The sequence below is a fragment of the Manduca sexta genome, chromosome 19 (genome assembly GCF_014839805.1).
Source record: "Manduca sexta isolate Smith_Timp_Sample1 chromosome 19, JHU_Msex_v1.0, whole genome shotgun sequence".
NCBI lineage: Eukaryota > Metazoa > Arthropoda > Insecta > Lepidoptera > Sphingidae > Manduca > Manduca sexta.
The window spans coordinates 3243901-3304848 of record NC_051133.1 but is presented as its reverse complement, the minus strand read 5'-3'; the positions used below and the strand labels follow the sequence as shown (position 1 = coordinate 3304848).

Sequence of the window (60948 nt, the reverse complement as noted above, 5' to 3'; positions counted from 1 at the left end):
TGGGTTGCGGTCCAATCATCTTTAGGTACTACTGCTTCCGTAATCTATCTAAGCATAATCTTAACAAGATCAAAATATGACTCCAGGATATAAAATTTCTGCAGATCAGATCTAATACAATGCCGTAAAATAATTATTGTAAATAAATACACCATGTATCAAGTACCTAATATCATGATACAATATTCATATCAAAACGCGTCACATACAATATATTGAACATAAGAGCTGACTAGCTTCGTTCACAACACTACGCGCAAAGATACCGATGTTATTGTTCCTAACAATGCGAAATTAATTAAAAAGTGTGATTCTAAATTCAAAAATGTGTTATAAGTTTTTAATGTGTTTAAAAAGTGGTACGAAACTTTTTGGTAGTCAATCGAGATGTTTCTCTGTCTACGGAACTACTTTTAGCGTGAGCATATTTTATTGTTTGATACTTACTATGTTATTATGTAAATGTGTTTGTTTTAGTAATCTCTTTGTCTTCTCTTGCTTTTGACTTGATTAGGAAAGTGATTAAACAGTATTAATTGAAAGACGGATTTCAAAAGCATTCTGAAGCCCTCAAACTTAACATTACATTACGCTCAGAAACTCAGTGCTTGTCATTGTTCTGAGACATTACGTGTAGTTTTAGGTATGACAGGGTTGTCAACTTGTACAAAGTACAGTGTATCGTAATAATTTAAATTGGAATAGAAAAATAAATAGTATTTCTTTTTAATATAGTGGTATTTAAGTTGAGTTGAAATAAAGGTGAGCTACGCCTATGCCTTTAGACAATAGAAATAAAATTTCATTTCCATAATAAATATAGCAGTATTTTTGATCGAAATATAATAATGCTTTAACAATATGATTGTTAACCCTAGCCACCGGAAACAAAGTGCGCAATTCCTGCGCAAAATGCTATAATTTGCCCGAGCAAAGTCCTAACAAATTGCAGTCAGAGCATGCTTTATATTCATTGTAATAAATATACTGCTTGTTAGTACATTATTAGACTTCAGTGTGACATAGAGCTTCGCTTTAATATAGAGTTCCTTTCGGGACTTCTTGGACCACAGATACTTAAACAGAAGGTTCCTTATTATCATACAGGGTCATTTTGACATGGCCTTACTAAATAAAACCACATACTCGTCTTCACCTTTGCTGACATTGTGTCAACATCATTTATTAATAACGAATATTTTCACTAAAAATCCTAGTTTTAGTTTTGTGACTTTATAATTTTGTAGTTTAATACGAATATGGTGTGTGCGTGAGTATATTTCTGACTGAATGTGTAAAGTTGCCACTGTGACGAATTCTCTCAGAGTAGTAGCATTAGGGCGCGTACAATTAAAATTACTTTTTACTGATATTTATTTTGTTTGAAACTTACACTTTTTTATTTTACATCTTCGGCTCAAGTAACTTATTGTAAAGTATTATTTCCAAGTAGATATGTATGTGGTTACATTTAGTAACGCAATGTCAAAATGACCCTGAATAAGGCGAATTTTTTATTTAGTGATAATATAAAAGTTATATCACTAATGATTCTATTAAAAGGCTGTGAATACAGGATAATGTAGTTTTAGTGCTTGGTGTTGCTACTGTTTATAAGCAAATTCTACTATTAGGAAAAAATGTACGCTATTTTCACCTAACCGTACGATTCAGTTGTCTGATCTGTTTTCGTATTCCATTTCTTTCCTCCCAAGATCAGTATTCAGTTCTTTTATATAATATTTCAACAAGATAAATAGTTTGAAATGCATTGACGATTGGAATTTTAAAACCACTGTTCAAGTAAAATAAATCTTTGTTTAACGCTATCTTGATATTGAAATATGAATGTGAAATGTTCTGAGCGATCCTAATACAAAACTAGGAAGTTTTCACGGGGTTTCCAAGCAAGGAATCGTTGAACATTTGATAAGGATTAGAATGTCACACCCAATTTAATTCGACATAAATACATTGGTAATTGATATAATATTATTTTTTTTTATTTTTTGATACATAAGAAAAAAGAGAAAGCATGTAATATCCTACTTAGTTTTAATGCAATATAGAGTATTTTATAAGTTAATCTATCTACGAACCAAATCTCGTCTCAAACCATTTGGTTTAACTGGACAACGTTTAACTGAACGTGCCAAAAGATCCAAACATCTAAACATCTTTAAAAATGTCCCTATTATATTAATGGGATAATAGAATGATATTATTGTTATTGACGGAGGAATATTTATATTCCACGTGGAATCCTGTTTGTCATAGAGAATAGTGCTACCAACGGATGCACTAAATCAACTCGAACAACTTTCGAGCGTACCGTAAAGAAACCATAGTGGATTTTTCTGCATGTAAATTGGTCATTTATATAAAAGTTTGATATTGAAGTTGTGACTTGTGAGTTCTGGAAGAGAGGGTATTTTTTACATTTTGTCTGTTACTCCATCTGAACGTATTTTTATAAACGAAATTAAATAAAGTTTGTTACTTAGTGTGGCGTTTTTTTATTAAATTTTAGAATCGGTGTCAGTCTAGAAATTATTTTGTAAGTATATTAACTTAGGTTTAGGTAGTAGGTACTCGCTCATATTAAATATTTTAATATAACCATAACAGTAACTTAATATATATCAGTGGCGAAGGGCAATTTTTTTTAAAAAGTAACTTGAGGTCAAAAAAAATGCCTATCGCGGCCAATTTAACCGAAATTAAAAATAAACACGAATGAAAATAAACGTTAAATGGAAGCCGGTAGGAATCGGTTTGTATGGACGTTTCACCACTGATGTATGTATAAATTATTTACTTCGAGTATTCTGTGCGAATTATTGCTATGCGTCACTAAACATAATTTTTTATTTTCTTTGTTCCAATTTCAAGACAAATTGAAATACTTTTCCATTGCTAAAAGAAAATATTTGACTGTCTGGAATATAACTTTTCCCCTCAGGGATATAATTATGTCACGAAACGTCAACCAACGTATAAAAAATTATAACGTCAAGTTGCTGGATCAGCATTTATGGAAGTTGCGAGCAATCGTTTCGAGACTCCATAAATTTAGTCAGAGGTGGATTAGGGATGGGACCGTGGGGTCTACTGGGCTATGGTGTATGAGTTGCTATTGGACCAAGGAGATTGTTATTACAGCTTAGAACGGATTCCCTTTGATTAAGCAGTTGAATATACAGATCGCAAAAAGCAAATATATTTACTGGTGGTAGGATATATTTTATATTCGCCCGGATAGCGACCATCGTACACAAGGTGTTAATAATCGCCTTAGTAGCCTACGTAAGTGTGTAGCGTTCCGGGATCAGCCTGTGTATATTCGGTTCCAACAGGCCGGCATAATTGTGTCGACTGGCGAGGGCTAATCATCTCTCATGAATCGACATTCTATTGGATCTCACTCCACTTACGATCAGATTCAGTGGAGTCACTTTGCCGTGTCTATAAAAAAGAAACAGTCTGTATAATCACCATACAAAAGTCTAAATACCTCTCTGGGCCGAACTGATGTCTAAATTTAGACTTTTTTGAAAGCTATCTGAAGTGCTATTTGTCTATAACACCTATCAATTTGAAAAGTTTGATGCGGTTTTTTACACTACTTATAGACTCGTCGATTTTTATTTAAGAAACTTTAACTAATGTTTTTCGGTTGAAATATTGGCATTCGACGTTGAAGTATTTCTGTAATAAGTGTTAATCTATTTGATTAGCCCTTAATGTCTGAGCAGTAAAGTTGATTCATTTTGATTTTAAGAAAAACTAAATTTAACTGCATATGCAGCATTTTTAGTTTTATATTGTGGTTCTTGAGTTATTATTGCACGCGGCTTCGCTTTTCTTTCAATTTGTTACGAAGAATAAATGTATCGCTGTGTACTTCTCCAAGATAAAATGTACTATTTGTGACACAAATTTCATTCAAATTTATTCAGCCGCTTCTGCGTTTACTTCTATTAAACATCTAAGCATTTACAATATCGCACACTTTCCCTCTTACGATAGACAGAAAAGAAAGCATTATTTAGGGCTTTGTTCATTTAAAAATCCAAGGATAAAAGTAGCTTTTACTGAAAACGATGCTTCCTATGAGGATATATTTTTTAAAATGGGATTCGATAGTACGGAATATTCAAGATCTACTTACTATATTACTATGATCATATGAACGTTATACTTGAACGGTCTTGCAAGGTTTCTTGCGGTTTATGTACAAGACGTTTTGTGACGTAAATTCATATTATATGTATAGGGTATATATAATATATTAAAGCCTCGTTCTTTTGGAACATTTGTAAAGTAATATTATTGGTAGGAATATTTGTTTTTAAACTTCAAAATAAATGCGCGACGAGCGAAAGTTGGTCTGTTATGTTTTCGTGGATATACTACTGAACCGATTTTGATGAAGTTAGATCAAAGTAATCTTTGAGGATGGTTCTGGTCTTACAAATTACATTCATGTGAATCACGCTGCAAATAAATATAGTAACAAAGAATAAACAATGACACGATCATTGAACTTTGTTGTTATGGATTAAATACAATAAAATATTATCATAATCTCATAAGATTACTGCAATACTCGATATCGAAGAAACGAATTCGAGTGGCAGTATATTCGTTATCACTTTTAATTTTCACTGGATTATAATATCTATGGAATGGTTTTAACCTAATTATCAATTATTTAATTATGCATATGTATTGTTTGCAATAACTCTTCCACAGGTAAAGGCCTCCTTCAACGTTATCCAGTCTTCTCTAGATTGAGTTATTTTAACCCAGTTTGGGCCTCTTATTTTCTTTTCTTCATCCCATCTAGTATTAGATATTTCCTTCTTTCGTTTTCCTTGTGGGCCCTTCCATGTTGTCATTCTTTAGTTCATCTCTGGTCTTGAAGGCGAACTACAAACCAAGCCCAATTCCATTTTGAAGTTAAGGGTTGTACTAGTACATCAATGGCTTGGGTAGTTTGCCTAATTTTAGATTTTCGAATTTTCTGTATAATTATAAAAGTTTTTTTTTGTCAATTTAATTAATCTCTATCCTGAAAACAAGTGGGAAGTTAAAAGTATATTTTATTTATTATTCTTTAATCGTTATATTATTGTCAATGATTTTAATTATAAATAACTGTATAGTCCCACAGCTGGTACCAGGTCTTCTCAAGTAGGTATAGTACCTAAGTATTGCTAGTTAGTATTAGAGATTATGTTGAACTTTCGTGCAATCTTATCTAACTAGCTCTTTTGAAATGGGGTCGAATCAACACATATTTTCAAGCATGTTGCTGAAGGGTTTTCGACCAATATGGTCAAAGCAAAGTACCACTGTACCCTATGATGACAGCAATAGAGAAGATACGGACCAGCATTGGGACTGTACAAAATACAGGGTTGGTATTACTATTATTATAATTAAAACACAACTAATTATATGAAACAAGAATAAAGTAATCGCTGTAATAGTTCACGAGGGTAATGAACTGTGATATTGGTACGAAAAAAATGATTGTCACAATTTTTATGACCTATTTTTAAATATATCTTATAGCTACGTTACTGAGATAAGGTGTAATAAGGAAGGCAAAGACGAGTTGAAAGTAAATTTTGGCAACGGTTTTTCGTATAAGAGCTGATTATTATCAGCTAAAAATTATCCACCAAATATTTCTACCTTTTTTGGTTTTTCGTGGGGAAAACACACTAGTCGCTATAGGGGGTTAGAGAAATGTCCAATGTCGACAGTCGAGCGTATCTTTATCAAATATTTTTAACCTAACATAAGTAACTAAAAGTGAAAATTTCAATTCCGTATGTACTTTATTCTTACAACAACGTTTGTTAATTTGGTTTTGTTATAATTTATTTAACGAATAACTGGCTGTTTCCGTGGCATATTTGTATTACGGTATGACCATAGCGCCGAAGTCTCGAGTTTGATTCCGGGGTCGGGCAAAGTTATATTGTTTTTTTTGGAGGGAATACGTAGGGCACAAAATCTATGGACTAGTTGCGTCTGCCTACCTTTTGGGGTATAAAAGCCATGAGTATGCGTGAGTAAATTTTATGTTGATGAAGATTATAAATTTGTTTTGTTGAAATGGATGTTTATGAATTACTCTAAAGCAAAGGACGTGACAATCTATCATTATTTACTAGGATTCCTATGTTATCTCTGTCTATGCCGCGAACAAGACAGCAATATAGCTTTTTATTTCTCACTTATTAATACGTAAACATTCATAAAAATTAGTTTCTAATTACATTTCAACAATAACCAATGTGTTTTGTTCAAAAACTTAAATGAATAAATAAAAAAATAATTATTAAACAAGGACCATTAATTAACGTTAAATAGTATAGCATTGTTACGTAGCATTTATCAACAGACGTCGTTAATCTGTGCCGCGCGTGACATGCGCCGGCGCATGGGACAATAAATAATTCATATTTATAAATGAAAAAATATTTATGAAATAAATTATAACGAATAATTTATATAGTTATAAGTAATTCATTATAGTGTTAAAGTGCTAAAATGTTGCGTCTGTGCGGCCGTGCTGTAGAAAAAGTTGGGCAAAAAAGGTGGTATACTGTAGTCGGATGGGACAAACTGCCTTTGGTTGGAGCGGTTTCTGCACAAGATGTGAGTTAATATTATTTTTCGAGTATAAAAAATAATAAATGAGTCAAATATTCTAGAGCAACAATGCCACAGAGAGCGACGAACATACTTATTACATTTGTATAACATGTTTTAAGAATCATTTTTTAAATTACTTTTAAAATTATTCAGCGTTTGATTTAAATCAAACAAAGATATACTATGTAAACAATTTACGTATGATTTAAGGAAACTACTAAACGTATTACTAATTAGACGTTTTTTCCTGTGGCAGTTGACGCGACCAGTTATTATAATTATTTATGTATTTGTAAATAAAATAATTTACATATTTTACATAGAGACCCAGATGACATGAATGCCATTATTGGTACTAGCGATTAATAACTATATTAATTTAAATGTACTAGTTTATTGAAAGCCATAATATCCGTTTTGTCTGAATTATTCGAATGACAATATTATGCCAAACAGTATGTACATATGTATATTGTTGCAATACATTGTTTTCTATATGTCACCTAAAATATTTATCATGTAGGTATTAGATAAAAATCTTACTCATCGATGGTTATTTACGATATTTACTCTATAAAACTGCATTATTTTATTGCTAAGAGAATTTAGTGCTTATTACGTAGTATTTTCGAGATAATTTCATTTTTATCATTCACGTGAAATGTTGACGGGATATGGTACAAACATCAAAGTTCAATTGTCAGATAAAAGTACGTCGACCGACCGCAGTGGGAATATCGAACGCTAGTAATGTGTACAATTTAATATGTATCTTAGATTTATAAAAAAAGGCTTTTCGCGTGAAGGAGTTTTCCGGTATAAAAGTCCCTCTATATATTTTCCCGGGATAGAATGTAGCCTGTAACCTTTCCAGAGTCCTAAACTATCTTCGTACCAAATTCCATAAAAATCCGTTCGGTAGATTTTGAGAAAATCGATGACATACAGACACTGCTTTTGGGGACTTTGTTTTATAATATGTATAGATACTAGGGATTTATAGTATTCCTAAGTTGTACTTGAAGATTAAAATTAATATTTAAACAGAGATTATTGAAATTTCTTTTAAATCGACCGTCCAAGACAAATAATAAGATATTCTAATAAACATTATTCAAAAATAATAGAGACGAAAAGAACGAAACTAAAATGTTATGACCGCAAAGTATTCCTTTACAATATCTATAATGTTTTATTTTACGCTTTTTATACGGCTTCCTTGCCTAAGGAGGGGAAGTTTCAATTTATTTGTAATAGCTTTCTACCCCGCGGCGCTGGCCGCAATATTTCGTATTCTACTTATATTTATTTAAACTGCTAGACGTATACCAAAACGGCCATTTAATTTTATTTGATACACATCTATTTAAATATTAAGAATGTTCCAGATTTTTTGAAATTCAAGATGGCCGTTGTCAAAAGTTTGAAAAAAGAATCTGATGAAATAGGTCAAGTTCGCAAGAGAGACATAATTAGATATTTTTTACGTCTATATGTTGTAAACATGTCCATAAAATAACATAAAAATAACAATATATATAAGTATTGACAAAATATTTACTATTGTTGACATAACATTCGTGTTTTTAAGCATGATGCTTCGAATGACGAGAAATAAAATATGAAACCTCTTCATCGCGAAAAGATCTTTGTCAATTGTGGCACAAATAATAGTAAAATTCCTATTTAATTCATACTTATTCCAATCTAAACAGCGTAGTTGGCCTTTTTAGTCGGGTATGCTCTTTTTTGCCTATCGTCCCAGTAGGCGTCATTCCTTAACATCAATGTCCATTAATGAGTCTAATAAACGTTCCTTGCTTTAAATGAACGATATTAAACGTTCAATGCGTTCAATTGTTTGAAGTTCATATCTATTCGAGTGGACACTTATGGACATTGATTGTTTCAATATACAGATGTTCTGTTGTCAATTCTAATTGAGACCAGTGTTTCAATCTATTGAAGGGCTGTAAATTATAGCTGGTAAATATTTAGTGATTGACCAAGAAATTTTTATTAACTAGTTTTAGGCGTAGTTTTGTCTGTAAACGTTGTTATGCGTGAATATAGCTTGTAACGTCAATCTATGGCGATCTATTTGCTTGCTAAATACACAAAGCAGTGTCGTATGCGTTAACATAAAGTTTTAACATCCTGACATTTTCCCAAACTCTTCATTTACAATAACAGAGTTTTAGATTTGTCGATACTGAAAATTTTGTCTTTGAGTATTTTATTGCACTTATGTTTCTTCAATGCAGATAATTTAACCTTGGAAATAAATCATACCATAGGTTAATTAGAATGAGGAATATAGAATTGAAATGCACCCATGTTAACACCGTTCTAATTTTTCCTCAAATACAATTATCGCAATTTTCCTGTATAAATGTTACCTGACTTTATAAGTAATCAATGTTTATGCACAACTTGACTCATAAAAATAGTATTCAAGCCGTGTATTTTTCCGTTGTTATGTATACAACTACATAATTAATTGATCAACATACGCCGAACTGATTTGATCAAAACAGCAACACAGTCCATGACAGAGTGTACACAAAAAACAAATACTCTTTATTGTAACCATTGTTAAATAAAGAGACACAAACAAAATTAATACATATACACACAGCGTTACTAACCAACAAAAATGTAAAATCATTGACAGACCTATGCAGCTACTGCCCTAAATGCCGCGAGGCTTTAGCCAAAAGCAAAAAAAACGAAGCGAGGCCTCGGGCGGAGCAAAGAAAGGTCCCCGGTTTTAACTGTTTTGTAGGTATGATTGTAAAAAAGGTTGTCCAAGGTACCGCGTGACGCTTCTGTAAGCGTAAACGGCGTGAAGGGCCTGGACGGTTACCTGATTCGTCTCCCCCAAACGCCGCCTCTGCTGTCGTGTGAAATTGTATGCAAATGGTGGTAGGTCTCTCTTATATGAGAGTCCGTCTGGGTAGGTACACAGACTATTACTGCCGCTAAGCAGCAGTGTGTAGTCACTGTTGTGTTCCGGTTTGAAGAAAATTTTAGCCAGTGTAACTATTGGACATATTAAGACTTAACATCATGGGATGGCGAGCGCAGTGGAATACCAAACAATACTTTGTAATTCAAGGTGATGCTGTATCTTCTGTTTATTGGCGGTCGTATTGCTTACTATCAAGCGAAAAGCAAGCTCGTCTCGTCATTCAAAAAAATACTATTGAAAAAACAACATTGATAGCTTTCGATGTATCTGACAAACATTAGAATATCTTCATATCTTAATATTAGTAAGATAAAGACGGTTCCCATATTACCTTCACGCATTATCTAATACAACTTGTATATCGTCAGTATGTTCGTGACACTTTGTGGTCACGGGACAAGGTCCGTTTGTATCAATTACGCGCCACTGCATTATGTACGCTGTGCTAATATATATAAAGTAATTTATGTGCCCGCGTCGTAAGCGAAATGGACTGGAATACTTATGGTTGTTTTTGTTTTAATCTGAATTGAATTATGTATTCTTGTTAAAATAAAATTATTTTACGAATTTTATCGCGGCTTTTTTTAATTATAATTTTCTCCTATAAAATTATTTCAATATTCAAACATTCACGTAAACATAAAAGATCAATATGTTTTATTGTAATTTTTGTAGAAATTTATGATAGTGAGCTGACTGACTGCCCTTCTTGTTGCGTAGCATTAGGTACGACTGCCTCAGGTTCGATTCCGGGGTCGGGAAAAGTTATATTGGGTTTTTCTACTCAGTATCAGTCCGGCGTATGGAATTTATCCCCAATATGGCAATAGACTCGCTCCCTATCACATAACGCAGCGCACGCAACGGAAACCCTCAAAAATAATATTTTTCCCCTGTTTTTACAACATTTGTCATTGATCCTCCGCTCCTATTGGTCATAGCGTGATGTTATATAGCCTATATAGCTTCCGACAAATGAGCTATCTAACCCTAAAATATTTTTCAATTCGAACCAGTAGTTACTCATTTTTAATTGATGCTCCGCTCCTATTGGTCATAGCGTGATGTTATATAGCTATCGATAAATAGGTTATCTAACACTAAATTTATTTTTCAAGTCGAACCAGTAGTTACTCATTTTTCATTGATGCTCCGCTCCTATTGGTCATAGCGTGATGTTATATAGCCTATAGCTTTCGATAAATTGGCTATCTTATACTGAAATAATTTTTCAATTCGATATTTAGCACCTACAAACTCTTCAGCTTTACATAGAAGTATAGATTCCGGTACATATCAATACTTATGCACGCAATTTTCTCTGACATTAAAATTCTTCGTAAAAGCTTAATGGAAGCCAAGTTACATTTATTTAATTTAATCTCACTAGAGCTAGAATTAATTTAACACACGTCTGAAAACTAATATTATCATTTCAATTTAAGTTAAAAGTGAGTGCGCTTAGTTGAAATGCCAATTTACATACTCATAGTTTGGACCAACGAACTTTTAATTGATAAAGGGTTAGCCGGGCTGAAGGTAACCAAATGTATGTAGTACATAAACACACACACTAACACACACACACACACACACACACACACTAACACACACACACACACACACACACACACGAACACACACACACATCACGCATTTATCCCCGAAGGAGTATGCGGAGGCGCGACCAGGGCGTCCACTTTTCGCTAAGTGTACTTCGTCCCATGATGTGATAGGGGGCGAGCCATGTCTGCTTGATCTATATACGCTGCTACATATATACAAATGAATCCCTATTTCCCTTGGTCACATTATCACGCGTGAACGGCTGGACCGATTACTATTTTTTTTTGTGTTTGTATTGTCCGGAGAAGGTTCTTATGGAAGAAGAAATTCATTGCGCGGAAAATTAGAAAATTTAAGAAAACTTAACGACAATATTAATGTTACATAACTGTCAGCGATCGACAGAATGCGCGCGTGAATACATAGTTAAGACAGGACAACGTATGTCGGGTCAGCTAGTCTATGATAAAAAAAAAAAAACCTAAGACATTAAAATTAAATAAGGAACTATCAGAGTACAGCCTAGGTACGCCACCACTAGTTCAAAGAATCCACTTTAATTATCTTTAGCAAAAATACGAAATTATTAAAAACAAAATTGATAATTATAATTTTATGACAAGCGGATATTTGGACCGAGTTATGTAAAAATGTGCCGACTACATTTAAACAACATTTACAGACCGTTAATTGTTACAGCTGGATTTTTCTACGTATAAAAATATTTATGGAGGTTGGTTCGCGCATACTTTTTTTGTGACATATAATTAATGTTTATTTTTATTATTTTTTTGAATTTTGATGCGTTTTGCTGAATAGTAAAGATATTAATTAAATAGGTATTAAATGTGTGTTAAATGTTAATAACAAATTTTTGGATAATTTGTAGGTTGCTACATTTAGGCATAACTGGATCCATTTAAGGGCTAGATCGTAACAAAATGGGTCATGCTATTTAAGGGCAGGTAAAGTTTTTCGTTCATTAAGAGCGTTTACGCATCCGCGCGCCGTATGTCTCAAAAACAGCACTTTTCGATGGAGATAATATCCATCAAAACATTATTTTAAAAACATATGAATTAGTAATTATTATAGAAAATTTTGTTGTCTAAAAAGTTAGTAGAGAAAATTTTTTGATTTATTGAGTATTTGTAAATTGTTTAATGATTACTGAACAGAGGTTTTCAAATTTGCGCTTCGAACGTCTATTTCGAAGCTCAAAATATCTTAAACCACTAAGGAACATAACAATATGTTATTTTTATCTAACTAAAAAGATCCTGAAGAAAAAGTTAGTAGAGAAAAATATCTTTTTATGTTTAATTCATGAGAAATAAAAATTCAAAGAATTCGAAAATTTCAGAAATGTTGGTCATTTAAATGATTTTTTTTATCACTATATCTTACTTAATTGAATATAATATTGGATTACTATAATAGAAGAACATCTCCTTAAAAACATATAATTTAAAAATTCTACAAAATTAGTTCTGTTATTTTTCTATAAATATTTTAAATACCACTATAAAACGCAACGCGCAAATCGTTTCAAATTAGTCCGCCTTGAGGCTTTCTAGAGAGAGGATGTATCGCTCGTCGCTCCGGCGAGACTCCAGTTGGACTTTGCTGTGCGTAGAAAAAATAGTCACGTGTATACAGTGATTGCCACATCTTAGTACTTTAGTAAGTAAAATATTTTTTCTTTAATGATTGACAATAATTTTAGTAGTTACTATAAATTATTATTATATTATTATGTTTCAGACACAATGGGAAGTAAAGCTATTTCTAGGCAAGAAAAGGAAACGTAACAACGCTGAAACTTCGGCTAAAGCAAAAGCTAAAAGATTGATGTACTAATGTTATAACATGCGTCTGTAGTTATGGTTGTTGCTTTTTTTACTCATTAAACACTTGAGCATAGTTACTCGAAGGAAAAAATGGAACCTTAAGCTAAAAACAATTAGCCCATTGAAATGTTACATGAGCTTTATATTTTTAGAGGACCCAATTTTATTTTTAGAACATGTGTGGGGGTCAATAGAAGCTTAATCTCAAGTTTGTGAGGTCGCCCCGTTGTCCCCTGGCCGCCATCATGGAAAAGGGGTGAAAACACTTTTTCGCGATATCTCGGAAACTATGCGTCTTACATAAATTTTGTAAAGTCATAATTTGTAGCAAATTGTTTTGCCTACAAATATGTTTATATAACTTTTTGCCCTAAATTAAAAATTAAAGAAGTTATAAGCAAAAATGTGAGAAAATTATTATAAGTTTTCTTTTTTGCTCTATAACTTTTTTTTTTACATTTTACAAAAAAATTACCTCAAACTAACTTGTAAATGATCTTTTGAGGAAAATTCTTCCCTATAATTTTTTTTTATTTCATTCATTTAAAACGCTGTTACAGCGCTCCAAAGTTTACCGGGTTCGTCAATGCTCATGAGAATCCTGTCGAAACAAAATGTTTAATTTATTTTTGATTTTTTTTATTGTAAATATATTATTTCAATTTTTTTGTTAAATTCGTACAACTTTACTTATTTATTCCTAACTCTTTTCTTTGCCATAGAACTTACCAAATTTAACTTATCGAATGTTATGCAGGTAGAAAAGGTATGAGTTACCATTTGGGGATAAAGGAGAAAAAAAACATATTTGCAGGCAAAACAATTTGCTACAAATTATGGCTTTACAAAATTTTTGTAAGACGTATAGTTTCCGAGATATCGCGAAAAAAGTGTTTTCACCCCTTTTTCCAAGATGGCGGCCGGGGACAAGGGTGGCGACCCCACAAACTTGAGGTTAAGCTTCTATTGACCCCCCACACATGGCCCAAAAATAAAATTGCGTCCTCCAAGAAATGCAATATTTGGTCCTTAAATTGTAACATTTCAATGGACTAAACGCACATTTCAAAACTCGTTTTACGCCCGCGGCGTGCGCGGTTGTATGCGGTACCCGCTGTATTGGCGGCCAACTATTAGAATCGTGCGGGCCACGGTAGCACCAGCGCGCTCTGTGGTTAGTAGGTGGGCGACTGCAGTAGTCGGTAGGGGAGGGGTGGTTACAGAAATCTGACGCCATTTTCCTCCATCGTGATCGTTTCTGATATGTGACCATGGCGTTCTGGAACTCAACTGACCGTTAACTCTTGGTCTCTCGTGGCTCGCCGGCGAGCCAAGACAGCTACATGACATTTGCGTGTGTCACGGGATTATAACCTTATATACTACATAATAAGGTTATTTTTCCGTCACACGCGTAGCTGTTTGACAAGTCATGACGGGTTAACTGTCCATCTTGTAACCGCCCGCCTTGCGATAATCGCTCGCCAAGTTTGCAGGACATAATCGGAACCGCGGTGGTTACAAATCGCACAGATCTCCGGTCGTCATGAGTTTGGAAATAAAACAGCCGTTTCTCAACCACGGCGGGCGCGAGTAAACACCGCTTCGTGAGTTTTTAGCCTTATAGAATCACTTTGCTGTCCCGTTGTCAAAACGTTTACAACTCGCCAAATACCCAGTGCGCGAGTCCCACTCGCACTTGGCTGATTTTTTTGCATAATGCATAGGTACGCTTACTTTCAAATAATAAGGTTTTGTGTTCACTGATGCGCACTGTTAAGAAAATTCAAGTGACGAGAGACGGAATCCTATATCTTTCTCCTCTTTGAACCTTAGAAATAAGGGATTTGGTAATTTATGTAGCTAGTGAATAAAACTACTAGTAGTAGTTAGTATACCTATCTTCTTAACTATTTGGGCTAGTTTAGGTTTACATGCTCACATCAATTTTACATATAATTTTATCCTGACGTTTAACCCTGTGCAGGTTTCGGCGTCATTATACTTGTATAAATTAAACGCGTCTAGATCCATATGCAGTTTTACTTAAGTATGTAGTGTTTGCGTAAACTTCGATAACAATAATAGTATGTTCTCTATATATTTTTTTTAATTTTTAAGTAATCGTGCCTGATATTACACTCAAAATAAATAAGGTTATTAAAAGCCGCAAAATTATAGATTTTCAATATTTTTTGGATCAAATTAAAACACTCAATAACCACAACAGAGCAACAGGTTGTAGTATCGAACATTTACAACTATTGAAAGAGAATGTTTGCTTGCAGTCAACATTTTTAATGAAGTGTAATATGTGCAATATGGAATTTAAGCTATTTAAGCGCTAAGAGATATACTGATAGTATGGACGTATATCGTGGACCTGTGAATGGAGCTATGATGACTGAAGTTGGTAGATCAAATTTAAACGAACAGTTAGCTTCCATAGATTTACCAATATTAACGCAAAATGTTTACATGAAATGTTACGACGAGTTAGCTAAATGATTGAAATTAGCTGCAGAGGACAGGATGCAAGAGGCCGCTAGGGAAGAAACTGATAAAGATGTTGCCTGTGGCGATGTAAAGACGGTATTCCCATACTTACAGTCAAAGCTGACTGCTGTTGGTCAAAAAAAAGTACAGAACCAACTATTTTGCTTCGTCGTGTGTCGCAAATATTATGCAAAACTATGGATATAAAACTGGTAAATTGTTATACATGGATGTACACTCGATCGATTGATTATCGATGTCACTGAGAAGCAATATCTATTAAAAAAAAAACTATCCAAAAAAATATAACCAACTTCCGAAAAAAGAAGTCTTTTATTTCTCACTTTAGTTATACACCTAAAAATGACATCTCATTACATACACCTTCTGACTCAAAATATAAATTCCAATATGTAATTTCTAATGACTTAATTTAAACTTTCAATACGCTAAATATTAAAAACTGCAGATCTATGGAGTAATTATGTGGTCCATTATAAACATCGTAGCACAGTAATTTTCCTGATTTATTGTCTGATTACGGAGTTCTGGTGCCTATCTTTCGGCTTCATGATGAGCTCCACTTTACTAAAGGGTACTTTCTAAATGCAAATGCTTAAATTTTTAAGCATGTGCATTTAAAACGAGAAAATAACAATTTGTAAAATTGCCGTTAAAATTTGTTAAAAATGTTTATTTTTTTATAATTACAAAATGATACATATAAACTATTTCATGATGAATTCTTATATATTTAATAATAGAATTCTTCATTTATCATAAATTCATAAATCATAAGTTACATTCCAATTAGATAATTAAAGCGAAAAGATCAAAATTGGTTGGTCTGACTATAAAGATAGCCGCCGCGCTAACTCTACACACACAGCTACGCAACGGCTCTGTGTGAGTGAATTTTGCGAAGAATTACCTATAGTTGACTTCACGCGCGGCACGTAAACGCTCTTAAGCCTGTTTGAAGTTCGACACTGCGAAATATTGTATTTACCTTTATTACTTGAGCGTCTAATTAATTTGTTTCTGGCATGATTGCGAAAGTTATACGTTTTTTAATTATTAATAAAACTTAACGGTTCCCTTTACTTGTAATTCGAGACTTTTTAATTATATTTAGGTCGTGATCATATTTTTTTCGTATTAAAAACACGCTGACTCGTTCATTTTCATTGAATAAAATTTTAAACCTTATTATTATTAAGAGCTAAGGATAAATATAAAATACCAGTAACATATACAGCAAGATGGCGGCGCAAATTATTTGTCCCGTTAAAAAATATGCCTCGGTTGCGTAGTTACTGCATGCGCCGTACGGCAGCGCCTTGAGGTCCTGGGTTCGAATCCCGGGTCGGGGAAAAGTAATATTTGGGTTTTTCTGATTACTATCACCCCGGAGTCTGATATTTGTGCCGGTAATGGCGATAGGCTCGCCCCCTATCACATCATGGGACGGAACACACTTGGCGAAAAGTATCTGTGTGTTAAAAAATCTCATTCAAAAGATCAATGTACCCTCCTGAATTATTAAACTATACAAGTATTTCAAACTTATTATATTCTGAACTAAATCTATACTATTATATAAAGCTGAAGAGTTTGTTTGTTTGTTTGTTTGTTTGTTTGTTTGTTTGTTTGTTTGTTTGTTTGAACGCGCTAATCTCAGGAACTACCGGTCCAAACTGAAAAATTCTTTTTGCGTTGGATAGCCCTTTGTTCGTGGAGTGCTATAGGCTATATATCATCACGCTATACCCAATAGGAGCGGAGCAGTAATGTCTAATCTCAGGAACTACTGGTCCGAACTGAAAAAATCTTTTTGCGTTGGATAGCCCTTTGTTCGTGGAGTGCTATAGGCTATATATCATCACGCTATACCCATTAGGAGCGGAGCAGTAATGGCTAATCTCAGGAACTACCGGTCCAAACTGAAAAATTCTTTTTGCGTTGGATAGCCTTTTGTTCGTGGAGTGCTATAGGCTATATATCATCACGCTATGCCCAATAGGAGCGGAGCAGTAATCGCTAATCTCAGGAACTACCGGTTCGAACTGAAAAAATATTTTTGTGTTGGATAGCCCTTTGTTCCTGGAGTGCTATAGGTTATATATCGACACGCTATGACCAATCGGAGCGGAGCAGTAATGAAACATGTTGCAAAAACGGGGAAAAATTATTAGTTTTGAGAGCTTCCGTTGCGTGCGCTGCGTAAACGGTTAAAGTTATGCAACAATGATGTATGACGGGATTAATCCTCTTAAAAAGTTCTAAAAAATATATTATATAACAAAGTCCCCCGCTGCATCTGTCTGCCTGAACGTGTTAAACTCAAAAACTACCTAACGTATTAAGATGAAATTTGGTATGGAGACAGTTTGAGACCCTGGGAAGAACATGGGCTCCCGGGAAACTACTACTTTTATAACGGAAAACTTTAGCCTGAAAAACTTTATAACGCGGGCGGAGCCGCGGGCAAAAGCTAGTAATTATATAGATATGAATAGTTAATAGTCGTCATCTGAGTAAAGTCCCAATTTCATGATAAAGAAAAACTTTTTTACTTTTCTTGCCGCTATACCATACATGATAGTAACAAAATGGACGCATTTAAGCAGATAGAACCCCATGGCTTTACCCCGAATAAATGGCGTGCTCTGAGCTGTTATATATACACACAACTATTTAGGTTGTTAAGAGTTTTATGATTATAAAGAGCGGACATTGGGAAGGTTGTCATGCAAAAATTCTGCGCTTATGTGATGGTTACAAAATCTACCGTGAAATAGCAAAACATCAATGTAAAATACTTCATATTTATTCCATACTAGTTGACCCGACAGACCTCCCGTCTTATCTATGAATTTGTAGCGCGCATTCCGTCAATCGCTGAAATTAACTTTTCTTAAATTTTCTAACGTTCCGCTCAACTTCCTTAATTTTTTTTTTCATAAGATCCTTCTCCTGACAATAAATAACAAACACAAAAAAAAAAACGTGAAGTCGGTCCAGCTGTTTACGCGTGATGGCGTGACCAAGGGAAATAGGTATTCATTTTTATATGTATAGATTAACGTTTATCATTTTTTTTCTTGACCTATGGTGTTAGTGCATCTTCCCAAAGTTCATGGTCAACGGGAAGTGCCCTATAGGTTATGATTCCTTTGTGAAATCTCAAAATATGCGAAACAAATGCTCATATCTTATAATCCCGTTGACTTACAAGTTTGATTTTTTCATACTCGAAATAGATCTTAGACTAGACCGTATTTGATATAAATTTCAACTTGATATCTCTACGTGTTTCTAAAAATAAGAGTCTTTACAGACAAACAGACGGACAACAAAGTATACAGGGTCATTTTGACATTTCGTTACTAAATGAAACCACATATTTATTTACTTGGAAATAACACTTTACTATAAGTTACTTGAGCCGTAGGTGTAAACTAAAAAAGAATAAGTTTCGAACTTAATGAATATCAATAAAAAATAAATTTAATTTTACACGCTTTAATGCCACTACTACTACCCTAAGAGAATTCGTCGCAGCGGCAAAATCATACTACCAGCCGGAAATACACCCACGCACATGCCATATTAGCATTAAACTACAAAATGATCAAAATATCAGAAAACTAAAACCAGGATTTTTGGTGAAAATATTCGTTATTAATGGATGATTTTTGGCAAAATGTCAGCAAAGGTGAAGACGAGTATGTGGTTTCATTTAGTAACGCAATGTCAAAATGTCCCTGTATAAGCGCTCCTTTTGAGGTATGGAATCCTAAAATACATTTAAAAATGTGCAAAACTTCACTCAGCAATCGTTTTAATTTTCAAACTAAGATAGGATATCAGTAAACGTTAAATAGAAATAAATGTAATCCTCGACCAATGAAACCCCGTTTAAATAGTTAAGGCGATCCGGATATCGAGCATTTATCGTAGATTATGTCGCTTTTTGCAAACCTTTCCAGGTGATGTGGGTCGCACGATAGCCATTAATATTTAACGTCCTGAGGTTCTAAAACTTGGTGGTGTTATATCAGTGACGTCATCAAGGGCGTCGCCTAGGGGGTGTAGGGAGGGGCACCTTCTCCCTGCTAAAAAGTTGCCAAATATAAAGCAACCAATGTACTAAGGCTTTGACTTGACTTGCTTGATCAATCATTCCCGTACGTTGAAACTTGAATGAATTCATCAATTCTATTCCTAATCTTCCGTTCACTCAATTACGCTCTGCTCTATGTTATTGTTAAAGCGGGAGAGGTAGAATGGGGGAAGTACATGTGCTCTCAACTTTACCTACAATTCATACTTTTCACATTCTCCATATCAACTTGCCCCGGCCTTGGGCCATCGGCTGGCGATGCTCTTAGACATATGTTAAAAGTAAACGCAGCAACCGCTAAACGGTTTAGGATTAAATTTTGCATACGGATAAATTCAATGGCTACTTTTTATCCAGGTAGGAAATATTTGAATTCTAATATGATCTATATGTAGGTGGCGCAGGCGTCGTACACATTCCGTTATGGATCGGTGCAGTGATTTTGCGGTTTTAAGAACGGCAAAATCCTTTGACGAGGGCGATTCGTGACTCGTGAACAATACTAAGTAATATTTTTGCTGATACCAGAATATATTTTATATCCGTCTGGATAGCGACCACCGCACACAAGGTGTTAAAACCCATCATAGTGGCTCACGTTAGTGTGTCGCGATCCGGAATCGGGTTGTATATAACCGGTTCCAATAGGCCTGCATAATTATGACTGCCGTGGGGTAATCATCTCTCGTCAGTCGACATTCTATTGGACCCCACTCCACTTACCATCAGGTGTAGTGGGGTCACTATTCCGTGCGCGTATGAAAAAAATTATCAAGTGCCTAAAATATTTTTCAAGGTATATTACAAATTGGCATAAAAAGATACTCCATAATTCCAATCATCTTGTAAAGCAAGAAAATGTTCACAAAAGCTGTCTTACATAATGCCTCAAACAATGATTTGATAAATGGACGCAAATGTTGGCAACAGCTGCCTATGCGTTGAATGAGATTAAATTGATTTTTTCCTCTAACTTCCAGAAGTTTGTCGGTGAGGAGCAAAATGTTGGATTTGCATTTATTTTAATGAAAATTTACGGCGGAAATAGACAGTTTTAATGATATTTAGTATGTACTTCGAAGGTGTGTGAAGTCTACCAATCCGCACTAGGCCAGCGTGGTAGACTATAAGGCCTAATCCCTCTCAGTAGTAGAGGAGGCCCGTGCTCAGCAGTGGGCAAGTATATAATACAGGGCTGATATTATTATATTATTATTATTATGTACTTCGAGCCATAATATTAGATGGGTCAAATAAAGTGTTAAAACAATTTAGATTAGTGAGAAGAATGTAATTTATGCAGTTTATATTTAAAACGTAGATGTCATAAATATATGAAATAAAATATTACCGGAACAGAAAGTCTAGATAGTGGTTGCAACTAATGCTATTTCTAGGTCTATCTTTGATTGTATCAGTGGCGTAGCATGTGCGAGAATGGAAAAATGACATTTCAACAAATAAGAGTCATGCGCTGCGCCTCTCCTCCTAGCCACCGTTATATGCAACAATAGATAAAAAAAGGTTTAATTTTATTTATTTTGCCGCACTGCTAATAGTTCCACCCGAGGCGGTATCACACTCCCACCTGCAACTCCAATTACGCTACTTCCCTGAGTTGTAAAGTTTTCGTATAGACATACTAATGGCAAGAATTTTTTATAAAATTTCATAAATATCACTCCTTCTAATCTATCACTAGACTAAGGAAGCGAATAACCATAAAATGAAGGTAATGCTACTCAAACAAAACAATACTATTACAAAAAACATCTCCAAAATGTGTCCCAAGACGTATCTATTTTCCATCCGTATTGAGATATGAGTATGAAAATTGGATGATACTTTAGACATGCGGGGGTGGTTAGATCGGTAACTTCGGCGGGTTTATTAAGGAAAATATGAATACATAATATTGTATACTATAACAGTTTTGGGATTTTTGCGTTTTCCTGTTTTAATTCTAATCATATTTTTAAAGGATATATATTTAATTATTTAAATGTACCATACATTTTATTAATTTTCGATACTGCTTCAGTAATTAAGTGATGGTGCTATAAACAGAAAATTCGGGTATAACATATAATAACAATCACGTACGCGTGTCGCGTTCCGAGATTAACGTGTGCATATCCCGTTAAAACAAGCCGGTATAATTGTGTAGACTAGTCAGGACGTCAGTCGACATTCTATATAGATACCTCGCTTAACATCAACTGCAGAAGGGTCACTTTGCCGTGCTAGTCTGAAAAATCAGTAGTGCTCTATCATACCAGCGACCTCATAAATTTATTTGAATAACTGTTGATAGGGCTTATGTCCGCCTTCTTCTAAATTCTTGAGCTTTACTCAACGTTCGACCGGATTTGCTCTTGCAAGTGGCCCATCTGACTTTAAAAATAAAACTAAAGAACTGTATGCTATAAAGCATTCTGTTATTTATGAATACTTTTTATGAAATATATTTTTTTTTTACATATACTTTTATTTATGCACTTAAGTAGGCAATGAATTAACGTAACGAGGGGCACTACAACTAAGCCGTATTTAAAGTTCTGGAGTGGCGATCACGAACCGGGAGACGCAGCGTAGGCAGGCCCCCCACGAGATGGACCGACTATCTGGTGAGGGTCGCCGGAGTCCGATAGATGAGGGCGGCCCAGAACCGGTCCCTGTGGCGCTCAATGGGGGAGGCTTATGTCCAGCAGTGGACGATTCCCGGCTGAAATGATGATGATGATGATTTATGGTTCATGTAAAAAAGTAAAAAGTAGTTCTAAAGGATCTAATCTCGCCATACTTAAATAAAAATAGAATTCTCGACCCGCTTTTCTTCACATTAGGATTTACAAAACATTACATACTAAATGTTAATTTGTCCTGAACTTTAATCTTTAGCCTGAGGTCGTAACGACATTATATGTCACAATAGAGGACCCGGAGAATGTAATAAAAATGTTCTTGTTGAAATTTCGTCGACGTAAATAGCGATGCTATTTGATTCTGAATACTTCGTGGAATTTGGAAAGTTGTTTTTGCAAAGGAAACTATTATAGTAATAAAATAATAATTAACGTTGTATTTTATAGGAGAATCATTTATTATAATTTGGAAGTATAAACACATTATAAATAATCCAACATCATACGATGGTCGAAGTCGCTTCGTATAGTTTAACTCCTCTTTAATCTACTTCAAGAAAAGGAGGTGATTTAATAAGGTACTGATTCCAAACCTGCAAACCAATATATAGGTATTGTTAATTTTTTTTTGTTTTAGTGATTTTTGAAGCGAATTTTTTTTTTACGTAACTGATCAAAAGTAAAATGATAAACACGCATTAATAAAAGGTAATGCACCGAAAGTAGCCATCAAGATGGTGATAAATGGAAATTCATAGTCTATGCCTACCACTACAGCTCGGATTATTAATGCTAATCCAAACAGCGAAGCTTATAACAGCAGCAAAATTCCACGAACTATTCTGTCCATATATCACAGAGGGAATTTTAAACGCTGCAATTGGATGGTAAAAACAGGGATCCAGTTCGTCCGCGAGTCTAATAACCAGTTTTACGTCCACAAAGTGCACCGAAATTGGCTCTTGCTGGTCAGAAATTAAAGTTTTCGCTCGTGGACGCATTTGGAGTGATATTGACTTTTTATTGAATAGGTTTCTTTGACTCACAGTCGTTTAGTCATAACATAAAGTACTGTTAAATTTGTTTTTGGTTTTCGATCACGGAATTTATGTTCAATTGCTATTGACAAGAAACCTGACGACCTCTATGGTCTACATTTGACCTAATGATATACATTGTGTACTTAAAATATAATGTTAGCAACGCTAAACATCTTTCGGTGCCTTAAAAGAATAAAGAACATAATTCCTATACAATTAGCTTAGGATCATGGGTTCCCCTGCGAGGGTTGCGGTTGCATGCACTTGCGCATCCCGCGACCTTTGATATTAGGGAGAGAGAAACGACTAGCGGGGTTTTAGTTGGTAGGACGATTTAAACCGTGAGTTTAGCAGAAATCCGTAAACAGATTTTACCGTGTTAAAAAAAAAGAAAAGGTGTCATGGGTCCCGCACATTCAGGATAGTCCGCTACTGTCTCATACTCATACAGACGCTGTATGATACGTGCTCCACAAATTGGCGGTATTCCGGTTTACCTCGCACACGACTGACAAATTAGATAACATGTTTTTTGGCGTAGTTTTTCGTACAGCTTTGTGTGGACTTTGGGTTAATATTCATCCAAGTTCCAACAACTACGATCAGAATTTTTCTCGGTCTACAATTACCTAGTATTGAAAGAAGGATATGAGATAAAATGAACTTATTTAATAGAACCATTTCCATACATTATTGTTATTAAGGTCAGGTCCCTACGAGAGTAAATCCGTCTTTTTGCAATTACTGGCGTTCTAATCGACGGGCAGCTTTTACGGCCATATAGGTAAATGTAGAATTTTTTGCCTCTGTTACTTATACGTCTATCAAAGCTGTCCTTTAAATAGAACATCTGTAATTGCAAAAAGATGGATTCGTCCTTATAGATGGAATAGGGCCTCCTGAGCTTACCATTACCTTAAACAGCCACAGGAAGGCCACTACTGAATTTATACCTCCTCTATAGATTTCCAAACCAACCTGTTATTAGCAGCTTGCATTCAGTGAGTTTCAAATACCTTCATCAGGTTTTTCCGCTTTGTAGGTGGACGTCCAATGCTACTCTTATTATACATTAATTAGATTCCTTTAATTTTTACTCTATCGCCAGTTCGGAAAGCAGCTTATACCAGAGAAGATCGGGCAAAAAATTCCTTGTATGTATGCTGAATCAAAAATATCTTAACATTTTAACCAAGTGTACAAATTAAAAAGTCAGGCTAATCTAATGTAACCCTGTGACGAATCAACCATTGAGCATGACATTGGATATTTGATACTTGTTGTATTAGTTGGGAGCAATTAACATTAGTAGAGGAGAACAGGAGACATGTGCTCCATAATACATAATACAGGGTTAGGATTATTATTATATTATTATTAAAGTGTAAAATTATATATACTGGCTTAAATATTATTTTTTTTCAAATCCCCATAATTTTCAGTTCTGTTAGACAATTATTGTGTGATGTTGTTTTTTTTCAAATAAAACTACGTATTTTATTGCGGTGAATTTTTTTGTTAATGACTTTAAATTAGGATTTATTTTCTCATTAGTTAGCCCTCTAAGAGCATTTCGTAGAATGCAGCGGAGAGTTTTCACAGGAATGTTGCCTGACATGAAAATGCTCTCTCGAATTATTTCTTTTGCTTTTTGCAAGAAAGTGACGTTACAAGCAAAGTCTAAAGTAACTTTATGTCGACCTAAATGACAAGATAGTTGAATACCTTCAGCTTAGGTTGCGCAGACTGCCAATAAAAAGCCTAAGATGCATTCTTCAGCATCTTCACTTTAGCAATTGTCAGTTTAATATTATTGTGGTGTTTCTCGAAAAGTCGATAACGTCTGCGCGCATATCCTCAAAGGCGTAGATAGAAGTGCAACCAGGGTACCCACTTTTCACCATGTGTGTTGAGAAAATGTGTAAGGGGCAAGCCTTTCGCCATATCGGCCACAAAATCCAGAATCCGAGCTGATAATAACATGATATCCTAAACCTGAATTCCAACCCAGAACCCCGCAGCGGTGTCGCCAACATTTATGCCACTGATGCAGACAGTTTACAGTTGTAGAAAGTACAAATATTTGCTCAAACGAACCGTACTATTTGATTGGTTAACTGGGTGCTCGCCCGTACGTCTCCGATGTCGTTTCACATAAAGTCAATACAATTCCATTACTGGGAACAGAAAGCAACAGAGTAAAATTAATAAAAATAATTGTAATTCAATAAGAACATTTTTCACTCATCTCCTTTTTACTTTAGAAAAGTTTTAGCCTGATGGTAAGCATCTGTCTATAAACAACAACACCATACAGGGTTTGAATTACAAATTATTGCGTAGTACTCCACTGCGCTTCTCACCCTAATACATAAGATGTTAAGCCTCATAATGTCCAGGAAATATGCTGCTATAATATCTTTCAACCCGGAACACAACCGTTCATGCACATTGCTAATTAAGCAACAGAAATACATAATAATTTCTTATGTTTACGCGAATATAAGACATTTAAACAAAACTGTTTTTCAGTTTTTATCTCGAAAAGTCTTCGAAACATCGGGAGAAAGAAAAGAATAAAGCTCCATAAAAATCCATATTGCGGTGGTATCTAACCAGACAGCTCGTTGCATATGAGAGACCTATCACCTTTTGAAAATTACCGTATCTATTTTTATATAATTACATTTAAGAATACGTTTTTATCAAGGTATACTAAACTTCATAAAACATTATCCAAACCTATTAACTGTCCTTTGAAAATTATATTTAATGTAAAATTTTCTTCTCCTCAGGGTCTTAACGTTGACAAGAGGAACTTAGCAAGTGCAGAACGCAAGCAAAGAACATTCACAGACAGATCCCAGCTCAAATACGCCAGAAGACTGGTGGTGAAGCTCGGCAGTGCAGTCATAACTAGAGAAGACGGCAATGGACTTGCTTTGGGAAGACTTGCATCGATTATAGAACAGGTATATTCACTAAGTGGTATAGAGCCCGCAGTAATATCCCAAGTGCTTTAATAGAAAGCCCTAAAAATGCTGGCCTGTTTGGGGCTGGTTGCAAAATCCTCCCATCAATAGATACATGGACGCCATTTTACTTTGTATTAGGTGCAGTGGAGTCCAGTGCTGTGCTGCAATTAGAATAGTTGAGCCTTACCAATTTCATAACACTTGAAATTGTACTTACTCGTTCCCTACGCTTGTTACTGTTAAACATCATACATTTTGCTGCAAAGGGCGTGTACAGAACTTCGATTAACAAAGAATTTAATGGGATAGGTTTTTTCCGATTTATACATGCACTGCATATATCTTTGTATTATCTTTAGAGGCAGGTTGGTTATTTAATTGGGCTCTTAATCCTTAGTACACTACTGTTTTAGCTATCAATTTGATAATACGGAGAAATGACGCAACTGTAAAATCTTAAGAATATTATGCAGTATTTTAAAGTATAATACTATTGAACTTACTTAGCTAAGTAAAAAGTACTCTTAATTAAATAGATTTGGCGGAAGGCCAATTTCAACAGAATTAAGTAAAACAGAAGTTCAAAGTTATACGTATCATTTGCATAAAATATGTACATTGAGTTATCGTTGAACGCTTAAATGGAAAATACTTAAACTAATGTGTGTGATAAAATATTATGTTTGGATTTTAGTAAGTAAGTATATTCTGTGCCAGTGTATAGGTCCATTTCTGGAACTAAGTCCGTTCCTAAATCAGTCATAAATATGTATTTTTATTATAAGCAAAATCTGGAGCAGTAGATCTAAAAATTTGCGCGTTAAAAAAATCTTTCGACTCAATAATGCAATTTTATCGTTAAGAGCCAATTCTATCGGATAACCACAGTGTAATCTTTATTTTATTTGTAACTATAGCAGCCAAGAATATCAAATCTATTAAGCTACCAAAAATTCTAACAAGAATTTGGAACTGACTGAATAATGCGAATTTTAGAAATGATAGAAGAACGAAGTTAATATTTTACTTGTTAATGTTTTCCATTGAAATTATTTACGTTAAATGAGGATTTATAAGAGCCTCCTAATTTCTAAGGTTGCCCGCTGGGGTAAGGACGAATCTGGTTAGACGGAACTGTTTACTTGAATAACTGTAATAAATAAATACTGACGACTAGCAAGACAACTTCTACTATGACTATGCTAAATAGGCCATAAGTCATAGAAGTCGATGTTAGGTTTCATGGTTAAAAATTAGCTGCAATTAAAATTTTCACGTGAAACTATTGCAGACACTTTCCCTTTCAAACTGATTAATATTTCGAAATTGTTGAACCAACATCATCTAAATTATAGTATTTTTTTTAAATCTTGAATGTGAAATAAAAAAAAAACTCACTATTGATAATGGCATGTGTTATAAAAAAGTTTATAGTAGAGAAAATTATGCGCGTACTTAGGTAATTAATTTTATTCACATTTCTTGTATCTTTTTTATTACAGTGCTTCTTAACAAAATAATTTAATCAAGTATATTCGTTGGAATGGTTTTTGGTTACTGAAATATTTACTTTAAAGTGTTGAAAGTTTTTAAATTCCACAAAATAATGCAGAATTCCCGTTCATTAGCCTCATATTTCATTTTGCGGTGTGGGTAATTTTACAATGTGCCATAAATTTAAACTCTTAACGAAAACGTGAAGTTTTGTATAGAATTATAATAAACAGAAAAAAATGTTTTAATTATATTATTACGAGATAGTGAATGACATATTATAATAAGATATTAGAGAGAGAACAAAATAGTTTTTACGAAACCATGTTACCAAATTTTCTGTCCCATTTGTCTTTTTTTATTTGACTTAATACATTCATTTTGTAAAATGATGTATAAAAAATGTATTAAGAAAAAATAACGTAATAACATTTCGTAAAAAAATATTTCGTTGCATAAATTTATATTAGAGAAATACTAATTAAGGCATATCTGAAGTTACATTTATTAAATAGTATCAATATATATAGTAGTTAAACAAGAATATCGATTTCTAAAGTTTGATATACAAATGCAGTAGTGAAGTAAATAAAATAGATTCCAACAAATCCTTCTGTAACACTTGTAAAGCTCTAATTTCATTATATTTTCAAATATACGGATAAATGTTCATAATGAGTTATATTATATATAAAGGTAATTGAAATTATTATGCCGACCGTGAAGGATTAATTTTGTCCCATGCCGGTGTTGTCATTGTCCTTGGGCTTTACTTCCCTGACAGCAGGTTGAGTGAATTCACCTTGCCGAGTCCTTTATAATAAAAATAACGACTTGAAACTAAAACTTATCACTGATTTCATACAGTATCGTGCAATTTTATCCCTAACCAGCTGTTAATTGCGGCTCCGCCCGCGTGTAGTTATTTCCGGGATAAATACGTTACCGAGATAAAAAGTAGCCTATAACACTCAGAGTCTTTGTAAAAAAAAAAAAACTCTTCAGCTTCATACATAACTTTATTTATTTATTTGGGAAACAACCAGAACAAATTATGACTAAAAATAAATGAATTATGACTAAAAGTAAATTAAGGTTCTTAATCCAACACAGATTAGTAAAAAGATTAATTTTAGATTCCAGTTCAAAATTGTAACTTAACTACCCCCACAATTCTGTATAGGTAGCGGAATGTCACCACGAAGGTCGGGAATGCATCATGGTGACCAGCGGCGCTGTCGCCTTCGGACGGCAGAAGCTGACGCAGGAGTTACTCATGTCACTCTCCATGAGGGAGACGTTGTCACCCAGCGATCACACCAGGGAGGTATGAGAGACAACATTTTTACATATATGCTAGATCTTTCTTTAGACTCGAGAGGACATCTAAAAATAGATTTTCGAAAAGTAGAGATGGAAGAAACACAAATTTGGAATTTAAAGGCATATTCTTAATAAATAATAATGCCTATAATTCACATTACATAGCTCGAATTATAATCTAAATTGCCATGAATTATTATGCATATTATAGGCATGAAAAAATCAGACTGTAAAATATACCTAATTAGCTACTACAATAGTAACATAAGGTATGAAAAATGAAACTGTGAAATACACCTAATTAGCTACTACAAAAGTAACATATTCGAATAGTTTAATCTATAGTACACCTTGTTTGTTCAGGATGCTGGCAGTATCTTAGACCCTCGCGCGGCGGCTGCGGTGGGCCAGTCGGAGCTCATGTCCATGTACGATGCCATGTTCTCGCAGTACAACGTGAAGATCGCGCAGGTATAATTTACTGGTTGCATATTATGAAGAATATAAATTTTTCAACTTTTATAATCGCGATATTTCGCGAACGGTGATTCATATGAAAAAAATATTAGAACAATTGTTACAGAGAATTGTATGATCTACAACTTTTGTCTGACCTATTTTTACAATAACACCTCCGGTTTCAGAGAAAAATGGGAAAAACCGGAATTTTTGACTTTTGACCTTGATTAAAATTTTTTGCACACATAGGATCGATGATGACTCTTGTCATTTTATTGGCAATGACATATTTAACGTCCGATCTGCGTTGTTAAAATATCAAAATAAACAATAGAATAGCACAGCATATGTAAACAATTGATTAAAATTCAGGTAAAGATGACAAAAACGAGTCTGCTACAAAAAGGTTTTATTTCAAAATACAATATTTGGTCCAGAATTATATTCGCGCTAAACCGTTCCCTTAGCGAGGGATGTTTAGTACATAAAAATGATTAATTAATTCAGAAATTCAAATGTGCACGCAGATTACCATACCGCCGTTGTAACACAAAATGTTTTCCATTTACCCAGGGAATTTATGGAGATGTTACAACAGGACAACGTTATAAGCTTGCAAAATGCGGAATGTCGTTTATCAAAATATTTCTAATACAAACATCCGTATTCAAAAACAGTACTATGAGGCGAGCAGTGTGCTCGTAGGCGTCAATTACATTGTTTTTTGGCGTTGTTCAGTTATGTTTACCAATTGAAGTATTTTCGCATCTTAATTTAGTCTGCTGCGAAGGCTGTCATGCCGTAAGTACTGAGAAACAGACTTATGACCGCAACATTGCTACGTACTAGTGACGATTGTAAATAAGGGTCTATGTCAGAGTGTGTTTTTATGGGTATTTAGGTAAATATGTCGGCAAAAACAGAATTAGCACTGTCTTGTTGAAGTTCCAAAGATATAGTGTACAAGAGGGCCTCTCAAACATGGCCGGACTGAAGTTAAACTTGAGAGGAATAAGCGAGTGGAAGCTCTTCATCTATTCATGCTAGTCTCCAAAAAAATGGCCTCGAAACCAGTAATTACAGATTAAGCGTACTGTAAAAAGTGGTTAATAGATTATGATAACGTCGTTCGTCTATCAATATCGAGAAACTACGTTAATGTGAAACTGATACTTTTTAATGTTGCTTAAGTTGCCGAAGCAAGTAGTGTCTCCATACGATAATTACAGTAGATGCACCGTATTCTGACCCTAATCTCCCGCCAAGGAGATATTACCTTGACCATGTCATTTATCACTATATTACCCTCAAAATACTATAGAGAGTTTCTCAAGTGTGCAGGTGTCCACATGATGTTTTCCTTCACTGTTACAGCAAGCAATAATTCACAAAGAATACACATATATTTTTATAAGTCAGAGAAGTGTGCTGTTGGCCTTTGAATCTGCGGACAATCATCTCGGCAGTCTCTTCCACACCCAACTAGGCCATCGTCATTTCTAAGTTTGATAGCAGGATAGTATTTTACGAATGTAAGATGACAACTTCAACTCGGCGCCTTAGGCAATATGAACACATCAGCGACAATGTAACAAACTTTGCACAAGTAATGTTAATAATAACGTAGTATTAGTACAGGGCCTAATGAGTTGTGAATGAGTTTAAATAGCTGTGCGTGTTGTATTCGTTTGTTCCCGACGCAAACATGTCGTTATCAAACATTGTGTTACAGTGCCGTGCGTACGTCACGACTTGCGATCGGTAGACAATCCCGATAGCTATCCGTGAATTGATACTAAACATAAAATAACTGATGCAGTTGCGCTATTTGAAGATTTATGCTTAATAATTAATACAACATCTACATTAGAATTTCGTACAAATTATTCATTCGGTTACAGTCGATGCTAATTATAATTTAACGCTAAATAAGCCCAAAAGCGTTAACAACGTATGCTAGAGTTAGCCGAACCACAGCGGATTGCGGGATGCGCGAGCCTACAGTCCGCGCGCGAGTTTATTCATTCATTCTTATGGAATGTTAACGAAATGCAGTGATTATGTCGATATTATATAATAAATGTATTTCGTACTATCGGCCTTGACCTCTTACATCGATAATGAAATATCGATAAAACCACTACATTAACTAATAACGTTAACATTCCATAAGATTCTTTGGAGTGCACGCACGTACTGTACCTCTGATGGCTTCGTTGGATTAATCTGATTTTGATACTTTTATTTTGGAAATACACCGTCATCTGCGTTCCTGGCGATCTGTGTATAGGTCAATACATTGAATGTCTATGGATGACGGTTACCACTTAACATTAAGTGGGCGGCAATTTCGATTACTTTTCAAAATATTTAACAAACTATACAATCTCTAGTACCAAAAAAATCTGTCCCAAATCGTAAACGTGTGAACGAACCTTTCCCACTAAAGTTTTGATAGAAACAACAGAACGTGTAAGCCTTACCTACATCAAAGTTAAATTAAATAAACAAAGCATATACTCCCACGAAACTGTCCCAAATTAGTGGAGGGGGGACAGGCCGTATAATGTTTAGTTTGGTTCATCATTTTAATGGCATAAAGTTTCGGATATTGAGAACTTTATATAAAATGACCAGCGCTGCAGCTGTATTGCAGCAGCTGAATGAGTATAGTTGGCACATTAATTTAATTGTTTGTAAAAAAATACTTTTTCTTTTATAACTGCATTTAGTGCCAATAATAAAACTCTTCTTTCTTTAAATTAGGTACGTACTTATGGGTATAACCCTTATTTGTTTAAAACAGAATAGTCTTGAATAGATAGATGGATACTTCTTTACTATACTTACACCCACTTATTCATAGACGTTTTTTGTTGTATCTCAATACAAGCCAATCACAACGGCCCTATGTCTACGCACTGCGAAGGCTGCCATGCCGTCAGCACTGAGAAACAGATTTGTTATCACTGCTTTACTCTGTCCTTAGATAAAAACGTCTATGAATAATGGGGACAATGTAAACATAGTAAACTACTAGACATTATGAATAAAAGTGATGATATTAGTTTTTAAATTTTGTAACTCATAAGAATATTAAAGTATGTCAGTCGGTTTGACATAAAGCGTCGTGAGCGCTGGTGGCTCATGTGCAAATTGTCACGTAATTTCTGCGCTCTAGAGATGTAACAGTATTCAGATTTGTGAAAATATCCACCAATGTCGATAATTTATAGTGTAACTATTTCAGTTTACGACTAGTTTTTTAAATATTTCACTAACAAACGATGGTGCACATTTAAGAAGGTAATTACAGATCTACGAAAGAATTTGTGTTAAGTTGCACTATATTTTTAAATAATGATTTCTTATGTTTGCACGAATTTTAGACATGGAAATAAAACTCATTTTCGGTTTTATATATTTTAATTTTCTCCCGACATTTCGATTTAAAAAACGATAAAATCCAAAAACTAGTCTTATTTCGATAGTGAGTTAAACGTTAACATAAACTCTAGATGTCCAATATAACTTGGTCGCGTTCTCATTTTATTCGCAAATAGCGGGTAACAGTCAAGTCTAGTCTGCCAGACGTTATATCCGACAGTGTAACAAACTTAATAAATGTGGATGCTTCCGGTGACATCCCTCCGTTTAAGGCTGCAGTTCCATGTGAAGCAAATTTTAAATTAAATTATCTTGGAATATGATTGGTGCGCTTTAATTTCTATCTTGGTCAGAAAGAAATAAGAATATATTAACGTATCTGTATTGTATAAGTTAATTGGTTGATTAAAGAATTGGTTGTATAATTTGTCTGTATCTTCGGCGTTGTGAGCGGCGTATAGATTTCCAAAAGCATAATTAATTAACCGTTTTGATATCAAATGTCTATAGATATTATGGCTCGGGTTTATGGAAAATTACCAACGTCATAGCCAGTTTAAAAAAGCTACGCACTCATCCCCAACTCAAAATTAACTGCAATGGATGGTGAACTCTACCACCAGTTCGTCAAACACGTCCACTGTAATAATTCACCGCGCGCAATGCCAAAAATAGCTTTATGAAAAATTCATATCCACCAGGGTTTGCAAGCTAAAGAAAAATTTCTCCTTTCAAACAAAATTGAACGATCAAATTATTTCTGCTCTTGTTTTTGTGTAAGACCACGATGTGATGTATTTTCGTCTTAATACTAGTGGATGGTAATATATTATAGGAAGTTTTCATATGAAATCCGTCTACTTCAAGTGCTTTGGATTAGGTTTTTCATCAAACTACGTTTAGAGGTTTATTAATGTTCTAGTCTCGTTGGTGCGTTGTTGTGTGTCTTATTTTTGGCTTCACTATTAGAAGTTATAGGTTTTATATACATACACACTGTGGATATGCTTTTGTATGAAAATAGTCTTTTTTTGGAAGACTTAAGATTGGTTTTGTATCAAAGTAGTTTTTTAGAAGTTTATTTATTTTCGACTTCAGTAAATATGTTCTCTTGTATTATATTTTTAGCCTTTAGAATATTTAATTTGTCTGAAAGATCAATTAAAATGATAGTGCTGGTGCGCTGTAGGGGAATTTGTAAGTTGTTTTTTCTATGGGAAATTCCTAAATATTTTTTTTGTCTCCAGGTGCTAGTAACCAAACCAGACTTCTACAATGAAGAGACAAGGAAGAATTTGTTCTGCACACTATCTGAACTGATCTCGTTGAACATAGTGCCCATAGTGAATACGAATGACGCTGTCAGCCCGCCTATGTACATCCATGATGATACCGTTGTGCCTGGTACTGGGAAGAAGGTAATGTAGTTTAAAGAAGTTAAACGTTTCAGTAGATGAACAATACTATCCATTTGTTCTGGTTTGGGTTAAAATTATTAATAATAATTTTTGTACAAGTAATAGACGTTAATCTAAGTCAGTCATCTGGTCAGTTTGTAATTATCTTAAACAGTTTAGTTTTCATTCACACCTATTTGATTTTCGAAATGATTTAGGTTTTTAAGACATTTTAATATTAAAGAAACCCTTTAAATACATGAGATCTTTACATTACAATGCAAATACAGTAATTGAAACTTTTTCGTACATAAGGGCATCGGAATAAAAGACAACGACAGTCTATCAGCGCTGCTGGCTGCGGAGATCCAGTCGGACCTGCTAATCATGATGTCAGACGTGGACGGTATATACAACAAGCCGCCATGGGAAGACGGAGCGAGGATGATGCACACCTACACGTCAAAGGAAAGGGATCAAGTGCAGTTCGGACAGAAATCGAAGGTAAGAATACTTTATTCTACCAGTTTTAAATCAAAAGTATAAAGGCCTGTTTTGGTGTTCTATGGAATATTTTTATTGAGACTTACTATCTTAAGAGAGGAACCGCCAGCAATAGTATAGCAGCATAACTGAATTTTTATAGTAGCGCATTCTGTTGAGATATCGATCAATTGTCAATATTAGAACAGTTGTAACTCCGTTTTAGATCAGTATTCGGTGCAATCTCTTGATATATCGATCTATTGCCAATATATGAACAGTTAGTTTTAGTAGTACCGTTTTGGATCACATTTCAGTGAAACCTTACTACCTTACCTTTATCTTTGGTACCTTGGTACGTTCAATGTACGCTGGTTTTTACAGGTCCGTCTGGAAATCTTTGGGGGAGGCCTGTGATCAGCAGTGAACTTTATGTGGTTGATAATAATGATGATTGGTACCTAAGTTACTTTATATTATTACCATATTTTATTAGGTTGGTACTGGTGGCATGGACTCAAAAGTTAACGCAGCTACATGGGCTATGGCGAGAGGCGTCAGCGTTGTTATATGCAACGGAATGCAAGAGAAGGCCATCAAGACCATTATAAGTGGAAGAAAAGTTGGTACTTTCTTCACTGATTACGCTACCAACTCTTCAACCTCTGTCGATGTTTTGGCTGAAAATGGTAAGAATTTTACACAATATCTAAGTAGTTTTTAAACTGAAAATAATTTGGAAACAGTAACATCAACAAATCGCTTCATATTATTATTTCGTCGATTGACGATATCCTGTTGCTTAATAAACGACCTCATAGTTTAGTATAGGTCAACCGAGTTTTAATTAATCACAAAAACATATCCCACCTTTATACCAAATGGGGTAGGCGGAAATGCTAACAGGACATCCACTTTTTGCTATCTGCATTCTGTCCTATAATGTAATGGGAGCCATATTGTTCACAAATTCCAGATTTAGACTGAAACTGAGTAGAAAAAACCGATATCACTTTACCCGACCTTTGATTTTTACAAAACTTTTGGTATTTTATACCACAACACATTACCTATGAAACGATAACCTATCTTAGCAATGTGAGCTTGTAGCTTTAACGTTAATATTTCTTTTTAGCGCGCACCGGCAGCCGAGTGTTACAGCAATTGACACCATCAGAACGGGCATCTGCTATACACTCGTTAGCCGATTTACTTATTAACAAGCAAGACCAAATACTAGAAGCAAATAACAAAGACTTGGAGGAAGCAACTAAAAATGGAGTCGCCAAACCGCTGCTGAACCGACTCTCACTAAGTCAAGGGAAACTGAAGACTTTATCTATAGGTTTAAAGCAAATTGCCGATTCCAGTTATGAAAATGTAGGCAGAGTACTTAGAAAAACGAAGTTGGCCGAAAATTTAATGCTTAGACAAGTAACCGTTCCTATTGGAGTTCTTTTAGTAATATTCGAATCAAGACCTGATTCTCTTCCTCAAGTAGCAGCCCTGGCTATGGCGTCAGCCAACGGACTCCTACTGAAAGGTGGAAAAGAAGCTGCGTACTCAAACAAAGCACTTATGGGATTAGTTAAAGAATCTCTACAATCGGTAGGGGCTGAAGATGCGATTTCTTTAGTTTCGACTCGTGAAGAAATTAGCGATTTACTAGCAATGGAGAAACACATAGATTTGATTATTCCTAGAGGTTCGTCGGACCTTGTTAGGAGTATTCAAAAGCAATCGCAGCACATTCCAGTTCTTGGTCACGCTGAAGGAATCTGCCACGTGTATTTAGATAAAGATGCGGACGTAGCGAAAGCGCTGAAGATCGTTCGTGATTCGAAATGTGATTACCCAGCAGCGTGCAATGCTATGGAAACTTTACTTATCCACGAAGATCATATGTCTGGGTCTCTATTCAATGACATTTGCAATATGCTCAAACAAGAAGGTGTAAAGATCCACGCAGGTCCGAAGTTGGCTACTCAATTGACGTTCGGCCCGCCTCCAGCAAGAACCATGCGTCATGAATACGGTGCTCTGGAATGTTGTATCGAAGTGGTGAAGGATCTGGATGAAGCTGTACACCACATTCATCAGTTCGGCAGTTCCCATACTGATGTCATTGTTACTGAAAATGGTAAGTCCTAAGCAGACTTTAATGCGCTTTTCATTGACATTGACTAGGCGTTGCTTGCGTGAACATTTCTTTCCTACTACAAATGTTCCTAATTCCATTGTAGCGATGTATAGCGCGGTGTATAGAACACCAGCGTAATCGAGTTAAAAAATCTGATTAAACAAAATCCATTATTTCCCATGGGAGCAAATCACAGGCATAAAAAGTAGCCTATGTGTTCAACTAGGACATGGTCTTCCCTACATAAATTTTCATACAAATCCGTACAGCTGCTTCCTCGTTGACTTTCAACAAAACATCCCAATTTTCAAACGTCAAAATATTTTCATAAAGGACATTGTCGAAAACGGCCCCAGAACCAACAAAGGTGTGAATAGCACCATAATTATTTATGTATTTTTTTATATTATTTGCAAATATGTGTATAAAACGGCCAAGCTGCTACCAAAAAGAATATATAAAAATATTGTAACGACTTAAAGTCAAAGTCGCCGACATGTTTACAACTAAGTGTGTATAGAGAAATGTACCGGTTTGACAAAACGATAAATCTAATTACCGATAATTAATTATGGAAACATTTTAATGTATTCGATTTGTGAGGCGATATGTTCTTTAATTATTATAATAATATTTAATCGAGCAGTGGATGCGTCTCAAATAAATAAGTAGTTAGTTTTAGGACTAAATTGATTATAGATCAAGTCGTCTATGAAAAAAGTTTTTTTTTTAGTTTTTAATTCATATTGATTGACTTTGTTTATTTAGATTCTATATTAGCGACCCGCCCTGGCTTCGTACAGATAGTAGAGCATAATATATTATGCCAACATTTATTTTTCTGTCGTACAAAATATTTATGAATTATACATATAAAAAGTAGCGTTCTTCTCTCTCCCTCCATCCGAGGGCCTCAAACTCTCTCCATATTAAATTACTATCGGAATCGCCCGTGTGAAAGATTTTCCGGGATAAGGGTCCCGTTAATATTTTTCCGAATTAAAATAACCCTATGTTGAATAAAATCGATTTTTGTATAAATGATCGATATAATCGATCCAGAATCTAGTCGAGTAGTATCCCTAATTCTTACTTCATTTTTCAATTCAATTTAATGTCACTCACATTTCACTCATCAGAGACAAATAAACTAGACTCTCACTTTCCATATAATATATTATAATTCTCTGACTCTCACTATATCATTGACGATTCGGCTATTATAAAGACTCTGTGCGATTGATTACGATATCGACATACACTGGCTGTGATTTCTGGACTTTGTGAACTGATGTAACAATTAACATGGCATTGATAACGGATATGAAATGGAAATTGCTTTTCGCATTAATTGTGGCTCTGCTGGCGGATTCATGGTGTTGGAGAACGAGCAGATTCGCCATTGTATACATCAATGGACAGCGCCTCGTTTGGTAAGCACATTTTTCTTTAATCGTACAAGTTTAACTGCCGCCAAACTTCTAGTTTTCTCCTCAGTTCCTGTTCTTGATAACTACGTGGAGACAGCGAACAGAGTCTGTATACTACCTACTACACACTTTAGCATGTGGCTGTGGGAACTTAAGAGCAAACTAGCAAGTATATTGTTGATTAAAAAATGTGTGTCATATGCTTGAAGGTTTCTTACATTTAATTCAGCAGGAAGATTTGAATACATAAATCTGCTTTCCGTGTGACACAATATTAATATATTGCCATTCTAATTTGAGCATAATGTGTTTGTTTGTTTTTTTTCAGGTTGTAGCCCTTGATTTTATATGTACAGCTTGTTGGACCACGGCCCAAGAGCCTATACATACTTCGGCTGTAACCATGTTAGTAGAAGCTGCGTGCTCTGTAATGGAATGTTGGAAATCCGGACTCGGTGATTGTGATTGGCAAAACTGAATTGATAAATAATACCATAACAACAACCCTCCTGCACAATACTTAGATAATATTTTATAAAACAATGTAGGTGATGAGGAAATAAATAATATGAACTGAAAATATTTTTTTATTTGTTTAATTTAATCCTACATGCCCTAAGAGTCTATCAAAAGTGTGTTTAAATATGCCATGCTTCTGATGAAGCGTGAATGCTCAACAGTGCGCCTCTGTCTGTCTCTTCGGGGAATACGTACGACGTACGTATATATAGAAAATACATAAAATCTGAAGGGTACTCTTAGAGGATGTAAATACTATAACTACATAATTAGGTACCTTCAAAATCAAATCTTAAAATAGCCCGATTTAAGTTAAAAATATTCAGATACCTACATAGTGATGAATCTTTAGCGTTTATATATTAGATACGTACTTATATCAATAAAAAGCATATTTAAAGCGTAAATGATAGAACTATAAATCTACCTTGAACATTGAAAAGCTTTCAATGTTTACTATCAATTATAACCTCAAAATCTCATCGTTTCTTTGGATTAATGCGATATCCCAGCTTGTCCGTTTTGTAAATAATATGTCATGAGAATTTATTAATGATTTTAAATATTACAAACATTTTTCCATTGCTGTTGGTTCCAGGGCGAATTATGTATGGGCACAGAACAATGTCCTTTGACTTTAAACGCATTTATATATTAGTAAGAAGTAAGATTTACTACTATGAGTATTAAATTGATAGGAAACTGAGCAGTAACATAAAATTTGGCATATTATTTCTGTCAACTAGAAAATTCTTTCATTAGATAGTACTGACTTAGGTAATTTTATATTAGAAGTGTTTCAACTATACCGGCAGAAGAACGTTTTTTTTAATTTTCATACTTTAGTAAAGATGTCGGAGGTCATATGACAAGTCGTCATTACAGTAACTATTGAAAAAATACCCAAATTATCTGTTCGAAACATCATATTTATACTGGTGACGTTTGTTTACAAATTATCTTATCAAAGTTTTTATTTTGTTTTATAATAATTAGTTCAGTACATTGATATGTCAATATAACTGAATAAAACGAGAATTCGCTGGTTCAGTGTCGGCAGCAAGATAATTTTGTTTGTTATTCATCACATTTTTTTTCTAGTTTGGGTATTGAAATTTTCCCGTAGTTACTTTGGAACCATATATACCATATATACCTATAACCATATATACCCTCAATATACAAATATATTTTCTTGTCTACCTTACTGTGGGATTATAAATACGTGTGATTGTATATTCTGCTGTGAGGTTTAGGTTTGCTTGATGAATATTATTTATCTCATTTTAGATGGTACAGCGCGGCGATTCCTCTCAGCTGTCGACAGCGCTTGTGTCTTCCACAATGTCTCCTCTCGTTTCGCCGATGGCTTCAGGTTCGGCCTTGGCGCTGAAGTTGGTATATCTACCGCCAGGATCCATGCTAGAGGTAATGTAAATGTTTTAAGTATTATTGATTAAGAGAACGCACAAGGAGTAATAATACATTTTTTTATAATTTAAACATGATTGAAAACCCTTTTCAAGTTGTAATGTTATTAATGAGATACAATTATTTTTATTTTACAGGACCAGTAGGTGTCGAAGGCCTCCTAACAACGAAATGGATACTCGAAGGCACAGACCACACAGCCGCTGAGTTCAATGAAGGCAAAAGGAGTTGGTTACACGAAAAAGTGCCCGTGGAATGACTAGCTAAACCAAAACTAACTATTTGGCATAAAATTAGGCGATTCTTTCGTGCCATTTAGAAAGTAAAACATATAATATTTAAAACGCTTAAACACTATATCATTTTCAAAGAAGGAAAGTCTACAGAAAAAGAATCTACCTAATTTTCAACTATCTCTTTTATTATTAGTGTTATTAACTGATCCTGACACAGGGATTATATTAAAAAAAAAAAATAATAATATCTAGTTTTTTTACTCTGAGCTGATTTAAGTAACCGCTCGCACAGTATTTTCTACTGCTTATTCTGATTTATAAGTTACACATCCCATTACCATATTTTACCATAATGTAATAGCATTTCTTTCAAGTTGAAACTTTATTAAAGATTAAAGAATATTGAATCAAGATGAATTTCATAAGGAATTTATTTATACAGTATGCGGATAGTGTTTAATAATGGATAATCCATATGGATTTTGATTCTTATATTGAACCACACAACTTGGGACCGTAGAAATATTTGTAAATAAGTTTCACACTGAAGTGCGACGTCAGTTGAGATGCTGTCAAGTTAAGGTCAGCATCTTAAACTAGTAGTTATTTTTAACCTATAATAGCATCAGCATAAATGAGTAAGTCACAATATGTCAGGGATTTTTACAGTTGAGTTTTGTATATTTAACAGCGCCGACTCAGCTGAGAACAAGCTCTTAAATAACAGCTTAAGATTGGTTTATTAAATAGTTCAATATATTAAATATCTACTTGAGATTTTACTCAAAGGTGAAATTGATTTAAATATTTACTTGAATTTTGTTCTGAGTTGAGATTACCTTATAAAATACGGCCCTTAAAGTTGATGTCTCAAGTCAATCCCTTGGTTAATACAAATTGCCTTGCATTCTACACTGTAAGTAAAGTGCTGTAACTATGTGAAAATGTTTATGTGGTTTACACTTTGTTAATTAATATGATAAATAGACAATGTAATATTATTGAGCGTTTTTTTTCAACGACTATTTCATCAAAATTGTATTTATGTCTGCCTGGTGTTTCAAGTACCTAAGTTTGTCCAAAATCCTTATCTTAAACGTGATCTCTAGAATCAACAAGAATGAGAAGAACATAATATTAGGAAGGAAATATAAGTGAGATATTAGATCGGACTTGCCTAAGAAAAGGTAAAAAAAATTGTGTGTTTTTTATTACTAAAAATGATAATAATTCGGGTAAATATTATAAATTGCTAAGGCTGTGGATCCGTGCTATCAAATAAAACCTTGTACCTGATGAGGAAGTAAATATTCTTAGGGTAGACTTTCAATGATCGGATAAAAGCTTTTGATTCAATAAAAGTTTTTGATTGAATAATATCAGTTGCATAGATGAAACAGATAAAATCTTATACTTTCATATTCAGTCAAGTTACTTTGACTTTTTACTTTGTTGCCTTTGAGGCGTACTTGTTTGACGGTACGAGTGCAGAGCTGAAGTCTCGGGTTCGATGCACAGGTTGGGCAAAGAGATATTCAGTTTTTCTATTCAATTTAAGCCCAGAGTCTAGAATTTGTGCCCAATATAGCGATAGGCTCACCATCTATCACATGGGACGGAATACACACGGCGGAAAGTGGGTGCACCAGTTGAGCCTATGCATGAAAGTATAATATTATATGGCAAGGCACATAGCTCGCAGAACTGATGGCCGATGGGGCAAGAAGGTTTTGAACTGGCGGTCACGATTTGGCAAGCGCAACGTCGGACGTTCACCCACGAGGTGGACAGATGGCCTCATAAAAATCGCAGGAGGACGCTGGATTCGGGCCGCTTCCAATAAGTCGATCTGAAAATCTTTTGTGAAGGCTCATGTTCAGCAGCGGACATCCTGCGACTGATGATGATGAAACATAATATAATATCTGGAATAAAAGGCGTGTGTGTCAAGTTATAATTTATTTAATATGTTAATTATATGTGACGTTTAAAAAATTGCTTTAATCCGTCCTAAATTATTTTCAAATTCGTCACTAGTAATTAAACCGTGTAATTGAAAACAAAATTAATTCGCAGTGTAGTGAAATAATACAACCGCCGTATTCCAAAGTTTGGTTGTCCCAACAATACCTGAACTGCCTACATTTGTGAAACTATTTAACAGGCACGCAATCAGACGATTTATAAATAGGACAAAAGACACATCAAATCGTTTTACCTAGGAAGGTCGGTCATTAGTCTTTTAAAGGGTATATTGCTTTGTAAAATCATACGTTTACTAAATAACTAAATTGGATGTACTACTGGTTTGCTAGCACGCTTTCATAGAATTCATTTTAACTATTTATATACGTATGTACTTATATAGAACGCCTGTTCACGAATTTCAAGTAAATTTCATTTGACAGTATTGGTTTTAAACGGCTGATTTAGATAGTGCGAGGTGTTGCTTGCAAATTTGCCTGCTTGAAAATCTTTTCCCGCTACAAAAGTTCCTAAAACGCTGTAGCGAAAACTTGATCTTTCCTCTTTATAAATATTTTTGTTGGATAATCGTCGAGATCTTGATATAATTTTACAAAAACTTCTTTCCCTCCCTTACATTTCTTTCTTTAAGACTTATACTGAATGCATGATTCTTCTAAAAAGTATTTTAAGTTGTATTTGTCCATGCAAATAATGTGCATTTTAGCAAGTCAATCTATGGACAGGGGTTGTAGTTCACAGAATTGACGTCAGATTGGGCAAAAAAGTTCTCTAGTGGAGACCACTTACCGTCAAACGCAGCGTTGGATGTCCATTGTCCATCTATAAGGCAGATAGACGACTTAATAAAAGTCGAGGAACACGCTGGATGCAGACCGCTTTCGACAGGTCCGTCTGGAAATCTTTAGGGGAGGCCTAAGTTAAGTAGTAGAGTTCATGAGGATGATGATGATTGATGATTTGCCGATGCTTGAAATAAGTAAGTTGATATGTGAATCTATTGTAACCATAACAACGACTTTATCATCTATAGATGCTATAAAACAAACTCCCCTTTCTGGGTTTATGCTATTAATTTTCTGAAAATCTACTGAATGGATTTTAATGAAATTTAGTATGGCGATAGTTTAAGACCCTGAAAAGGTTATAGGCTACTTTCTATCCCGGGAAAATATTTAGCGGGACTTTTATGCCGGAAAACTCGTACACAGGCGAAATCGCGAGCAAAAGATAGTAGTAATATAGTTTTAGGTAACTGAGACTTAAAATATATTTATACCAAACGATAGTAATGAAACTAGATCCTCTTCAATTGTATTTGTTTACAGTTTTCGTTATAACAAAACTTTAGAAAACGATTTCAAGATCATTTTCATTTTTGAGCAGTAATAATTTGTATTTGGTATTTGAATTTTTATTTCATACTTGCTGTTATCCACGACCTTGTCTGAGCTTGGTTTTTAGAGTTAAAGTGAAATATAACGGTATTGAATTATAAAATGAAATATGAAACACCAGCTATTAATACAACGTGTATTGTACCAAAAATGTATAATTTATTTTTAATTCATTTTTCGTTTATTTTAACTTTACAATACCAATCTCGTATATTTGAATTTAGTGGAAATCGTAATATGTTTTACTCGATCTGACATTGACTGTAATTCTTATAAAATGATATCTCTATATATAAAAATGAATCTCCATTTCCCTTGGTCATCGCATCACGAGTGAACGGTGGAACAATTTTGCTATTTATTTTTTTGTTGTGTTAATTATTGTCAGGAAAAGGTTGTTATGAAAAAAAAAATCAAAACATTGCACGGAAAATTAGAAAATTTAAGAAAACTTAACGAAAATATAAATTTTATATAACTGTCAATTGTTTGAAATAACTGTCAGCGATTGACAGAATGCGTGCTGCAAATTTATAGTTAAGACGGGACAACGTCTGTCGGGTCAACTAGTTAAGGATAAAACTGGAATATTTATGTACAAATACTTTGTATATTGAATTTGAATTCGACTTAAAACATGAAGCGGTTAAAAAAACAAACAAGTCGACAGAAAATGCAATGCTACAATCAGTGAATTAAGTAATATGAAATTAAACGCCTTATTTAGACTATCGGCAAATAATTTAGCAAATACATATGACATCAATTACGAACAAGTCGTTTACACAAGTATTCGTGACTATTTGTCTGTACTCAGTATCTAAATCAGGGGTAAAATAATAATTTCAAATACAAGATTGTGAATAAATTTATTTTAAACGGCCACGAATTAGAAAATATATCAAAACACACATTTCAACACAGCACTTTACTTCGCAGAAATATCTAGAAACCCGTTAGGTCTGAATAATAAACGTAACATTATAAATGCATTCGAATTACCTATGTATTTTGAATTGCACAAGGTTTATTATCTTCTCCAAACAGAATAGCGAGTTTAATGGATACTCTCCAACGAACAGATATTGGGTACAATAGATTATTATTTAGACACCGTGATTCCAAAACAATACCATATTTCACTACGGAGTTCATTGATACGATAATCTAATGTGTCGTCTACACAATTGAAATTCATTATTTATTTCGTGACAATATTGTAAGGAATCTTAATTTCTGCTAGTATTCTGACTAATTATAAAAGTTGGAAACAATACTTCACAGCGGCGAAGGGTGAAGTTTTTTGAAAGGTAACCCGACACAACATATAGGTACTAATCTGTTAAATGTGGTCTGCAAATTAATCTAATGATAATAAGAAAAGGAAGCCGACAGGAATCCGATTATATGGACTCTTCGACACTGATACTTAATAAATAAGAGGTTTCTTTTCATAGTATAACTACTTTTTGAATCTACGGAGAATTTCGACGAGAGTGTTGGTAAAATAAAAATTTTAAGAGTTATATTTCTTATTTATGCTACGCAGAAACTGTTTAGCTCGGTAGTAGTCAACTTTCTTTTGCGGCTCACAAACGTCTCAGTTACAGTGCCTCAGTCCACAAATTTATTAACTTCGGTGTCTAAAAACGTAATTTAAATTTAACGTTATATTTACCTATTTTAATAAACTTAACGAATTTATTCTTATAAGGTGAGCATACAGCTCGAGTGCTCTAAGGAAAAAGGTTCTTTAATTTACATGAATTTTTTAAACTCAAATTATCTACTTGCCTGCCACCTGCAAAAGTCTAGCGGACCGTAAATACAAGCTCAGCGGGCTGCAGGTTGAAAACAGCTGGTCTAGAAGCTCTTAAAAAGAATGGCGAAAAACCAAAGTCAAAACAACGATACAATCAAATACAGCTGGTATTAGCAATAATAATTAAAATCAAAGTTAGTGTCTTTATAAATCGTGTCGTAAATACTATCTTTAAAAATGGAGACCCGTTCTATTTTAGTCGGGAGTGCTTAAATAATTCCGGCCACCTCTTTTCGATTAAAAGCGGCGATACCCTAGTTGGGTGTGTGGTCGAGACGAATGTCAGCAGGTTCAAATCCCAAGGGCACGCACCTCGGACTTTTCTAAAATTATGTGTGCATTCTTAGTTAATTATCGCTTGCTTTAACGGCGAAGGAAAACATCGTGAGGAAACCTGCATACCTTAGAAGTTCTCTATAAGAATTTTGAGGGTGTGTGACATCTACCAATCCGCACTAGGCCAGCGTGGTGGACTAAGGCGTAATCCCTTTCAGTATTAGAAGAGGCCTGTGCCCAGCAGTGGGACAGTATATAATACAGGGCTCATATTATATATTATTATATTATATACTCTTTTAAACTTGCACGACAAAGTGACCCCACTACACCTGATGGTAATTGCAGTTAGGTCTAATAGAAATGTCGACTGACGAGAGATAATTGTCCCTCGGCAGGAAATAATTATGCCGGCCTGCTGGAACCGCATATACACAGGCTCCCGGAACGCAACACTTACGTGGGTCACTATGGCGGGTTTTATCACCTTGTGTACAGTAGTCGCTGTCCGGTCAGATATAAAATATATCCTGCCACCAGTTCACCGCTAGGTACTCTCTAGTCGGTCTTATTCTGAATTTCCTCACTACCCCCTACCGGTATAAAACACCATCAGCTAATTAACTAAGTCGTTTAAGATCTAATTGCAAGCGACAGTATCTCGGTGCATTTCCATATCTGCGGCTGGCAGCATACGTAATTTAATTATACTGCAGGGCGTTTCTTCCAGTTACGTATTATTTTTATTTTGTTGGAAATTCCTGTTTTGTAATTTTGATTGTTCTATTTTTAAAACGTGTAAAAAGAATTTGTAGAGTTAAATATGTAGTTAAGTCGTTTGCGGTGTGGTAAATGCTATAACTCATAAAGCAACACAACCCTAAACTTTAAAATGACAATGTAGGAAATTTCATGGCTTTAGTCACATCAAGTTTAATAATACCCACTGCCAATTAAAGTTATCATGTTAACCCTTATTACCTTTAAATATGATTTCTATTTATTTTGTTATGTGTTCATGTAGTTTGTATTTTTTTATAGTTTTTCATAATTATTATTTATTACACGCGTATCTTGTTTCATCTCGCTCGCCATCCTGAGACATGAGACGTTAAGTCTTATTATATCCAGTAGTTACACTGGCTACAATGTTCTTCAAACCGGAACGTAACAGTGACTACACACTGCTGCTTAGCGGCAGAAATAGACATTCTGGTGGTACCTACCCAGGCGGACTCTCATACAAGAGACGTACCACCAGTAGTACTATCCCTATAAATTTGAGAGCATACTTATCTCAAGCAATCTAAAGCACTTGCAGTAAAGTTTCAACTCCGCTTCATTACAGTACAAAGTGATAAACGTAAACAGGTTAATGATGTCTCATAAAGTCTTACATTTCAATGAATATTTTAAAAAGTTGATTTTTCTTAAAGAAACGCTTCTTTGTCTCACTGTCTTTCCTCATTATTTTCGCTAAGTATGAGCGGGACAGATATTACACAGTATCCGGTCAGGAGTGCTGATCATGTATAATAAATACAGTATAGAAACTTTGAATTATTTTCATCGAAATAAAATCCGATACTTTGTAAAATATCACCTTAAATATTATTTTATTGGTTTCGAAATAATATTTTCGAGATATTAGAAAAAACTAAATTTGAAGATTACATTTAACACCTCGCGATACAATAAAAGTAATAAGTACAGTAAATTTTTCGTTTCAATGTATGTATTACTTTTCTGATATCTAAATTGAAAACTATATACTCAGTTAACTGATTCCAATTCTAATAGTCTAGAATCTTAGTTCTAGCCGACAGGGGCGGATATTCTTGGAAATCAATCATTTGAAGAGATTTAGGTCACAGATTCGGTAGATGTCGAATATTCCAGCGTCACACGCTATGTAGCGTGGTGGAGACAGATCGAAGTGGAGTGGCTTTTCATATTATAAAATTGATGGACTGTAGAAAATGTTTACTTGATAATACAGTGAGGTTTCTTGGCTTATTAAAAGCATAAGCTTTAAATACTAATCTTTTATAGTGTATAGCCAGCATAGATTAGTTTATCATGTGGAGAAAAAAAATACTTCGATGAGTTAGATGTTTGAAGGCCTTTAGTTAAAAATTATTTCGACCACTCAGTCAAAATAAGAACTGAAATATTGATTTTGTAAGCGTAAGCGAAAGAAAATGTATGTAAGATTTGAAATGTGGCCATAATTTGTCTCAATATCTAAATACGTACTTTTTATTCGACTTCTACAAAGTTACTAGAATATTGCCTTATAATGAGTGCACTGTAGTTAAAAAAATAATATAATGATGAAAAACGACAAAATTAACTATTAAGCCTTTGTTATCATACTGCCACTTTCCATATTCATGCAGGGTCATATTGCATTCAGCCCTAGTGAGCAATTTACTTTGATGCTCGACCACTAATCTTCCGCTTTTGCCCTGTTTGCCCGCACGGCGCCATTGTCGTCTATTTTTAATCAACTCTCGTTCTTATGATAAGCGTCATAAGAGCTATATTGGTCTTTAAAGCAAGGATGTATAATATTGGTCGGTAGAGCAAAGATTATTGGGTAGATTGGAAGCTCAGTTGGGTTATTTATAGCCATTTAGTATTAATATTGGTGAAGTGAATGAGTGATGACTATTACCTACGAGCTGTTGCCCGTGACTTTGTTCACCTGATTACAGAAGCAACGTTCGCATGGAGTACGAACGTATATTCATTTTTATGTATATATACCTACTTATTGTTTTTATATTATAACTAATTGATATGCATCAGATCGCCTTGAAGTTTCAATGTACTTTGTAATACATTTCTTCCCTTAGTTCTAATATGTTACAACAATATATGATGGCATTAATTTAGAGAGATCATAGACTCTAGTACGTTAACGCCTACTAAGGTTTGTTATTTGGTTTAATCTTCGTACAGTAAGTTTAAATTTATTAACCGCTTAAGATTATAGCTTAAGGTCCATTTTTCATACATTTTGTTTCACCTTTAATCTGGGTAACTAAACAAGTATTGACAACTAAAGAATTTAAATTCACGTCTAGTTAGTGATTAGTTCTCTTAATACGACGAAATTTTAAAGGCCGAAATATCCATGCATATTAATTATTTTTACGTTTTTCTTTCAACTGCGAGAACTAATCACTAACTAGACGTGAATTTAAATTCTTTACTTGTCAATACTTGTTTAGTTACCCAGATTAAAGGTGAAACAAAATGTATGAAAAATGGACCTTAAGCTATAACCTTAATACCACGTTATGTCCTACCCTATAAAACCATATAATTAGGGCCGGACCAAAGATAGAGTGTAGTAGTTACTTTATAGGCGTGTTTAGACGTCAGGAATAAATACGTTCGCTTGTTATTGCTCAGTGTGGATGTATCCTGAAGGTACATTTTTGGTCCTAGCAAGAGCAAGTTTTATCAGGTTCTATCCTGATTATCGTCCAGAGCCCGCGCTGTGTACAGAGTCATTTTGATATTGCGTTACTAAATCAAACCACATACTTATTTACTTGGACATAACACTTTACAATAAGTTACTTGAGACATAGATGTAAAATAAAAAAAAATAAGTTTCGATCAAAATAAATATTAATAAAAAGTAATTTTAATTGTACGCGCCCTGAATTCGTTACAATGGCAACATCATACTTTCAGCCAGAAATACACCCACACATTCGCCTTATTCGCATTGAACTACAAAATGATTAAAAAATCAGAATACTAAAACCAGGATTTTTGGTGAAAATATTAGTTATTAATGGATGATTTTTGACACAATGTTAGCTAAGGTGAAGACGAGTATGTGGTTTCATTTAGTAACGCATTGTCAAAATGACTCTGTATTTAACTGATTAGGTATCACTGATCGCACCAAAATTATACTGTAAATTTACACCGTAAATCATTAGCCGTCAATTACGTTGCATCTTACTGATGTAAATTCGAATTGGAAGTTTGTTAGATGCGGAGAATGCTGAACGAATTTGGATGAAATTTCACACACAGGTAGACTATGTCACGGGTGAAGTTATGTCCCGAAAAGTTTAGCGGAGTTTTTATATTGGAAAGATCTTTTACGCGGAGGAAAAATCGAATGACAACAATCACAGTAAATATATAAAACTATAGGTACAATAGCAACATTTAATATTCATTCCAGTGGCGAAGCGTGCATATAACTCGATTCCTACCGGCTTCTCTTTTAGGTTTAGTAACGTATGTCTTAGTTTATGTTTTCTGTTAGATTGGCCTCGATTGGTTCACTAAGGATTTTTTTTTGCCTCGGGTTACCTTTTGAAAAAAATCACCCTTCGCCACTGATTCATTATATCCAAAGCAAAGGAAACACATACAGCCAATAGTGGAATACATATTTTCCATTCAATAAACCACGAGGACATAACACGGAACTAAAAATAAATTTTGAGAAAATATTTTCAACACACAAATAAGCGCAGTGGAGCAGTTGAAAGTTTTACTGTAATTGAATGAGGCGGTGGTAGGAAGTTATGGAACGTTAAATATTGTTGCGGTTCTTCAACTTATTACACGTTTCTTGGTACTTGATAGTGTATACGTTAAGTATAAATATGTATAATATATTTTGTTTTCCGTTTGAGACGAATATAGAGGGGTTAAGTTTTGAGGGGGTGCGGGAATTTAACCCATTTAGCATCGGAATGTTTGCCGGCAAACATTCCGCTGGTAAATGGGTTAAGGAGGGGAGTAAGGGGGAAGGACAGGAGTCTTCTTTTAGAATGAGTGGAGGAAGGGCAATGTTCCACAGTCCGCCCCGAAACCACGAAGGCTGCAGTCTTCGAAACGGGAGATAATTATAATACTTAACAAAACCGCCATAAAATTCGTAATATAGTTTTATTTTAATGTCAATTGATATGTTAAGACATTTTTATTCTTTTAAATTATCAGGCATAACGTATTTAAAAAAGATATTTGGTTGCTACAATATTATTAGATATATGCAATCCAAATTCGATAAAATTGTAGTAATATAAAGAATGTCTAGAATTTTTCTTTTTAAAAGCGTTCAACGTACAAATATGTAAATAATAAAGAGGTTTCACTTAAAAAAGAATGCTGATGAATTAAACAAATTCCTAAATATTTTTCGCCTCAAAAACTTAATACCACAAAACTTGCTAAGCAGATTTCAACTTTAACCTCATTACAATGTAGCGCTTAATTAATCGTCCTAAAAAGACTTAAAAACAGTCTAGTAGATGTAACAAGTTCGTGTCCAATTAGGTGGCAGGTGGGCGACCGCACCTCGCAATTCCAACTGCGGTTAGAATGTGTCCGTTTTAAAAGTTTTCCGAAAATCTTGGCAACGGAACGTCTAACAGGAATTTACGCATCGCATAGTAATCGTATCGAGTGAGTTTACGTACGTATTTCTCGATAGTTCTTTGACAGTAATATACCTATGTCAAAATAATAAATTTGTCCGGCCGATTCTCATAAATTTTAATTTTACCGTTACTATGGTTGCGTTATTTATTGAAATAAAACTACTTTTCGGATTTTATCGTGGTTTTTCATATTATATTTTTTTCTTTGTCCTTAGTACTTTATAGTTCACTAGGTGTTGCTCGCGGTGTCGCCTGAATGAAAAGCCTTTCCGCTACAAACTAAAATACGTCATGATGCTAGCGCGATCTAAAAGTCAGATTAAAAAATGCCATTATATACCATGGGATTTATAATCGAAACAAAAACTAGCCTATGGAATAATCCAGAACCTGGTCTCCCATGTGCCAAACACCCAAATTCGTTAAGCTGTCTCAGCGATTACTTGTAACCAACATACAAACATTTTCACGAACTTTCACAAATTTATAACATTTCCAGCGTTCTGCTCGCTTAAATTTTTTGTCCACTATAAATATTTTCCCGGGATAAAAGTAGCCCATAGCTAGGAGTAATGTCCTAACAGTGAAAAAAATCGATTTAGTAGTTAATAAACTCTTACCCTTTTATTCATAGACGTTATTTATCTAATCTTTATCTTTGCTGTGATAACTAGTCTGTTTGTCAGTGCTAAAAATCTATCTGTTGAAGGATGTCTTAGATGGTATGGCCGCAGGAGGCGGAACAAAGATCACGTCGTTCAAGTTGTATCTTAAACTTGCCAGAAGAGAAATTAGATAGAAGCCGCCTTCCGTTAACCTGGTGATCACATATAAAGAGAGAAATCAAGAAAGCCCAGATATCAGACATCACAGCCAAAGATAGATTAGCTTGTGAGGAGATCCGACGTCAAATAATGGTAGCAGGGTTCGGCAAAGAAGATGATATTAAAACTTCCCTTACAATATTTCCTAGTTGTTCTATAAAGTCTTGTTATCGTAACGCTCAGCAGTCAACGTTCAACGAATCTACACATGTTTATTACTACTCCATTAACTTGATAAAAACTAACCCCTTTATTCATAGATGTTATTTATCTAAGGACGGAGCATTGCTGTGATAACAAGTCTGTTTCTCAGTGCTGATGGTATGGCAGCCTTCGCAGTGCGTAGACATAGGGCCGTTGTGATTGGCTAATATTGAGATACAACTTAAATCTACTTGGCTGTCGGATAAACAAAGCTGAACAAACAGCAAGCTGGCAGATAAACATAGCTAAGAAACAGACTTGTTATCACAGCAATGCTCCGTCCTTAGATAAATAACGTCTTTGAATAAGATACTTAAGCTTTATATATTAACATAGCATAAGATAAGAAATAATATGTTCATTTTTGACATTGCAACCAAGCGACGAGCCTCCGGTAATGACTGCGGGGTCCGATAAGAACAAAAAAAGCAAGAGACGAGACGAGCATGCCGCTTACCTGATGCTCATCGATACGACCGCCCATAAACGAAAGGAACACCATGCTTACTTAAATAATACAGTCGGATGCTCACATATTTATTTAACGGTCCATTGTTACAAACCTCTGTGAAGTCATGTTTGTAATGAAGAGTCAGCCAGGCTTGCACTAGCAGGAAACCCCTTTAATATCCGACTAACCTTGCTCTATGAATGTTAATAGCAGAAATTGTGTTTGAAACAAGTTGAGGGCTTTTGTGTTTATAACAGTGTTACAGTATGTCACTATTTAATATGCTATCTGGTAGCTGGATTTAGAACGTTTGAATACTGTCGGCAAAAATAATATACCACTCGTTTTTAATTATGGAAAATAGCGTTATCTGCTGCCGTTACTGAACACATATTTGACATAAAAAAATCATCAGCCTTTTGCATAAAAATACGATGTCATAAATTATCTCTAAAAAAGGTAACTGTTAGTGTAAAGTTTCATCTGATTCACAATTCTGGTATGTCAATTCATTTCAATTTATTGAAATTTGAATCCATCAAATACTAAACATTATTGAGTTACCTTTTATTCTCAGAATACGAAAGACGTTCCTATATTCTGAGTTTTTACTTCAACACCAGTTCTGAAAGCAGATTCCGTGAAACGTTAAAAATAAGAAATTCTAATGTTTCTCTCTTCAAAAGTAGTTCGTGATGTTATGTAAAAATGCAATTAGATTTGATTTAGAGCGTCTATTTGTTGAAAAACCATTTGTGTTTCTTATACAAACGATGTATTGAATTCTTTACAGTTACATATATCGTAGTATATTATGTATCAGTTATAGTTTCACCAGAAACATCAAAAACCCTTGCCATAACACCTTAAAATAAGGAGCTAGCAACGTTAACTCTAAATCAAAATGCAAAAGTGACGCTTCTAAATCAGGTTTTTTATTTTCCTGCACAATTTATAAAATACCAATCAACTATTTTAACAAAGTAATTAGTGTTAACACAATGCTTGACGTAAACAATAGGATTGAGCCCAAAGTTTCTACATTTGGCACGAGTTGGCTCCAATCCGTTTCGTTTACAATGCAGTCAATAGAAAACTTTGCAGACTGTTTCGGCGTTATTGGCCTGCAGGTATTTGCTGAAGTGCTATTAATAAATTTAACTAGCTGACCCGACAGACGTTGTCCCGTCTTAACTATGAATTTGCAGTGCGTATTCTGTCAATCGCTAACAGTTATTTCAATCAATTGACGGTTATATAAATTTTATATTTTCGTTAAGTTTTCTTAAATTTTTTAATTTTTCGCGCAATTTTTTGAATTTTTTCTTTCCTGAGAACCTTCTACTGACAATGATAAATACAACAAAAAAAATGTGAAAGCGGTCCAGCCATTCACGCGTAATGGCGTGACCAAGGGAAATAGGGATTCATTATATATATAAGTAGTAGTAGTAGATGACTACCTCTTCTATTACACTGTTATGTTCTATTTTTAATCGATTTAAAAAGGAGGTATCAATTCGACAGTATTTTTATGTTTGTTACCTCAGAATTGCGTCATTTATTAACGGATTTGCGAAATATCTTTTTAATTTGAAAGAATATTTTCAGATTTGTCGTATATAATTTTTATCATTATCCGTTCAGTAGTTTGGTTTTTAAACTAATAACTGGAATAACTAATAACCCTCTCAGTAGTAGAGGAGGCCCGTGCTCAGCAGTGGGCAAGTATATAATACAGGGCTGATATTATTATTAACTGGAATAAGTATATCGTCCAAGTAAACGAAGCGGGTGAATTTGCTTTTAGAACTTTTAAAGAAGATCAATTCTGTTATACATGGTAGTTGCATAACTTTAAATGTTTACGCAGCACACGCAACGCAATCTCTCAAAAGGAATAAATTTTCCACATTTTTGCAACATATTTCATTGATGCTCAGCTCCTATTGGTCATAGCATGATTTTATATAGCCTATAGCCTTCCTCGATAAATGGGCTATCAACATTAAAAGATTTTTTCAATTCGAACCAATAGTTCCTGAGATTAGCGCGTTCAAACAAACGAACAATCAAACTCTTCAGCTTTATACAATAGTAAAGATATAGTTTTAAAACTAGGCATTGCAAAAGGTACTCGTAAAACTAAATACATGTTTTATAATTCTAGAAATGTACATTTATAAAATTTTATTACAACATATAAGGTGTTTCGGGACACTCTAGCACAGACTGAGATATCGTCGAGGGTTGTCAACGCGGCTCGCGAGGTAATGGCGCCCATATTATTAACTGCGTCTTATGCTACGCCATGTTGTAAAACATCAGTAAAGTGGTATAAACATTTTATAATTTGTTAAAATGTTATGGTTTAACCTGATGAGAGGCTTTATTAACATGACTGGCGAAATATATTTTAATGGTACAAAGAAGTTTTCACTGTTGTTATTGCTACGTCACGCTTTTCCTTTTTTAATGGTAGGCAGAGATGTTATATACTTATACTTCGTCATATATGTAAAGTTTTATGTAATAGCGGACGAGCCTATTTCCATTTGCTGGATTGGATGTAATGCCAAACTTCGGGCTCATACAGAGCACGGAAGCTTAACCCAGGATTCAAACCCGATACTTCATCGCGGTTGTCGTATCACCAAAACGCCACTAAGGCATGTACGTAATATTGTTTGCCACCAATCGCGTGCACGTCTCGTTATTCAACTGTAAAAAAAAATAATCACTTCGAAATATAAACTTAATAATGTTTTATTTTTTTGCCACTTTTAAATATAGGAGGTTCAATACTGTACTATTCTACCTGTACGGGCCGTTAAGTCTCGACTTTACGCAGGAAACAGACTACCTACCTTACTGAATTTTATTTTTTACAGTCACACTCTAGTTCACTTTACGATTATATTAGAGTGTGGACTATACACTTTAATACTCTTAGTATTAGAGGCAACTCTTCTAGTTTAATCATGGTAATGAATGACCGTGTGTTTGTGCTTTTATGTTTAGTGTTAGAGTTTTATTTTAACACTATTCCCTTTGTTTATTCACGGTTTTATTGTTCAGGTTAAAAGCATGTACCTACTATTGCGAACTGATTGATTAACAGTAAAGGTTCGTGGTTAAGAGTTTTCATGGGATTCCGTAGTATATCAGGACACATTCGTACATTTTATTAAGATTTAGGTCTAGGAAATTCTGAAGAAGCATTTGTAAAATTATATCAATATCCTTTTTATTCTGGTTTATGTCAGCAAAAAGGCCGAAATTACGAAAATGTGCAAAGTATCATGGCTTTTAATTAGGAGATTTTATCAGAATAACATTACCGGGTGAATATTAATATTAACTGTTATAATAATTATCTCAGAAAATATTGCGATAAAATAAGATGTTTTGAAAAATAATAAAGATTTAGTAAATTTGTTCTTATTAAAATTGTATTTAAGAACACCAGAAATAGAAAAATCTTTGACTAATTAAAAAAAAAACCATTAATCTACGCATATCATTAGAACTTGAAGTATTTGCCTGAAAATAAACATTAATTTAAGGCTTTTGAGTAATCAGGTCCAGTTAGAACGTATTTGTTTCCCTTTATTACTTATAATATTTATGATATAATCAGGCCATAAAGTAAAATATTTTTATTTGTGTTACAATTTTCTGTAACCGCTGACAATACCGTAAATAAATTGGAATCGGATCAGACCCATATAGGATCTTTTGATTAAATTCAGATTTATAACTGATAATGCTGGATTATGACCACGGGAAATTGAACAACGAATCCTCGATAGCGCTGTTATCAAATTTTGCAAATTACGAGTATTTCGTATTGTGGTGTGTGCATTATTTGCGTTATCGATTGCGACTAATAGTAAAATCGATTGTTCGAGAAAATTGTTTATTAAAAATTGAATTTTTGAACATAAGCACAATAAATATTAAAAGTTTTATAACAACAAAAATAATAATTTATGTCACTATTTAACGTCAATAAGCGTAGCATAATTAATATTAAAAAGCTTATAAATTAAAAAAATAATAATTTGTGTCACTATTTAACGTCAATAATAAATATCAAACAGAAGTTGTCAAGGTATTGTTGATCCTCTTTTCTCCTCAATAAACATTGTTTGATCCACATCCGTCATTGAAGCTTGAAACAAACCGCATTCTCAACTATCGAATCGATGAATAATACATCAAACTTTCTTCAATTCGAATGATACAAATCACCTTGAAAAAGCATTCGATATTTAAATACAACACTTCGGATATAACTAAGGTCCCACGTAAAATGTTCATTTATTGTTAGATAACATCCGATTCAACAGATACCAGTTATTGAGCTTCGAAATAAACAATTAAATAAAATTGTTTTGAGATTAATATTCCTGCAATGCGATATGAATGTGAATGGTTTCTCATATTTTACTTTTGTGTAAAACTCTTTTATATTTTATCAATATACAAAGGTTTAAATTGTAATTAATTGGTAACTTTGTTTTTTATCAATATTATATTATATTGCTAGGCAAATGTTGTCATGAAACGAAAAATAAATTATACTATTTTCATGATTTTAAATTTGATTTATCTCGGGTCGGACAAAGTGATATTTGGGTTTTTCTGCTCAGTATCAGCCAGTAGTCTGGAATTTGTGCCCGATATGGCGATAGGCTGCATGATGTGATTGACTGACGAGAGATGATTACCCTTCGGCAATCGACACAATTATGCCGGCCTGTTCGAGCGGATATAGACAGGCTGGTCCCTAAACGCGACACAGTTACATGAAAACTATGGCGGGTTTTAAAACCTTGTATACGGTGGTTCCTATCCGGGCGGATATTAAATATATCCTACAACCAGCAAAAAGTTGAGATGAGACTGTTTCTAACATTGTTGTTATGCAAGCTGTTACAACATATTTAACCTATGATTTATAAATTAACATAAATCTCATACACATGTCAATTTAATTGCAAATCCCGTCGGGTTACGTGCGTGGATTTCGGAAACTATTGATACGCCCGCGTACAAGCGTTATATTTGAATTGTTAATATTAGTGCCATCAGATGGATTTGAAGGGACGCTACGCTCTCTTTGAAAAAACAGTTACAAGAGTTAAATAATTATATATTTGTGTTTTACCCAAAATTAGTTAATAAGTTGTCCTTATATAAAAACAAAAAACGATACATAAAAGAAAAAGTATTACTTTGTTTATCACGTAGGCGAACAAACTTGCACTTATGATACTTCAAAACAAGTTTTAGGAATAGTTATTATTACTAAACTACATTTAAATCAAATCTAAATTTACGAATATTTTAAATTAGGGATAAAATTAATAAAAAAGTAGAAAGTAAACCAAAGAAGTCAGCTAGAGCTGGCAGGTAAGGGAAAATAAAAATAACGAACTCAGGTGAGCAACAATAACCTCTTCTTGACAGAAAATTTAGAGTCATTAAAAAATCGAATAAAATTTCTGGGTTACTTCAAAAAGCTATGTATTTTGGTGCTACAAATATAAAATATCTGATTTTTGTACCAGGCCATTTAGATATAAATAATATGAATAATTTTTTCAATATATATCAAAAAACAATGCTAAAATTTTGTTTTGACAAAACTATATACTATATAATTGTGAACGGTTTTCAATCTTTCCCTGTATCAACTATTCAAGTAGTAGTTTCCAATTCCTCAATACGTCCTTTTGAAAACTTTCAAATAACCGATAGATTTCATTCAGATAGAAGATCAGTCGATAGCTGTCTGGAACACCGTCGGCTAAGTTCGGGACTTATAGTTACCGAAACCGTGCACCGACTGGCTCTTGGGTACATTAATAGCTAGAGAAATGTATTTAACGGTACTTACCAACCGTTTGTTGAATGGAAGTTCTTGTGTACAACCGCCTAAGAGATATCTTTGCATTGTTAATTTATTTTGGAATTTTGAACTATTATGTTGAGGTTGTTAAAAATTGCGGATAGAGTAATTTTGTTTACGGACATTATACATACACGCACAGTCACGTCTTTTATCTTCGAATGACAGTGAGTAAAAAAATCCAATATCACTTTGCCCGGCCCGGCGATCGAACCCGAGACCTCAGCACTGCAGCCGTACCGTAATACAACACCACAAAGGCAATAATTATTTTATAGATATTAAAAATCACTTTAATACTTTCCTATTCTTTACCATAAATCTATTTTTTAAACAAAGATATATACCATATCTACAAATTTCTACATTAATGTATCGAAATTAGGAAGCCACCGTGCTACGTGGTCATTTACATTAGCATATTGCTGCAGGCGCCGACCAACGTGAGGTAGTCTCAATACCGCCATGTATATGTAGCTTTTACTGCCTCGGTGGCGTAGTTGTAATGCGTACGTGGTACGAGTACGACTACGGCGCTGAGGTTCTAGGTTCGAATCCCGGGTCGGGCAAAAAATAACCGTGCCTGGTTTTATATCTTAAAAATAACTTAATCGCAGCTCGGAGTCAGGTAGTTGGCGGTGTGGTACCACCGTGCCTCGGAAAGCACGTAAAGCACGTAAAGCCGTTGGTCCTACACCCGATCTCTCTATGGTCATGTCGGATTTCCGTCTCACCGGACTATGAGAGTGATGGAATAGAGAGTGCACCTGTGTATATTGCCCGTAGACTTGTGCAGTATAATATCACTTGCGTGGCTGATCTCCGTTGAGATTGGCCGCCGTGGCCGAAATTCGGCTAGGAGGGATTTTATTACTTTTCTATATGTAGCGAATATAAAATTAATAGATATTGTGTTGACGAAAAACTTACTTTGGTGTTAAATTGTATTTGGTGTTATATTAATGTTAAATTATAAATATCGAGAAATACGTAAACTTTAACTTACTCGCTACGATACTGCGTAAATTCCTGCTAGCAGTAATATTTGGAGTCGAAATACAACCTTATCGTCAAACGATAGTCATCTTTATTCAGTCGTATTAGCACATACCAATGCAAAGTCGGCGCAACCTACTGCAGTTATTACCGACTGCAGCTCGTCAAGCCTTTCTGTGGGATCCAATCGTGTTTGAAAAACTCTCAAAAAGTGATTGCACCGAGTTTTTACGATCGGCCATTTGGCTGACGTCAATTCCCTCCAGCGGATCCAATCATGCTGAAAAATTCACACAAAGCGTGACCCTCTCGTAAACGGACCTTTAATTTAGCTCGTATTAATAAGGAGAAAGACAATCTGAAGAGAACGAAGTTTTACTTATACAGTAAATATGAAGGTTTGTGAAAATGTTTTGATAATTTTGTATTAGGAGTTACAAAACAATGTTATGTTTACGCGAATGTTGGCCATCGAAATAAACTAGTTTTTGGATCTTATCCGCCCTGTGACCATGAAGGCTTCGAAACGAAAGAAAATAAAAATATTAAAAACAGGTTTTTATCCCGGTAAAATGCACAATAGGGTACCGGACTCATTTTTGTTCTTTACTATTATCAGATATTTACATAATATAAATTATAACACAGAAGGAATTCTTAAAATCCGGTAAAAAATCAACAAGTTATAAGTCTTTGAATTTCGGTGGAAGGGGTAATTAACAAGAAACAGAAAAGAGACGAAATATCCACATGTGACGTCATCGGGAATTACGACGCGTGTGAAAAAAAGAGATGAAGCGATATCCCCACATCGCGCCCACTTCTGCACATTACAATATTTTAAATATGAATTACTCGCTCATTTTTTAACCAATTGTTATGCAGTTTTCGTAGGAGGGCTTCTTTTTGTTGAGGTTTGCATAGCCAATTCTTAGCCTTTTCATCATCACATCGTTCTATTTTACTACCATTACTAATTTCCATAGGTGTATTAATATTATTCGCATCT

General features: G+C 34.3%; 1 protein-coding gene across 2 annotated transcripts; it reads left to right on the top strand.

Annotated features, from left to right (window-relative positions):
* The first annotated feature begins 204 nt into the window (after positions 1–204).
* LOC115446175 (delta-1-pyrroline-5-carboxylate synthase) lies at positions 205–41644 on the top strand. Of its 2 annotated transcripts, none has more exons than XM_030172741.2 (10): positions 205–418; positions 26165–26341; positions 29022–29165; positions 29525–29632; positions 34255–34425; positions 34720–34908; positions 35384–35576; positions 36023–37027; positions 40267–40404; positions 40545–40666. In XM_030172741.2, exons 1-10 carry the CDS (start codon positions 326–328, stop codon positions 40664–40666), a joined length of 2340 nt encoding a protein of 779 aa, XP_030028601.2. In that variant the 5' UTR covers positions 205–325. The 2 variants fall into 2 exon arrangements, with proteins under 2 accessions (XP_030028601.2, XP_030028600.2); XM_030172740.2 differs by lacking the exon at positions 205–418 and adding an exon at positions 6396–6675 and having other exon boundaries at positions 40545–41644.
* Positions 41645–60948: the final 19304 nt, after the last annotated feature.

Bases quoted from the DNA above. Each gene is read 5' to 3' on its own strand.
- LOC115446175 (XM_030172740.2), top strand. From the start codon at position 6,568: ATGTTGCGTCTGTGCGGCCGTGCTGTAGAAAAAGTTGGGCAAAAAAGG. The intron at 34,909-35,383 runs GTAAGAATACTT...ATATTTTATTAG, and splicing joins AGTTCGGACAGAAATCGAAG to GTTGGTACTGGTGGCATGGA. The intron at 35,577-36,022 runs GTAAGAATTTTA...ATTTCTTTTTAG, and splicing joins CGATGTTTTGGCTGAAAATG to CGCGCACCGGCAGCCGAGTG.